The following is a 72089-nucleotide window of genomic DNA, read 5'->3' as shown; positions in this document are numbered from 1 at the left end:
GTTGAAGCCAAGGTCCAGCTTTCCAATGTGGGCTCAAAGGGCGGGGAAGTGGCGCGGATTCTGAGGCAGAAGTATACCTCAAATTCCTCTTCACTTTCCATCAAGGACTAGTTCACACGGGGCAAAATGGTCAGGATTCCGCTTGAAAATCCGGCTAAAAAACCTGCCTCACGTTGAAATCAATGGGAGACGACCCTTTCTTCAGGCGGATTCAGCAGCTGTTTCAGCCACGGACATCCGCCTCATGACACCATCCTCCGGATTAGGCCCATTCATTTGAGCCTAATCCGGAGCGGAAAGCCACAACGGAATGTGCACTCGTGGAACCCTGTGTGAACTAGCCCAAACAGAGACGGACTTCCGCCTCAGATTCCTCTTCATTTTCCAATCGTTCAGCGCACGCCGCTTTAGCCTTCCACCCCAGATGAATGTGTCTGATCATCTGACTGTCTCTACGGCAAGATAAAACTGGACACTTATTTTTTTCAGCATCCAGCTGAAATTTGGGGTAACTCAGCACCAAATTCCACCGTGTGAACATACCCTAACTTCCGAAAAGATAGAATACCTTTGTAACCTGTGGCAAACAATTCACAGGGCAGCTTTTATTTACTAACCAGTAAAGTGGGCCCGTTTTTTTATGTTTCTGTCAAATTTGACAAAATCTTCAATGGGAGCTTTGACAATCATCTAAGGCGCCGTTCACACCACATATTATGTTCATGTTACTGTCATTACAGTCCATCATGCGATGACAACAATGGACGTTAACTGTAGCAGAATAACGGATACAGGCTGAAACCCCTGACTCCATATGACTAGAATGTAAACAACATGGCGGATGACTTTTTTTTTTAATGGATGCAGGAACAGACTACACAGGGCTTGGTGTTGTCTGTTACTATGGCGATGCATAGCTCAGCACATGATCTATAGGCACACATTAATAGGAAACTTAATAAACACTTCTCAGTGCTGCTTTATTTTTTAGGTGGTGGAGGGAGAAAAAAAACTGTCATGATGGGAATAGAGAAAAAAAATCATTCCTTCTGCGGGACATTCACGGATTCGATGTCCTGTCCCGCGGACCGCGGTCCCAGTCAGCGGGAGGTGTGTCCCGGTTTCCACTGAGTTGAATACATACGTGAGTTGAGTACATCCACTAGCCGCTGTGCTCCGGCTAGTGGCTGTGTAAGCGTGATGTGATGATGTCACATCGCACCTACAACTCGGTTGATGAAACTGCGGAGAGAGCGGTGAGGGAGCGTTGGAAGGTGAGTATATGTGTTTTTATTGTGTTAAACATTGAGGTGGAACATAATGAAGGGGACCCATGAAACTGAGCAGAGATGGAGGGGACATGAATCTGGGGGCAGAGATGGAGGGACATGAATCTGGGGGCAGAGATGTGGGACATGAATCTGGGGGCAGAGATGGGGGGGAAATGAATGTTGGGGCAGAGATGGGGGGGCATGAATCTGGGGGCAGAGATGGAGGGGACATGAATCTGGGGGAAGAGATGGGGGGAAATGAATCTGGGGGCAGAGATGGGGGGACATGAATCTGGGGGCAGAGATGGGGGGACATGAATCTGGGGGCAGAGATGGAGGGGACATGAATCTGGGGGCAGAGATGGAGGGGACATGAATCTGGGGGCAGAGATGGGGGGAATGAATGTTGGGGCAGAGATGGGGGGGCATGAATCTGGGGGCAGAGATGAGGGGCATGAATCTGGGGGCAGAGATGGAGGGGACATGAAACTGTGGCAGATGAAGGGGGCCATATAATGTACGGGTGACTGTATTTTATTTTAAATTTGATTTTTATTGAGAAAAAAGGATTTTACAATATATAAAACAAACAGAACAAGAAACAACCAGAACACCGTACATTTACATATCAGCCTATAAGATCAATGCGCCATTCAAGTCTCAGGGCATAAAAGCGCCAAAAAGAACAAAGTACCAGTAACTACGGTGTAACTAGAAGAACAAATAAGGACAGGAACAATGAGAGGAAGGAAAAAAGAGAACCACAAGAAGAGAACAAACAAAGAGGAGAGAGAACAGGGGTAACACAATAAAACAAAAGAAACAAAACAAAAGTACGGGTGACTGTAGTAGGATTATACTGAGTGGGAGCACATGGAAAATGAATGAGAATGGGCGGAGTCAACATAAAAGTGGGTGGAGCTAAATCTGCCATGGTGCGCTGAGCGCGCTGCACATTTTGTCCCTCTTTCAGTTCTTCAAAAATTGGTTGGTATGAAAATGTGTCTGCATTTTTAAAGGGTGACTCCAGCACACAGCTTTGGGCTCAGTAGTGGGGCAATGCCATGAAGATGGACACAGCAGTCCATCACATAACACTCCTTGTCTCCTTCCCACCAGGTAAAACGTGTTTTTATAAGCAGAGGCATGATGGGAAATGTAGTTTCACGTCTTCTATACTGACTACAACTCCCAGGATGCATCGCTTCCGTCCTAACCACGTGATAACGACGCGCAGGAGCGTCATGACGTTTAGGACGCGTGCTACGTCGACGTCACCCTGGACAGCTGCTGGGCAGAGTGGAGGAAGAGAAGTGCAGGGCTTCCCTCCTTGTGTATGCCGGGACCTGGCCTCGCATGCTGCCGCCTGATGGGCGCTGCACACCCGGTGCCGGGCACACGCTGACCTGGAGGCCGTCCAGTGCAGGTGCATTGTGGGTAACAGTGTTATTCTATAGGGGGCGCTCATTGTGTGCAGTGCTGGGGACATATGTCATGTGTGGTCACCTCTATAGGTGCTTGTTGTGTCGTCATAGAGCTCTGAGGACACAGATAAGTTCTTCATTGGTGTCAGCTGATTGTCTGGTCTTGGGAAAGCTGGGTGACCACAACCACTGCAGCTTCCTAGGAGTCCTTGCAGCATTAAAGGGGATGTCCAGGACACCTGGGGTGAGGGAAGGTGAAAAAACCCGAAAACACTCCCCTGTCTCTGGTGTCTCGGCGCAGTCTGGTCCTGCTGCAGGGTCTTCAGAGGCCTAAGGAAAGGACATGGGACGTCACAGGTGGCGGGTGCAGCTCGGTGCCTTTACTTAGGCCGCTGAGGCGGGGACCAACACCGAAACAAGACCCTGCCGCTGCAACAACAACAAAAAAAGACCAAAATGTTTTGTTTTGTTTTTTTGCTAGCTGTATGTGGCTTTCCACTCATACACTACAATGCCCAGCATGCCCGACGGGTTTGAGGGTTGCAAGATTTGCAGCTCAGGAATAATCACGACAGGTTGCAGCCATACGCAGTGACAGTGATCATGTGACACATCTGTGTGGCCCTAGTCTTCTACAGTCACATGATGAGCATGCACAAGGGGCCTGAAAAACGTCTGTTTTGCACCCAAGGGGCTGCGGTGATCACTGATCTCAGGCACTTTGTAGTGAAAATGGACAGAAATCGAGCATTGACTTATATTGTGACTCTGACAAGGGGCAGTCAAAATATCAGCAGTGCAAATAGCCCCAATGTAACTAGTGGTGTGATAGTCACTGTCATGTGAACTTAGGCTTCATGCACACACAACAGTCTGCAGGCTACTGCTCTCCCATGGGGCAGCGGATACTCCATACTGTTCTCATGATTATAGAGGGGAGTGTATGACAGAAAGCCAAGGGTCATCTGAGGACATTCTGATGTACAATGCTACCCTTCATACATGGCCTTATTCACACATCTGGTTTTTTCCATAAAGCAGTTTGTTTGTTTTTGGACTGCCCTCACATTTGTTGGGGTCTCCAGATTTATCATCCCTCTATCATATAACCCTATATATCACAGAGCTCAGCTACTCTCCTCTATCATATACCCCTATATATCACACAGCTCAGCTTCACCCCTCTATCATATAACCCTATATATCACAGAGCTCAGCTTCTCTCCTCTATCATATAACCCTATATATCACAGAGCTCAGCTTCTCTCCTCTATCATATAACCCTATATATCACAGAGCTCAGCTTCTCTCCTATCATATAACCTATATATCAGAGCTCAGCTTCTCTCCTCTATCATATAACCCTATATATCACAGAGCTCAGCTTCTCTCCCTCTATCACATAACCCTATATATCACAGAGCTCAGCTTCTCTCCTATCATATAACCTATATATCACAGAGCTCAGCTTCTCTCCTATCATATAACCTATATATCACAGAGCTCAGCTTCTCTCCTCTATCATATAACCCTATATATCACAGAGCTCAGCTACTCTCCTCTATCATATAACCCTATATATCACAGAGCTCAGCATCTCTCCTCTATCATATAACCCTATATATCACAGAGCTCAGCTTCTCTTCTATCATATAACCTATATATCACAGAGCTCAGCTTCTCTCCTATCATATAACCTATATATCACAGAGCTCAGCTTCTCTCCTATCATATAACCTATATATCACAGAGCTCAGCTACTCTCCTCTATCATATAACCTATATATCACAGAGCTCAGCTTCTCTCCTATCATATAACCTATATATCACAGAGCTCAGCTTCTCTCCTATCATATAACCTATATATCACAGAGCTCAGCTTCTCTCCTCTATCATATAACCCTATATATCACAGAGCTCAGCTTCTCTCCTATCATATAACCTATATATCACACAGCTCAGCTTCTCTCCTATCATATACCCTATATATCACACAGCTCAGCTTCTCTCCTATCATATAACCTATATATCACAGAGCTCAGCTTCTCTCCTCTATCCTATAACCCTATATATCACAGAGCTCAGCTTCTCTCCTCTATCATATAACCCTATATATCACACAGCTCAGCTTCTCTCCTCTATCCTATAACCCTATATATCACAGAGCTCAGCTTCTCTCCTCTATCATATAACCCTATATATCACACAGCTCAGCTTCTCTCCTATCATATAACCTATATATCACACAGCTCAGCTTCTCTCCTCTATCATATAACACAGTATATCACAGAGCTCAGCTTCTCTCCTCTATCATATAACCCTATATATCACAGAGCTCAGCTTCTATCATATAACCCTATATATCACAGAGCTCAGCTTCTCTCCTCTATCATATAACCCTATATATCACACAGCTCAGCTTCTCTCCTCTATCCTATAACCCTATATATCATAGAGCTCAGCTTCTCTCCTCTATCCTATAACCCTATATATCATAGAGCTCAGCTTCTCTCCTCTATCCTATAACCCTATATATCATAGAGCTCAGCTTCTCTCCTCTATCCTATAACCCTATATATCATAGAGCTCAGCTTCTCTCCTCTATCCTATAACCCTATATATCATAGAGCTCAGCTTCTCTCCTCTATCCTATAACCCTATATATCATAGAGCTCAGCTTCTCTCCTCTATCCTATAACCCTATATATCATAGAGCTCAGCTTCTCTCCTCTATCATATAACCCTATATATCAGTGTTGAACTTCTCTCCCTCCCTATCCTTGTAATAGTACATTATAACATCTGTCCGTGTGTGATCCTGCTGTACTATAGTGTGTACTTATGATGTGTATTCTCTTCTGTCTCAGTGACTGGTGTCCACCATCTGCTCAAACCCTTGAATGAAGCTTAAAGGAGCCGCGGCTCGTAGGTAGGTGTATTGGTCACGTGACCAGAGTGCGTGGTTGGGAGAACGCACATCTACTATAGGATGCAGTAACAGGACGTGTATTGTTAGTCTGCTGGGTACATCACTCGCCACACTAAGAACAATGCTTCATTATATGATGGGACATCACACGAGCCGTGCGATACATTGCTAATTAATCCAGTGGTCAGCAGATATATCACAGTGACTTATTATAAGATCTGGTGTCCTGGAATATAAAATGTTTACTTGTAATATGTAGAGAGGCACACAAGGCATATTTCACCCCAGTCCCTGGGCAGGAGGGAAGGACGGGCTCTACTTCGGCAAGCTTGACCAGTGGTTTCGTCCAAACCAAAACTGCTACTATTACACTGTGGGGTGTCTTTAGACCCCATGGTATAATAAGCAGAGGCGCAGGGGAGGGGAGATAAAACACAATAAATGTTACTCACCTCCCCTGGACCATGACCAGCCGCAATAGTAATGTATAGAATCTCCCATAAAATAGTGGGGGAAAAAAAGCTTTAAGAAAATATAATCCTATTAATATTATAAATGTGAAAGTTTGTGGGTTTGTGAGTTTGGATGTTCGGATGTTTGTTCCTCAATCACGGAAAAACCGCTCCACCGATTTGGCTGAAATTTTCCACAAACATTGTCACTACACCCGATTGCGCAATAGGCTACTTTTTATCACAATAGCACACATACGTTTGTGCCAGGACCCCCACAAAACCCAAACTCACACCACCATCTCTGCAATCTCACACACTTTGGACCATAGCAAGCCACAAAATTCATATTGCCCTCTACAGCCTCGCCCCTAACCCCACACAATCACATATACATATACTTTACCACTTTGCCCCTCACCTTAACGATACTCCAGGAGGCACTCTTTAACGCTCCAGAGCAGCCATGTTTGCCGACCCCCACCGCTCTGACAATCCGCGACACCGCCCACCCATGTCAATACCCCTAGGCGCTCTAATAAATGCAAAAAAAAAAGTTTACAAAAAGTATAAAAAATAAAATAAAAAGGATTAAAAATTCAAATCCCCCCCTTTCCCTAGAACACATATAAAAGTAGTTAAACACTGTGAAACACATACACATTAGGTATCTCCACGTCCGAAATCGCCCGCTCTACAAAGATATACAAATATTTTTCCTGTTCGGTAAACGCCGTAGCGGGAAAAATGGTCAAAAGTGCCAAACCGTCATTTTTTCACTGTTTTGATTCTGATAAAAAATTGAATAAAAAGTGATCAAAGCAATAACATTTCCCGAAAATGGTAGAACTACAAAGTACACCCGGTCCCGCAAAAAAAGACGCCCTATACATCCCCGTACACGCACGTATAAAAAAGTTACGGCTGTCAGAATATGGCGACTTTTCAAAAAAAAATTTAACACAGTTTGGGATGTTTTTAAGGGGTCAAAATGTAAATAAAACCATATAAATTTGGTATCCCCGGAGTCGTAACGAAACACAGAATACAGGGGACATGTCATTTTGGTTGCACAGTGAATGCTGTAAAACCAAAGCCCGTAAGAAAGTCGCAGAAATGCATTTTTTCTTCAAATCCACCCCATTCAGAATTTTTTCCCTGCTTCCCAGTACATTATATAGAATAATTAATGGTGGCATCATGAAGAAAAATTTGTCCCAGGAAAAATTAAGACCTCATATGGCTCTGAGAGTGGGGAAATAAAAAAGTTATGGGGTTTAGAAGGAGGGGAGTCAAAAACGAAAATCAAAAAATGCCATCGGCGGGAAAGGGTTAACTTCAAATACTTCTGTCCCAAAGTCACTATGTAAAGTTTCTCACAACACCGTATATATAGCAGCTCAAATACAAAGTAACTGCAACACAAAAGTCTCACGTATTCTCTGAATTACAGCAACAACAAGATACAAAGTTACATTTCATATCCCATCCCTTATACACAGTACAAAAACCTTACCCGCGCCTGTATATACCCACTGCTACAATCACCGCAGACCAAGTCGCGGGTACCAGCTAGTAAAAAATAAATAAAAGTTCTAAATTGCTCCTTTCCCTAGAATACATATAAAAGTAGAAAATGACTGTGAGGCACATACACATTAGGTCTCCCTGTGTCTACTGAATATAGGGGATCTGCAGTGCTCCTGTTCTGTCAGGAAGGGGTTAATAGGAGCACTGCAGATACCCTATATTCAGCCAGACTCAATTCCAAGTGGGGAAGAAAAAAACAGTCCTCAAACTCAGGGAAGGGGCAGACAGACAACCAAAACACCCCCTCCCCTTCCCCAGCACCTACTGCACCCAAAAACTCCGATCATTTTAATTTTTGAGACTTTACAATAGCTGCTGCATTTCCCCCAACCCCCCCCCCCCCCCCTCCTCGGCTTATACTCGAGTCAAATAAGTTTTCCCAGTCTTTTGTGGTAAAATTAGGGGCCTCGGATTATATTCGGGTCGGCTTATACTCGAGTATATACAGTACTTGTCATTAACAGCAATTAACCCCATCATGTACCTCCCATTAATCCCTGTGTGCCTGAAATAAAAAGTTTACTGATCTGTGAGGCCTTGAGGTACTAGTAAGGCTCTCCGTGTCTCTCCTATATTAGTAACCCTTATGTGAGACACAGAGGGGTTAATGTGAGGTACCTGATAGGATTAATTGCTATTAATGTCAGGCACATGGAGTTACTAAATAGTAAGCATGCCTCCGCTATGGTGGTGACACTGTGGCTATGGCTGAGTCCAGTGTGACACCCATTAATTTTAGCTACGTTTCATTATATTAATTTTTTAACTAAAGGTGTGTGTTTGCACAAAAACGCAGACAATTTTCCAATAAAAAAAATCCATGCATTGTATCTGGAAATGTCCTGCCTTATGTCCTCAACTGGCTGATGTATTTCCTTGCCCCATACACACATGTATTATTTATGTCTGGAGATTTCCTGATGTACGCCATAAAGAAACCTACCGAATGAGATGTTGTGGAGCCTGTGCAGAATGTATGGCCCGTATTATACCTGCTTGTCCCAGACTGAATCTGGTTTGGAGACCTAGAATCGTTGTCTCGCAGTGATGGATAGCGCTCGGATTTCCTGCAGCTCTCCTGTGCTGATCTGTAGGTGACTTGGTTTGGGATGATACATTCAGCTCTTGTATAGACCAGATTTTTCAACCCTGTACAAGGAGCCTTATAAGAACAGTCTTAGTAGCTTACTCCTCGTTCACATCTACCTTGATATTCTGTCCAGGGGAGTCCGCACCAAATGCAATTGCATGCGCTGTGCAGTAAAAGTGCACGGACCCCATAGAGTATAATGGGGTCCATGTGCTTGCCATGCGCTGCCCACACGAATCATTCGGACAGGAAAGTAGATAGTGAACTACTTTCCTGTCTGTATGATCTCTGCAGAGATCTGGCGACAAACGCACAGACCCCATTATAGTCTATGGGGTCCGTGTGCTTTCACTGCACCAACGCTTGCAATTGCGTTTGCGGACTCCCCTGGACAGAATACCGAACGCAGATGTGAACGAGGGGTAAACTCACTGCACAGGAGACCACCCAGGAGTTCCCTTACATTATACCACTTTAGTCCATACAACCACTTCTTTATAGGGTTAGTTCACATCTGGGCCGAAGTCCCGGGCAGGAATCAGTGGAGAGAGAAGTCCTGCATGGAGGATTTTTCTCTGCTGCTTTTAGGGGGTCCTCCGGTGCCTGCGGATAACTACTGTTTTAGCGGACCTGAATGATAGCGTGCCCAGCACAGATGTGACCTAGCCTTACCCAGCTGTTTCACCTCTTGTCCTTTTTCTGCACAGAATCAGTCTCCTTCCCCCTCTGATGGCTTCTGGCTTATGCCAGTCCCCTGCAGAGGTTTTGCTCCTTCTCCAGCAAGTAGGGTGGAAAACGATCTCTACTGGCTGCTGTACATAGGATGACTATGCAAAGACCTGGCTGCGGGGGGCGTAACTGAGCATAAATGTCCGCCAGCACTCAGTAGGTGGATGTACACGTTGCTATACACTATGACCACATGGTGGCACCATATGATGTAAGATAATGCCAGAACTCTTCAGGGATCGTTTTGAGCAGCCTATAAATGGAGACGGTTACTGCTTATGATCTGTACAATGAGTCTGATATTTACTGGGGACGGTTTATATTCTACATAATCTAACCTTGCACCTTTGACTTGCAGGTGAAACGCTCTCAGGATGGCTGTCACTCAGTTCCGCCTCTTTAAGATTTGCACTTGCCTTGCTTCCATTCTCACCTTTCTCAAGAGATTGATATGCAGGTATTGCTGAGGACTCTGCTTTCGAGCCTTGACATTAATGGGTGACTCTTCTACTTCTTCAAGATCTCCTCTTGCTATTGCTGAATAGAATTTATTTTCTTTTTTTAAAGGAGGTGAAACCTTTCCATTTAATGACAACTGTGAAATGTATAGTGTATTGTCGTAAGGAGTCTCCTTCACGTCCTCTGACACAATGAAAGCTGCCAATCATACACAGATATTACTGCTGTTCGTTTCGGCACCAATATCCTTCCACTGTCAGAAGGGAGGGCCTTGCTGCTTAGCGTCACTGCTAGACTCTTAGGAACATAACCCTGACAGTACAAGACTAGTAAAGATTACTGTGGTGGGTGGGTTGCTGTTATATGTTCCTCCCAATCCAGCCATGACACTGAGCAGTACAGTCGGCTCTTCTGACAGTGGAGAGATATCAGTGCTGAAACTAAAGGCACCGGGAAAGCAAAATACGGACAGTGCCATAGGACGTGAAAGGTCTTTACTGTTAAACCGTCTTGCTTATGACAAATGCAGCTTTGCTCTGATATTTTTTTTTTTCTCCCCTCCTTTGCTGCTGTACTGTCTAATTGCTTTACATAGCCGTCTGTCCTGCTGCTCCCGGAATAGATCAGACAACATCCAGCTCTCTTCTTCTTCTTCAGCTCTCTGCCCTTCCCTTTTCTAAGTGTTGGTGAGGGGGCTGGAGAGGGTAGAAAAAGTAGTTGATTTTTTTTCTAAAATGGACGGCCACTTCTGAAAATGACAGCATACTTTGATGACAGAATTCATCTAACGCTGTTTTCTAATAAGTTACGCTAGCCCGATCAACTTTATTAAAAAAATTATTTTTTTAATATATATTTAATCTATTTTTTTGTCTTGTAGGTCTGGACGTGGTAGAAAGTTAAGTGGGGATCAGATAACTTTGCCAACAACTGTAGACTACTCCTCCGTCCCTAAGCAGGTCGGTCACCTCTCCCCAGGTCTCTACTGTATTCGCCGCCTCTTATTTATTGAAATCATTGAACGGCTTGGAATATATGAATTCAATTTACCGTTTTATTCCCTCAAAATTGGAACAAAACTAGATATTTTCTATAATGTACACAGTCCAGTCCCATTAATGTGACCACCTATCAAAATCCAGAATAACCACCTTTGGCAGAGCGGACCGCTGCGAGACGTGCAGGAGGAGAGGGGATGTTGTAATGATGTCACTGGGATGTTGAGCCATGCCGACTCCAGTGCCGTGGCCAGCTGCGCTAGGTTACGCGGTTGAGTATCCATGGCGCGAACAACCAGGGTGGACCCACAGATTCTCGATTGGGTTCAAGTCTGGGGAATTTGCTGGACAAGGGAGTACGGTAAACTCATCCTGGTGCTCCTCAAACCACGCACGTACACTGCGAGCTTTATGACGCGTCACATTGTCCTGCTGGTAGATGCCATCATCCTGAGGAAATACAATTCACATGTAGGGGTGAACATGGTCCACAAGGATAGATCCATACTTGTGTTGGTCCATCGTGCCTTCCATAATGATGAGTGCACCCAGATGGCTGATGACACGTGCCTTCTGCCATTGGTTATTTAACGTTGACGTCACAAGTAGGCGCTGGTCACATTAATATGACTGGACTGTGTATAACTTGAGCCATCATTCAGTGAAATCCCTTGTGACAATGACAGACCTTTGTCCTGCACTTTTCTCATGAAGACACACAGTGCAGGGAGCGCTACAAGGGCAGTTGTTTGTATACGGAGCAAATTTACCTGTCAGTATATTTTTGGCATGTGGAAAGAAGCCGGAGTACCCGGTGGAACCCGCACAGACTCGGGGAGAACATACAAACTCCATGCGGATGTCGCCCTTGGTCAGATACGAACCCATGAGTAAAGCAACACTGCTAACCACTGAGCCACCTTATTGACCAGGACCAGACTTTTCGGGTGTGGAGTCATTAGACCAAAGCGCCAACTTGGACCCCTCTATTTATCCACCGCCTTACTCTGACTCCTTCATAAATGGCCGACGGCTGTGGTCACATAAAACTCCTTCCGTTCAGTACAAAGCTATTGATTGATTCCCATGGAAGTAAATATGTAACAAACTAAACATCTAATTATTATATAATACAATTAAAGATAATCAATTTTATTTTGGAAGTCGGAATTAGTAAGAATTTATTTGACGCCACTCAAATTAGATTCCCCCCCTCCCCCCATCACATGGCCAGGACTTCTATCCTCTAATGGTGGAAGCCATGACTCCCTATACAGTTTAATATGTCACGTGTTAGACTGTTGTGTAATATTTTGGCACTTGCTCACACTTGTACATCTCTTAGGTGGAGGAGTGGAGCTCTTGGGACGATGAGGTCCCCACAAGTGTGAAGATTGAAGGTGGAAATGGGACTCTGTCTACACAAAACTCGGTGGAGCCAGAAGAACCCGACTACTTCAAAGACATGGCGCCGACCATCAGGAAGACGCAGAAGGTCAGTCCATGCACTGGAGTCTGGTCCATTGTGTGGGGTGTAATCTCTCCCATTTCTTTATCACGTCTTCCATAGCTTTGTCCATCTATAGAGGACCTGTCACTCGATTCTAGTTCTTAGCATCTGTTAAGAGCACAGTTGGAATTTTCTCTAGTCATGACTTATCAATGGATATATACAGTGGCGTAACTAGGAATGGTGGGGCCCCGTGGCAAACTTTTGACATGGCCCCCCCAACCGACGACCTCGACCGACCCCCCCCCCCCCTCCTCCGCACTCTATTATGTCTCTTAGTAAGCCCTGCACACAGTATTATGTCCCGTAGTGTCCCCTGCACACAGTATTATGCCCCATAGTGGCCCCTGCACACAGTATTATGCCCCATAGTGGCCCCTGCACACAGTATTATGTCCCGTAGTGTCCCCTGCACACAGTATTATGTCCCATAGTGGCCCCTGCACACAGTATTATGCCCCATAGTGGCCCCTGCACACAGTATTATGCCCCATAGTGGCCCCTGCACACAGTATTATGTCCCGTAGTGTCCCCTGCACACAGTATTATGCCCCATAGTGGCCCTGCACACAGTATTATGTCCCATAGTGGCCCCTGCACACAGTATTATGCCCCATAGTGGCCCTGCACACAGTATTATGTCCCATAGTGGCCCCTGCACACAGTATTATGCCCCATAGTGACCCCTGCACACAGTATTATGCCCCATAGTGGCCCCTGCACACAGTATTATGCCCCATAGTGGCCCCTGCACACAGTATTATGCCCCATAGTGGCCCCTGCACACAGTATTATGCCCCATAGTGGCCCCTGCACACAGTATTATGCCCCATAGTGGCCCCTGCACACAGTATTATCCCCCATAGTGGCTTCTACACACAGTATTATGCCCCATAGTGGCCCCTGCACACAGTATTATGCCCCATAGTGGCTCCTGCACACAGTATAATCCCCCATAGTGGCCCCTGCACACAGTATTATCCCCCATAGTGGCCCCTGCACACAGTATTATCCCCCATAGTGGCCCCTGCACACAGTATTATGCCCCACTGTGGACACCCATAAACAATTATTATACTCTGAGGTCTTTTCAGACCCCAGAGTATAATAATCAGAGACCTGGGGGAATAAAAACATAAAAAATTACTGTTTCTTACCCGTCCCCGGCTCCTACGCTGTGTTCTCCGCTGCCGTCCTTTTGTAATGACGGCGGACTTCACATGACCCGGGACGCAGGCCGGGTTCATGTGACGTCAGAAAGGAGGCCTGGCAGGATCGTGGAGAGGTAAGTAACACTGTTTGTTACGTTCCCTTACCTCTCCCGGGCCTCCGATCATTATACTCGGGGGTCTGCAAAGACCCCCAAGTATAATGATGGTATTTGTGGGGCTGCGGCGTCACTTGCCGATCCCGGCCCAGCCAGGATCGGCAAGTGAATAGGACCTGTAACGGCCTATTAAAAAAAAAAAAAAAAAAAGCGGCTGTCACCGGGCCCCCTAATGGCCCTGTGGCAGCTGCCTCTATGGCAGTTACGCCCCTGGATATATAGATGTAGTCAAGTAGACCGTCATGGCATACGTATTATAGTATTCTCAGGAGTCTTTATGGTACTGTATTGGTCTTTTTTGCAGTTCCGTTATTCTGCCACCAGATGGCAGTGTATACCAAGTGTCCTGCCGGTTGTACTTGCGCGCAGAACTAATGAACATATTTGCCACGTTCTGTCTCTTTGCTTTCCGCCGGCTGTAGTTTTTGATCTCTTCTCCCTTTGTTGCTTTTGTCTGCAGATCATTGTCAAGAAAAGAGAGCCAATCAATTACAGCGTCCCAGATGGCAGCCTCGGGTTTTCTTCCAGACTGGCAGCTACACAGGATATTCCTTTTGTTCAGTCTGTGAGTATTTGATGAGCTCTGATGTTATACATCACACTGGTGCTCACAGATACCAATATATATTTATTATTTTTGGTTTAGCATTGCTTTGCAACTTCAGGTTTTTATCATATTCATGTTTATTCCTAATCTGCCCACTGTAGCCACATGACTATGGGTTGCAGTGCTGCCCCTTGCCCGTCCACCATTGCTTTGGCAGTAGCTAGCTTTCCTAGTCACCTGATGGGATGTCCTATTCTATCACTAGCAAGGAGCAGTATACAGAAGAGGACACGGTGTATATAACTCTCATGTACATTTTCAGGTGGAATTGGGCGATTTAGAAACCTGGCAAGAAAATTCAAATGCTTGGGAGGAAGAGGAAGATGCTGCCTGGCAGGCCGAAGAGGTCCTAAGGTAATAATAGTCATGTCACTTCTGGGAACTCCCCTCCATACCCTACAAACTCCTACCTGTACATCCTTGCAAGACTAAGCCGCTTCCGGTAGAAAAATAAACTTGACAGAAGAACTTGTTGGCCATGTTGTTTGTGTTAGTCAATGACAATGGCTGTAGACCTAGGGGGCCTTTTGGTGTCTTACTGCTAATGTCCTCTGCTCTCCTATGACATATAAGAGCAACAGACTGCAGTAACAGTAATGTGACGGGTCCTCTAGCACTGGAGATGGGACCCTCCCCCATCAATGATTTTCTAAACAAGTCAACCCCTTTAACTGTATAGCAGCGCGGTCACCTGCTCGCCGTGCGCCATCTTACTCCTACACCGGTTCTTAATGCTGGAATGTGATTTAATATGAAGATGATGATGATGGACTTGTTCTACAGGTGGTTCTGTTAATCTGGGTCACTGGGTGTTTCCTGATGACGATGTGGACAGCTCTTTTCAGGTTTGGGCTATTGGTGCTCAGTTTCCAGAGAATTGCCCCTGCCTATATGTAGCAGAGGGGATTAGATACAGCGACCAGTTAAAATTCTGTTAAAGGGAGTCTATCACTTCCCCTCCCCCCAAGCAGATTGCTCTGTCACCTCCATGTTGCACAGGACATTGCACTAATACACAATATGCCTGTGTTATATAGGTTGCTTTGTAGATTTGCAGGAAAACAAGGTTGAAGTCTTATGTAAATGAGGCAGTTGGTGCACTGGGGGCGGGGCTTCTGCTATTGGTGATGTCATAGTAATGGGAGCATCATGGGGCGGTGCTGACAGAGATAGTAGGGGTCTGATCCCACCCTCAAGAGATAAAGGCCCCGCCCCCAGTGCACCAACTGCCTCATTTGCATAAGACGTCAAACTTGTTTATCTCTGATTCTATAAACGTGACCTAAATTACAATGATACACATCATACCTCGCTGACGAGTCTGTCACATGGTGGTGACGGCTGTTTGGGGAGTTGCCGAGTTCCTTCCTATATTCTACTCCAGTCACATCCAGATCCTTTATTCATTATGACGTCCTATTACTTCTCAGGGGTTCTGCCTATTCAGTCTCCATGCGACCACTTATTACAAAGCTTGATCTGCTGCGGTGCATTATGGGAGATGGAGTGGGTATAGAATACTAGATTCTCCAGCTGGATGTGACTCCTTATTTTACAGGGTCAGACTTCTATTACCTGGTGGGTATCACATGTGGAGTAGAACAGAGCAAATGCTTTATTTTAAGAGCGCACCAAAACATATGGTGAAACTTGTGCAGATGGAGTCGGGATCATGTAAGGACAGCGGACTGCCCTGTATGTCTAACACGGGAGCATATAGGATATCGTACGCTACCTGTCCTTAATCTGTCTGAAGGAATTACTTGGGTTTACCTAAACATCAAGGTGATTGATCCGCTAAGGCCCAGAGCTATACATAAGATGCCTAGTTAAAGGTTATTAAAGGCATGAACGTGGCTCCTGATATTTATATACTCCAGAAAAGAGTGTGTACATCTTGGAAGGATATTGCACATAGTATAAGTAACACAGTGCACACGTCAGACTATGGTGGTATTGGATAAACCATGCCATGTGTAGTACAATCAGTCTGACGGGGCTGGATACGATTTTTCTTATTTGTGAACCATCTTTATCTCACCCCAGACTCAGCTGATCTGTGTTTGTCTTCATCTGTTCTATGTCCTTTTTTAAGTTTTACATAAAGGTGAAGTCCTCTTGTACAATCTATCCTGCTTCGTAAGGCCCCATTCACATCTGTGTTCGGGGACCCCCGGAAACCTATACACATTAAAAAGCGGTTACCTAAGGAAATCTGCAGACCCCATAGACTATAATGAGGTGCATGTGGTTACCACACGAAACACGCGGAGAGAAGAGTGCTGTGGGGTCGTCTGTTCTGGACATAGACCCCATAGATATTGTATATCTTGTGTATGTAACAGGAGATGTTGTTGCCTTCCCTGCGCTCCGGTAACCTCTGTCTGTACTTTCTACGTAATCCATGATTAAGATGGACAAGACACTCTGAAAAATGGACTGAAATGGGAACCGCTTTATTATATGGCCCCCGCTCAGATCTGTAAAAACTAGTTCTCTACCCCTTTCTACTAATAGTGGGTGGGGCTTACCTAAGGGGTGTGGCTTAAAGGGGCCGCTCTCAGGAAGTAACCTCATGTCTGTCGGTCATATGGCTATGCTCCTATTAAAAGGAATGGGACTGAGCTGCAGCATGGCCGGCCGTAGGAGCAACGGACATGATGTCACTTCCTGAGAAGAAAGCGGCCATGTTTTCGAGGTCTTGCACAACCCCTTTAACAATATTGGACTTCTAGTAGGGGGGTGGGGAGGATTCCGGCATTGGAGTGTGTGGAGAAGGGACAATGGCCGAGCTCTTGACACACAGAAGACTTCTCTAGCCATGGCTCACTTTAGGTTACACAAGCGAGAGGAGGAGACTTAGAAATGGGATTATTTTTGTGTCTTTCTATGTCTTACGTTCCTTTACGTTGCACTTTTTGTTCTTCAATTAGACAACAGAAAATAGCCGAAAGAGAGAAGCGAACGGCGGAGCAACAGCGAAAGAAGATGGAGAAGGAGGTGCAGCGGCAGATGAAGAAGGAACAGAGCAAAATCGGAGTGAAATTGTCCTAACAGCCGGCCGTGGATGAGGGTGCAGCGGGCGCCGCTTATCACACAAACACTTCTCTGCTTTTTACAATTCGGATAATGGAAACGCTCACAGCACACGTCACTGGGAATTATGGGAACTCCGACCCCCCCCCCTGGTATCGCCTTTCTAAGACTATGGATTACGGTACCAGATGATTTATTGCCTCCTCAGACTAGCGCATGGAACTTGTACTATTAAAGATTAAGAAAATAAAAGGTGTAAATAATTCTTGGTGGGATCGACGGCTCCGTCATATTGTGTGATAAGTCAAATTATTAAAAGGTTTTAAAGAAGTTCCCCTCATGTGATTCTTCTTACTGAAGTTTATCTGTAACGCGTACCCACTATGCAAACCAGGGACCCGTCTGTTGTGGGGTCCTTGCCCGTCACCAGGACAGAGGGGTATTGGCTGGCTCAGGGTATGTTCACACTGAGGATTTTTTTTTTTTTGTTTTCTTGAAATATTCTTAAAGGTAAAGCCCCATTTTTTTTTGCAGTTTTTGAGCCAAAGCCAGGAGTGGATTGAGCAGAAGGTAGAAGTATAAGAACTTCCTAAATATTTCCCGTTACTCTTGTAGCCATTCTTGGCTTTGGCTCAAAAAACCGCAACAAAATCTGCAACAAAAAAAAGCTGTTTCCACAATGTGAGGCCTCAGCCTAAAAAAAATATTGCAAAAACCTCGGATTCATTTCAATGGGCGTTTCAGTCAGCATCCGCCAGGATTGTAATGAACGGGAGGCAAATCTCAGGTGGAATTTGGTGCTGATTTGGAGTAGGAATCTGCCTCAAGGCCAAGCACCCATGTTTTTTTTTTTTTTTTCATTTTGTTGTATATGTTGTGGAATTTTTTAAGCCAAAGTCAGGAGACTTTGGCTTAAACACTTAGACGTTTCCCATCTATTAAATCCACTCTTGACTTTGGCTAAAAAAAAAACGCAGCAAAATCTGCAATAAACCCACTGCGTTTTCTCAACGTGCGGCCTTTTGGCCACATTTTGCAGCCTGAGTACGGTTCATATGAAGCGGAACTCCCACCATGGTGCTCATGTGTGATGCTCTGAGTTCCTGCCTCCATGTGCGACTACTGTCTTGAATACAAGATTACAGCCTGGTCCATACAGTAGGTTCATGGGCAGTGAGGAACATCTCGCCGCACAGATGACCAAGATACTAGTCCAGGTCCCTCTATAGAGTTTGATCCGTGAAATTAGGACAACATATAGTCTATACTTCATAGACCAAACTTAACCTGTTAAAACCGTTCTAGTATTGTGACTTGCTAGTTAAAGGGTATCTGAGTTGTCATCAAAAGGTGAAGGCTACACAAGGTCTTGCTGGGCAGTCTGTGCTATGACTGTATAAACCATACATGGTGGGCTGTCCGATTTTAAGTTGCTGATAGCGCCATTGTGGCTGTTGCGTATTTTGCATTTCTCTCTTAGAAATGGGGCAGAGGGTGTGTACAATACAGAGGAGGCTGGACCATCCCCACTACTACAGATGTAAAATAGCTGAGAAGTGTCCGATTGACCATAATATAGGGGATCCGGGGACACTGCAAATCCAAGTTATGATGCAGCTATAAAGATTTCGGACACAGAAAAAGAGAAATCTGTGCACAATAAGAAAAGCTGCTTGCAGTCTTCGACTAACATCACATCAGTAATAAATCAAACAGCTAGTCAGAAGTAGATAGACTCTGTGCTGTGCAAATCTCAAGAGTCTCCTGTATAAGCTGGGAAAGCTGTGTGGAAACCTTGCAGAGGCTGTGAAACAAAATGTCTTCCCACCCCTCCAATTCAATACGAGAATAGAGATCTGCCAGTCCCTCTCCCACTCATTGTGTTATTGTCTTGAGTCTGCTGTTTGCCAAGGACAGAATTTCCCTAGTAACAGAGTGAACAGCATATTAGCTTGAAGGGAGACACCTAGTGGCAGAAACTTTTGAGGCTTGTCAGGAAAACGGTAACTTTTAAAAAAAAAAAAAAAATAAAAAAATAAAGTCCATTTCATTTTGGTCCAGGATCACGCAGTTGTTTTGCATTCAGTGCAGTGTCTCCTTTCTAGTGGTATATACTGTATACACTTGAGTATAAGCTGACTTTTTTAACACATTTTTCATGCTGATAAAGCTCTTCTCGGCTTATACACGAGTCAGGGTCCACGGAGCACAGAAAACTGGAAGGGGGAGGTCCTTTAGTGCTACTGCTCTGTGATTGGCTTGTCATGAGGTCATGTGACTGTGATGTCATCAAACGTCCTGTAGCCACTGGTATGTAACATCTGCAGATAAGGCTGAGTCTAAATCCTAGTAGCTCCGCCCACACCAGAGTCCGATCACATGGTCATGACATCATCAGAGGTCCTTTAGCCCACTAGGATTTAGCATCTACCCTGCAGATGAGTGGCCAGGATTCATTGTGTCTTATGGAAGATGTCTGTTGTATCGAGGAGAGGAAGCTACAGTAACGTGACACACAGGGACCCTCCTTTAGTTACTATTCCTAGTAATGTCAGGCATTTGGGGTTATTAATTTGGGCTTATTCCTAGCTCTAGTTTCAGTAACTCCATGTGCCTCACAATAACAGTTAACCCCATCATGTTCCTCATATTAACCCCTGTGTGCCCCATATAAGGGTTACTAATAGGTGAGACATACGAGGGTACTAATGAAGGACCTTAATTATGAAGATACCTAATTATTACCTCCATATGTCCCACATATCAGTAACTCTTATGTGAGGCACACAGGGGGTTAATGTGAGGGACATGATGGGGTTAACTGCTATTAAGAAGGATTATGAATGATAATCTGTTTTCCCTTAGCCCAAACAGCAGCACAACTGGGGTATTCCTGCCCCTATGAGCTGTTAGGACAGGTGGAATTTTTAATTACCTAACAGCTTTTGACCCCTATAAGAGGCCGGAAGACCTGCTCCTCCCTTGTGTTAGTAACAAGTATGATATACAGAGAGCAATTTATGCCAAGAGCTACACACACATACACAAAATCTGTACAACAGTACCTCCTAGGGAGGGAGCCTTGTTCTGCTGTTTGGGCTAAGGGAAAACAGATTATCATTCATAATCTTTCTTTCCCCCTACGCCCAACAGCAGCACAACTGGGGATTTAGCAAGTATTGTTTCCTCTAGGGCGGATCCTCCTGGCAGGCTGATGCCAAGACGGAGTGCCCAAATGCTGTAGCATCGGCCGTACGCCAGTCCAGTCTGTAATGTTTGGCAAAAGTCAGCTGCGAGCTCCAGGAGGCTGCAGCACATATCTGTTCTAAAGAGAGGAACCGTGTCTCTGCCCATGATGTCGTCACTGCTCGGGTGGCATGGGCTCGTAGGAAATCTGGAACAGGAAGATTCTGGGCCCGTAGGGAACAGCTGATAGCTTCTCTGATCCATCTAGACAGGGTTACCTTTGATGCTTTAGCGCAGGGATAGGGAACCTTCGGCTCTCCAGCTGCTGTGAAACTACAACTCCCAGCATGCTCCATTCACTTCCATGGGAGTTCCAAGAACAGCAGAGCAAGTATGCATGCTGGGAGTTGTAGTTTTGCAACAGCTGGAGAGCCGTACGTTCCCTACCCCTGCTTTAGCGCCTATATTGTGGCCAAACACATTAACCAGAAGATTCTCTGATCTTCGGAATGGTGCTGTACGGTCTAGGTAGATACGTAGTGCTCTTACCAGATCCAGTGTGTGTAGCTTCTCCTCCTGCTCCGTAGCAGGAGAGGGAAAGAAGCACGGTAGGGTGATCACTTGGTTGGTGTTCTGAAGTGTTGGTACCTTTGGCAAAAATCCCAGAACGAACCTTAGCTGTACCCTGTCAGGGAAGAAGGTTATGAAAGGTTCGGAGGCCGCTAGAGCCTGCAATTCGCCAACCCTCTTGGCGGAGGTTATTGCCAGCAGGCAAGTCACCTTAAATGACAGGTACTTCCAGTCCACTTCAGATAATGGTTCGAAGGGGGGCGCACATAGCCCTTGTAGAACCGCGGCCAGGTCCCACCTGGGGACAGGGGGCCGTACCTGGGGGCGGAGCCTGGCAGCCCCCCTAAGGAACTGTTTGACAAGAGGATCTTGTGATAACCGTGTCTCCAGGAGAGCAGATAGAGCTGACACTTGAACCTTGAGGGTGGCAGGTGCTAGTCCTCTCTCCAGGCCGTTCTGTAAGAACTCTAGGACTGCATCTCTGTCTGGATCGCGGTGGCTGCCTGTACACCAATCTCGGAATATCCGGGCGATCCTTTGGTAGCTCTGATTGGTTGCCTCTGCTCTTGAATGGGCTAAGGTACTTAGCACTCCCTGGGACAATCCTCTGTCTGCACGTATGGCGCAGTTAACCTCCAGGCAGTGAGGTTGAATTTGTCTAGGCCCAGGCACGGCCGACTGTTCAGTGACACCAGGTTCCTGACTGGTGGAAGCCTCCAGTAGTTCCCCCGACTCATAAGGATAAGGTCGGTGAACCATGCCCTTTTTGGCCAGAACGGCATGATCACTATTGCCGAAGTCTGGTCCTGCCTGAGTTTCGCCAATACCTTTGGGATCATCGGAATGGGAGGGAACACGTATGCCAGTTCGAACCTCCATGGTATTGACAGGGCATCCACAGCCAAAGGGTTGTCATCCTGGTACAGGGAGCAAAATCTTTCTTTGGCATTGTGTTGGGTGGCCATCAGATCCACCTCGGGGAGACCCCACCTCCTGGTCAGGTAGTGGAAGATGTCCTGATTCAAGGACCATTCGCCTGCGGTCGGGCGGTCTCTGCTGAGTTGATCCGCTAGGATGTTCAGGCGGCCCTGGATATGTACCGCGGCCAGCTGGGAGAGGTTCCGTTCTGCCCAGGAGAAGATCAGGTTGGTGACTTGCAGGAGCAAAGGGGACCTGGTTCCTCCCTGCTTGTTGATATAATGGACTGTCGTCAGATTGTCTGATCTTACTTTGACCGCTTTCCCTCGTAGAAGTGGTGCAAATGACAGAAGGGCTCGATGAACTGCGGTAAGCTCACGCCAGTTGGATGAGTGCGTCCTCTCCCGCTGATTCCATGTACCTTGAACCGGGGTCTCCCCCAGATGAGCTCCCCAGCCTGTGAGGGAGGCATCTGTAGTCAACAGGGTCCAGGCGGGCTGGACCGAGGACTTCCCATCTCGCAGATGGGTCCACCAGGGCAAGGTTTGCCGGGTGCTGATGGTTAACTGGATTGTCTTCTGTAAACCTGAAGGACTGTGATTCCAGACTCTCAAGATCTCGTTCTGTAGAGGGCGCATATGCCATAGGGCCCAAGGAACTGCATCTAGTGTAGCGGACATCAATCCAAGGACCTTCATAGCCGTCCTGATGGTGACCTTCCGTGTAGAAGACAAATGATGTACTGCCCGAGCAATTTTCCTTTTGCGAGGAGAGGGTAGAGAGACCGTCATGTTGAGAGAGTCTAGAATAAGTCCCAGGAACTGAACTCGTGTTGATGGCACCATTACTGACTTCTGCCAGTTTACCAGCCACCCCAGCTTGTCTAGTAGAGCTACGACGGTCTGCACCTGCGTGGTAAGAACCTCCTTTGAATGAGCCTTCAGAAGCCAGTCGTCCAGGTACGGGACTATGAATATGCCTTGAAGGCGCAGGGCGGCAGCGACCGGAGCTATGACCTTTGTGAAGGTGTGGGGGGCGGAGGATATGCCGAACGGGAGGGCTGCGAACTGGAAGTGCGCCTCTTTCCCTTCTATGTATACGGCAATCCTTAGGAACTTTCGGTGTGCCGGAGAGATGGGTACGTGGAGGTAGGCATCCTTCAGGTCCAGAGTGACGAAGTGATCTCCAGGGCGCATGAAAGGTAGCACTGACCTGATGGTCTCCATGCGAAACCGCAGCCTGCGGATAAAGCGATTCAGATACCTGAGATCGATGATCTTACGCCACTCGCCTGATGACTTGGGGACCAAGAAGACTGGAGAATAGATGCCTGTGCCTTGATCTGCGCGAGGAACCACCTCCAGCGCGGCTTTGTCCACGTACTCCTGAATCAATTTCTCCAGATGAAGTTGTTTGGGGCCCTGAAGAGGGCGGGTTCTTACAATCTTCTCTGGCGGCTGGGAAATAAAATTGATTTTATAGCCCTCCTGGTTTGTCTGAATGACCCAGGGGTCCCGAATATTTTGGCGCCAGGCATCCACATAGTGGGAAAGACGGCCGCCCACCCCGGGGGCGAGGAGAGGGGAGGTAGGGTAGAAGGATTAGAAGGAGGTGCCCTTACGTTTACGAGAGGAGCCCCAACCTCTACCTCTGCCGGATCGTCGCTGGCCTCTAGTTCCTCTTCTGGAGGTGCCTCTTCCTCGAAAGGAGGGACTCCGACCTTCAAGGAGCTGTGGCAAATTCTTGCCTTTGGAGTCAGCCAGAGATTCCATAATCCGGTCGAGCTCCCTCCCGAACAGCCGTCTCGGCTCAAAGGGGAGACCACACAGGCTATTCTTGGAGGTGAGGTCAGCCTTCCAGGGCTTCAGCCACAAGGGCCGGCGAGCAGCAGTAGCCAGTGCCATAGATCTGGCGGCCAGATGGGTCTGAAAATGGGTCGCCTCCGTCAGATGATCCACCAGCAGAGAGATGTCCGACACTGTTGCCAGGAGGTCATCTCGATCCACTCCGGAATCTATGTCCTTGGCAAGTGACAAGAGCTCTGCCCGCAGACCAGTGGCCACCTCATTCGCAACCATGCCCAGGGAGGCCTGGGCCGAGGAGTGATCCTTCCACCCGACGATCCATCGGATCCTTGAGACTCGACCCGTCCTCTGTCGGGAGGACAGTGCGCCTTGACAGCTTCGCCACAGCGACGTCAACCTTCGTCGGAGGACCCCACGCCTTTAGCTGACCCTCAGGGACCGGGAATAAGATCTTAAATCGCTTGGATGGCGCAAAGGGTTTTTCCAGGTGCCTCCATTCGCTCTCCATCAGACGAAGCATTTCCGAGGACGGTCTGAAGGTACGAGACCTTCGACTTGGGCCTTCACCACCTTCCCGGTCTCTGATCCTAAGTATCTTGAACAACCTGGACATCTTCTCTAAGGGGAAGATCTCCTTTTCCTCCTCAGAATCGGATGATGACTCCACGTCCCTAAGGCGCAGGTTCTCCAGGCGGAAGGGAAAACTCGCAGTCCAGCCGTGGTCTTTTGGCTGAGGACTCCATCCTTTTCATGGAATCCTGGACGAAGCCCTTCACCCAGGATACCATCTCCCGCATGGGGGTTGCCTCAGAAGGGGGGGGCTCTACATCCTGGACAAAAACGAAACTGGGAGTCGTCAGGCAGTAGCGCATGAAAGATGTTTCCTCTTTGCCACGGCTTCCTCCGAGGAGGAACAGTAGAGGAGGAAGAAGACGACATTCTGAGAAGGAACAAAGAAAAAGAATACTAACAACCTTTGCCCTCCCATAGTGGGAACCGCTACCACCCCTTCCCCCTGGCCGCCTCCCCCAAACCTGAACAAACGGAGCTGCTTTCTAGGACAAATGTCCAAGGAGCTTCTCTAGTTGAGGTGCCAGTAACCGGAGCAACAGGCACTGAAAGATGGTTTTGGAGGGGATATATAGGCCAGCGGGCGGGACTAAAAAAGGGCACGCCCCTTCCTTCTTTGGGGCAATCTTTTTTTTTTTTTTTTTTTTTTGGGGGGGGGGGCAAAGGCAAAAACTCACAGAGGAACCCCGGCATCCGCTCGTCTCCAGGGGGTTTCATTCGCCCGCTGCGCGAACCGCATACTGTGCCTGTACGGCGGACGAGTAGGGCGGCGGACCCGGGGAACCAAAAAAAAACGGTTCCCAGAAGAAAGGGTCCTAGCCGCGCAGAGAAGCCCGGCTCCGGCGCGGCAGCACTCCAGGCGCACGCATGAGCCGGCGGGCTCCCCCGGCGGGGCAGGAAGCAGCAGAGGCTCAGAAGAGCAAAAAGAAAGGAAAAATATAGCAAAGTCTTCCGCTTGTCAGGTAAGAAGGAGGGGGGAGAGAGAGTAGCAGACCCCTATGAGAGGTCAGAACCCCTGCTCCCCCACCACCTGTCCTGTCCCACAGGACAGAAAAAAACACAAGGGAGGAGCAGGTCTTCCGGCCTCTTATAGGGGTCAAAAGCTGTTAGGTAATTAAAAATTCCACCTGTCCTAACAGCTCATTAGGGGCAGGAATACCCCAGTTGTGCTGCTGTTGGGCGTAGGGGGAACTATGATCCCCATGGAGTTACTAAGCTGCAATGCACATGACCAGACCCCCCCCTCCCCTCCCCTCCCCGGTTATACTCGAGTCAATAAGTTTTCCCAGTTTTTTGTGGTAAAATTAGGGGCCTCGGCTTATACTCAAGTATATATGGTAAAACCACACATTCATGAGGATATAAAAGCTCCTCTTTAACTAGATCTGACCTGTCTGTTTCCAAAATACTTGAGCGCCCCATAATAGAACACTTCTGGAGCTGGATTTCTTGGACATGTTTGTTGATCCTCTCTTACTTCTCATGGAAATATATGACTAAATTGAAACTGGTTATAAACTTTTCCTAGCTCTTTCCCTTGACAAGTATAAGTAAGAATACCCCCATGTCAATATACTTATACTTTTCCAGGAGGAATAACAGAGGGATAACACAATATGAAGGATGCTCCAGAATTGTTATATTATGGGTAATACCAGCATTTAGTTTGACATCCTCTATGTCTGTATAGGTAATACACAGGACAGGAAAGGTAATAAATGTTAATTGTAGGGGGTTAACGGAGACCCCAAACTCTTATCCACTGTTTATAGTATACTGTAGGCTTACAGTTTTAAAGGTGTTATAGTGTATGGGTAGAACAGAATTCGTTTACAGAAAATAGAGGGGGAAAAAAAAGTGCAAATTTTGATGAGCCCTAAATCTGTATTTACAGTGGGTGATGACTTGCTGGACGCATGTATATATATATATACCCCGTAGAAATTAGGTGACTAGAATATTAACCCTTTCAAAGAAAACACACTAAACCATAAAGTACGTGGTATATGTGGGAAGGCCATAGCTTTATTTATTTAGTAAACATTGTAAATCAAAATAAACCAAAATTAGACCAACCATGCCCAATCTTCAAATCCGGATCACTTTAACCTGAATGCCCTGCTCTAACAGCAGGCATGTAGTACTTTCTGTCAGCTTCCTGGGCATGGTAACCCGCCACCCAGCAGGCAGTGTACCCCCTACATCTGGCTGCTGGCCCCCCCACGCAAAAGCACTAATGCCCTCTCAACACCATCACGCAGGCCCCACAAGAATATGTCGTTACCAATGGGGTTCAAGTGTACCCCATCACGCTGCAAAAGACCACCATTATCACCCTCAAGATCCAAATGCCGTATTGACAGCCCTCCAATGGAGCGCACAAATTTAGACACTCGTATATTAAGAACCTTCCTGGCCCGCTCCAGGGCGGCAAGGTCCCTAGCACCCCTCCACGCTTTACGGGGAACAACCTCGGACCATACTAAGACTACGGAATCAAAAAAGTCATAGACTCGTCTCAAGTCCTGTTTGATCATTGTAATGAGTTCCGCCAGCTTAACCTGACCGATGTCATTACCTCCGGCATGAATCAACACCACCGCTGGACCACTAGTAGACCTGCTAGCCGAAACAATCTCCGGAAGTACCTGACGCCAGCGAAGTCCTTGGAAACCACGCCAGAAAAAATCAACATCAGGGAAACCAAAGGTAACGCCACCAGGACGAGCCCCAGCTCTCTGTTCGGCCCAGTACAGGTAAGAGTGACCAATCAACCAGACCGTAGGACGGATATCTGGAAAGACAGAAAAACCAAACGTGAGATACAAATGGTGAAGAGCAACAAAACAGTTAAGCAAGGCCGAATCAGCATACCCAAAATGCCCAACGGACGCTGGACATCAGGGAGTCATCAGGTCTGGCCTTATGTAGGATCTGTAGCAGTCGGACTTCCAACGACCCAGACGTTTCACAGCTTCCTCACCCAGACCGCAAGCATCCGCGGTGGTAGCTGCACCAATCCGAAAAGAATGGGTCCCGAAATCCCGAGGCTCCAGACCCAACTCCACTAAACAGGCTTTGAAAACAGAAGAAAACTGGAAACGGGTAAGGGGGGAACCTGTCTCATGCACCAAAAAGGCCGGCGCCTGCGGGCGCCTAGCCACATACTCCTGCAAAAGTACAACAGGGCAAGGCGAAGTACCGGATCTCCCAACCGTAATCCAAAAACCCCTACCATAACAATCGGTCTTGGACCGACGCACACACAGTTTAACGTCAGAATCGGAGACAACTACGTCGCCCGCCGACAAACCCCCCGGCTTAGCTTTGCTAGGACTAACAAGTTCCCCGATACGCAGGGCCGCAAAGAAAGCTAAGGAAAAAGCGGCCCTGAAAAGCAACACCTCATAATCATCCCCACAAACGATAGCCAAAACCCCCAATAAGCGTCCCAACAAACTAACTGAAACTGGACGTCTACGATCACCCCCACCCTTCTCCTTCTTCCAACCTTTCAGAACCTGACTGACGGCAAAATGTTTCGTTATGTCCACCCTCCCGAATAACTTCAGCATGAAAGCTACCCCGGCTAACCTTTTGACTACCATGCTATAAGAAAAACCCTGTCGGCGCATAGCCGCCAAAAAATCTAAGGAAACAGCTAATAATTCGTTTTTGTCTGCGAGTACCAAACCGCCCGACGAAGACAACCAGAGGACCCATGCAGCAGAATGACTCTTCCACGTAGCAGCAGACACCGATGCCCGAATCAACTCTAACAATTGCTCTCTGCCAGATGCCACAATATATCCGGGCAGCTCCAGCCCACCGAGTGCGCGGACGGATGGAGGGAGTGGAACACCTGAAAATACGAGCGAGAAAGGGCATCAGCAATCTTGTTCTCCACCCCAGGGACATGGCGCGCCCGAAACCAAATGTTATGGACTAAACACATCAGAACTAAGCGTCTCAGCAACGCCAGGACCGGAGGAGAGGAAGAAGATTGACTGTTGATCACCTGCACTACCGCGATGTTGTCACACCAGAAACAGATCCTACTGTTAGCCATCCTATTACCCCATAGCTCGATCGCAGCCACGATCGGGAATAGCTCCAAGAGAGCCATATTTCTGACTAAACCTGAATCAAACCAATGCCTCGGCCAAGATCCCCTGACCCAGTCATTGGCAAAAATGGCTGCGAACCCATCACCCCCCGCCGCGTCAGTGAACAGTGACAATTCAGCATTGCAGACCTCTTCCTGTTGACAGACGGCCCTGCCATTAAAACTAGACAGGAAAATCTTCCATACACGCAAATCCTCCTTAAGGGAGCGAGTAACGCGTATGAAATGATGAGCCTTCTGAACGCCCTTTGTCGCCAGCGATAACCGGCGACAAAAGGCGCGGCCCATCGGCAACACCCTGCAAGCGAAATTCAACAAACCCAAGAGGCTCTGCATCTGATGAAGTGTAACCTTTTTTGCCGCGACAAACTCATCAACCAGGGAAACCAAATGACTAAGCTTTTCAGGAGGGAGCCTAAAAACCATATCAACAGAGTCAATTTCAATACCCAAGAAAGAAAGACGAGTTGTCGGGCCCTCTGTCTTCTCTTGGGAGAGGGGAACCCCCAGCTGTTTCATCAGCGATTGGAAGGTAAAGAGCAGGTATGCACAAACATGGGTACCACTAGGACCGACAAACAGAAAGTCATCCAAATAGTGCAGCGCCGATGGGATGCCCGTCTCAAAACGCAAACGCCACTCCAGAAAGGAGCTGAAGAGCTCGAAATAATAACAAGAGATGGAACATCCCATGGGCAGGCACATGTCTACAAAATACTGCTCCTTTACCATACAACCCAGAAGATGAAAACAATCCGGGTGCACAGGCAACAAGCGAAAGGCAGACTCTATATCAGACTTAGCTAACAGTGCACCTGGACCCGCGCTACGGATTAGGAGGACGGCACGATCAAAGGAGGTGTACGACACAGCCGCATCCTCCTTTGAAATACCATCATTGACGGATGACCCGGGAGGGTAAGAAAGGTGGTGGATGAGCCGGAATTTGCCGGCCTCCTTCTTGGGCACAAGACCCAAGGGGGAAACCCGCAAGTTAGACAAAGGGGGCTCAGGAAACGGCCCAGCCATACGACCCAACGCAACCTCCCTAAGTACCTTCTCCCAAGCCAAATCCTCATCCTCCCTTACCGACTTCAGATTCTGAGAGAGGACCAAAACAGAGGAGGGGTCGTGAGGGATGTAGAATCCGTGAAGGAAGCCATCAAGCAGAAGGCTTGCCTCCTGCCTCCTGGGGTACAGTGCGAGCCACTGTCCCAGCACCTGCCCGTTCACCGGCGTTCTCCGCTGCGCCGGACGCACCCAGCTTGCCTGCAGACCGGTTACGGCGGAAGCACCGCAAGGCCGAGTGCGTTCCCCCACATATGGAACACTCGTGTCGAAATCGACACGTGGCATGGAATCGGCAATGCCCCTCATTATAAAGCCAGCAGGCACCGCTAGGCTTCTGGGCCGCAGAGCCGGGTTGGCCACCCGACCCGGCGGCGCTGGCTTGAAAGGGGCGAGGAAGAGAAGGGCGCTGAGCTAAAATCAACTGAATCCATACGTCGGCGGCCTTAGTGGCCCAACCGACAGAGGGGTCAAGAGCCAGGCGGCGACGAAATTCTTCATCGTACCTCCACCAGGCCGAGCCCCCATGCAATTTGTAAGCATTGAAAATAGTGTCCATATAGACAAAGAGCTCGGGGCCCTTAGCCGGACACGATTGACAGACAATATGGGCAAAGATGGCGAAGGCCTGCAGCCAATTGCCGAAGGACTTGGCCACCTTTGATTTACGCTCAGCGCCCCTCTCAAAGGAACGCTCCTTATCCACAGTCAGTTGCTCAGCTGAAAGCAGGGACCAAATGTCTATATAGTCCCCGCGCACAATCTTATCCCTGATCTCCGTGGGAACATGAGTTCCCAGCGGAGCTACCCCACAGTACATGGAATCCCTAAACAACTAGCTGCGAGGTCCCTGGCCGGCGAGGGGGTCGCCCCCCCGGGTGAGGCTGTAGAATCTTGGATTCTTCCTTCTGCTACCTCAAGCAGTTTTCTAAGCATAGAAGTAAACTCCCCTGAACTAGCGTGTGTTGGAGTATGAAGAGGTGCCCACGCCGGAAGGCAGGCGTACTCACCAGCCTTCGTCCCAGCGGGGACCTGAAGAGATTCGGCCGCCGCAGCGGCTGCAGGCGGAGGCAGCGCCTCCGGGCGAGGAGCCATCGATGTCGAAGGGGCCCTCCGCTCCGAAGCAGGTGGCGAGGTTCCGCGACGACTACGGCCACTGGACGAAGGGGCACGCGACCCGCCAGACAGTCTCCGGTCCCTCTGAATCCGACAATGCCTTGATCGCGAAGACGAACGGCTGCGCGGGGTACGTCTGCGGCTTCTTCTGCTATCACGGCTTCTGCGATCACGAGAACCTCTGGACACCTCCTGGTGACGCCCACTATGGCGGCGGTAACGACCATCCTCTGAGGAAGAAGAAGGAGAAGTCACAAAAGTGGAAGAGCGCCTCCCAGATGACGTAACGGAAGGACCCCTGTCAGCCCGGCCCTGCCCCCACCTCCGCCAACGAGACCCGACGCGGCCACCCGAAGAAACCCCAGGGCCCCCCACAGCTATGGCTGTGCTGACCAAATCCGCCGGAAAAACAGGAGGGAAATTAATGGCAGACCCCAGGAGCCCCCCCTCACTATCTAGCAAAGAGAGGGGCGGGGCCGGGGCGGAGCCAGCGCCGACCAAGGGAACGCCCCTCTCAGAGGTGGGCTGACCCAACACAGCCCCAAGAACAACATCCCCACCCGGGACTCGAACCTGCCGCCTACCTGGGGGATCCGACGCAGACCCGACAGCAGCAGGAGGAAAGCCGGCAAGCGCAGCTCCGTCCGCGCTGCCGGCCATGGTAACGGGAAGCCCCGCCCCCGTAACTAGGGGAGGGGCCGGAGCAGACGCCGAGACCTCTAAGCCGGCTCCCACAGCAGAGAGAGCCGGCGGCAGAGGAGACACGCCGGGCGCATCATCAAAGAGAAGGGGAGAAGCCCCGCCCCCCGCCTCAGACCCGGGAATCGCAGAACCAGGGGCTGCGCGCGGGCCCGAAGCGGACGCCATTTTGGGAACAGGATGAAGGACAGGTAAGGCAGCCGCCCCTCCCCCCGTGGCGCCGGAGCCCGCACCCCGCCGCGACCCCGTCGCTCACCTGACACGCTGGGACTATCTCTACCAGGGGGCCTACCGCGAACCGCCGCACCACCCAGGCTAGGACCACGGACCCCCCCGCGCGCCGGCGGGCTGGGGCTCAGGCGAGATGGCGGGCAAGACACCCGCTGAGGCCTGCCATCCACCCGAGAGGGAGCAGCCATATCCACAGGGGCACCGCTTCTATGGAGCATATCCAGGAGCCAGCCATTGCCCCGACTAGCCACACGGTCCAGAATCAGCTTCTCCAGAGTGTCCGCCATAGCAGGTCCTGTTCCTCTCACCAGCCTAGGCTAAGCAGAAGGTTAGCACCCACCTACGTGCCCCCTTCTTAAATAGACCCTTAAAACAACTCCTCCTCTACCTTTCATTCATTCGTCACCTTTTCAAAATATTTACAAACATCTTCTAAACCCAGCCAGCAAGTCCAGAGCCCTTTCCCTATACGGTTCAGGGCATCCCAGTATCCACATGTTAGCAGGGCCTGTACTATTTTTTTTTCTGTAGCCATTGCCCTCCAGTGAAGAGTAATTTGCGGTTTTATTTCTTTTGCCCACTAGAGGGCTCTCAGAATTACTACAGGATTCATTCTCACTTATTTTGTTTTTTTTCTAGAATGTTCTTTTCTATTATTAATGGCTTTTTTGGGCAATATATTATGAGATGTTGAAAATTGCCCTGGCATTATGCATAGGGCACACCTTAATAAATCCCTTGTGATAAGCTGCTGAGTAAGTGAATTCAAATTGCATTTTTTTTTGTTTCCCATTGTACAAATGTGGCAGAATCTATTTTGTATATCCAAAAAAAAAAAAAAAAAGTCATGGGCCGCGCATCCCAGTCTTATACATTGATCTATTACTCTCAGTACTACATGGTCATAGTGGTAACTGAATATGGTTCTGGGAGTTTTATGCACACAGCTGAGGTCAGTCCGGGAAATACAGCCCTCATACAATTTGTTGTCTGCATTGCTGCTTATGGTCATCTATGCTGAAAGGTATTCCTCTCTGCAGCATGTGGCCTTACAGGTCGACACAGGTTTAAAGGGATTCTACCATTAAAAAAACTTTTTTTCTAGATAACACATCGGAATAGCCTTTAGAAAGGCTATTCGTCTCTTACCTTTAGAAGTGATCTCCGCCGTGCCGTTCGTTAGAAATACCGGTTACCGGTATGCTAATTAGTTCTCTCACAGCGATGGGGGGCGGGCCCCAGCGGTGGAAATGCGATGGGGGCGTCCCCACTGCTGCTCGAAAACCGGCTCCAACGACGCCTCTATCTTCTGCTGGATCCTCCCCTTCCTTCGTCTTTTTTCGGCGTCACGTCAGACGCCTACGCAGTTGGCTCCTGCCAATGAGACACTAGTAGAGCCGACTGTGCATGTGCGGCCATAGTTCCGAGGCCGCAATTGCGCAGTTGGCTCTACTAGTGTCAGAGCCGACAGAAGTGACGCCGCCGAAGAAAGAAGTGGAGGATCCAGCAGAAGATAGAGGCGGCGCAGGATCCTATTCTCAGGCAGCAGTGGGGACGCCCTCATCACATTTTCAGCGCTGGGGCCCGCCCCCATCGCTGCCAGAAAACTAATTTACATACCGGTAAAAACCGATATTTCTAAGGAACGGCGCGGCGGAGATCACATCTAAAGGTAAGAGACGAATAACCTTTCTAAAGGCTATTCTGACGTGTTATCCACAGAAAAAAAAGCTTTTATTCTGGACAACCCCTTTAAAGGGATTCTACCATTAAAAACCTAATTCCTACACTAATCTAAACACCCTCCGCCTGCTTAGATTCTAAATAAACTATGTTCTAAAAGTGTCCATTTACCCATATCCCTGGGGTGCTCATGTGACCGCCCTTGGGACATTTGCTGGTTATTCAGTGACTGTTTCTGGAAACAGATCACCACTACTATTGTCTGCACAGAAGAGGTGGATCATTGGCTGCAGAACACATGGCAGAGCTAGGACTATTGTGTATTTTGGCACAATCAGGAGACATGGAGGGGCTGTCCTGCAGGAGAAAGACTGGAAAGAAGAGAGGCAAGTATAATGGGACTGGCAATTGGGATGATTTAGCTGAGAAGGGCTAGTATTGTACGGGATAGCTAGAGACAGGGCGTATGAGTAAGAGGAGGAGTATGTGGAGTTACCTAGATGGAAGCTGAACCAGTAAACAAATGCAGAAGATACCAGGAGCTAATGTATTTGGGTGCATATATATATATATATATATATATATATACACACACACACACACACACACACACACAGGCCACTTTATTAGGTACACCTGTCCAACTGCTCGTTAACACTTAATTTCTAATCAGCCAATCACATGGCGGCAACTCAGTGCATTTAGGCATGTAGACATGGTCAAGACAATCTCCTGCAGTTCAAACCGAGCATCAGTATGGGGAAGAAAGGTGATTTGAGTGCCTTTGAACGTGGCATGGTTGTTGGTGCCAGAAGGGCTGGTCTGAGTATTTCAGAAACTGCTGATCTACTGGGATTTTCACGCACAACCATCTCTAGGGTTTACAGAGAATGGTCCGAAAAAGAAAAAACATCCAGTGAGCGGCAGTTCTGTGGGCGGAAATGCCTTGTTGATGCCAGAGGTCAGAGGAGAATGGCCAGACTGGTTCGAGCTGATAGAAAGGCAACAGTGACTCAAATAGCCACCCGTTACAACCAAGGTAGCCAGAAGAGCATCTCTGAACACACAGTACGTCGAACTTTGAGGCAGATGGGCTACAGCAGCAGAAGACCACACCGGGTGCCACTCCTTTCAGCTAAGAACAGGAAACTGAGGCTACAATTTGCACAAGCTCATCGAAATTGGACAATTGAAGATTGGAAAAACGTTGCTTGGTCTGATGAGTCTCGATTTCTGCTGCGACATTCGGATGGTAGGGTCAGAATTTGGCGTCAACAACATGAAAGCATGGATCCATCCTGCCTTGTATCGGTAACGGTTCAGGCTGGTGGTGGTGGTGTCATGGTGTGGGGAATATTTTCTTGGCACTCTTTGGGCCCCTTGGTACCAATTGAGCATCGTTGCAACGCCAAAGCCTACCTGAGTATTGTTGCTGACCATGTCCATCCCTTTATGACCACAATGTACCCAACATCTGATGGCTACTTTCAGCAGGATAATGCAATGCCATGTCATAAAGCTGGAATCATCTCAGACTGGTTTCTTGAACATGACAATGAGTTCACTGTACTCCAATGGCCTCCACAGTCACCAGATCTCAATCCAATAGAGCATCTTTGGGATGTGGTGGAACGGGAGATTCGCATCATGGATGTGCAGCCGACAAATCTGCGGCAACTGTGTGATGCCATCATGTCAATATGGACCAAAATCTCTGAGGAATGCTTCCAGCACCTTGTTGTATCTATGCCACGAAGAATTGAGGCAGTTCTGAAGGCAAAAGGGGGTCCAACCCGTTACTAGCATGGAGTACCTAATAAAGTGGCCGGTGAGTGTGTGTGTGTGTATATATATATATATATATATATATATATATATATATATATATATATATATATATATAAAAAAATATAATTTTGCACACTCACCTGTCCCTCATTGCTGAGGCCAATCGGGGGGAGGGGGGGGTTCTCTTTATTGCCCCCAGCCAGTTTAAACACACAATATACAAATAAGTGCTATCCTCTCCAAGGTTGTATTCCCTTGGGATACAACACTGAGGACAAGGAAAGGAAGGTTGCTTCATAATCAACATGTACTGAGCCCCGAACTTGCGGGTTCACAAGCAACATGTACTGAGCACTTGCAGGGTCACAAGCAGGTATCGACGTAGATGTAAAATAAAAGCAATACAGAAGTCAATACGCCAGACAAGATATAGAGAAGGTCTTTTTTATTGAATCTGTACATACAGACATCCGGCAAGCTGTGTTTGCGTACAGCAACACAATATATACTAAATAAATATGGAAATGGTTCACTTATAGAATTTCTTATAGGTACTATACACTAGATCTATAAATACATCTGATCATACATACTATGTTACGCTGTAAACACTTTGCAATAACCTCTTAAATACAGGCACAACTCTCAGTACAACATGCTCTGACACAATGCAGTTACCAAGAAAACTTACATTACCATAGGTAACAATAAAATACTTCACAGATAGCCAAGCGTACCTACAGCGGAGACCGGGGCTCTATGAAATGGTGCAGAGAACAGCGCTGATAGGAATAGCTGGAATGCAATGGATACTTATACATTTCATATACAAATACACCAGCAAGTAGCTTACATAGAACAAGGGTACGGCAAGGTCAGTGAATGTCTTAGGTGCGATCAAACTAGTGCAGAACAAGGAGAAAAATAAATAAAGCACAACAAGCACAGCAATAAAGAGCAGCCGGGCTGCAGGAAATGGCAATTGTACAAGTGCAAGATTTGGAATTTTAACAATCAAGAGCAATTTTTTATTTTATTTTATCCCTTTACAAGTTCAGTGCAATTTATGAAGGGAGTGGAAAAGCCATCAAGTCGTTTTTTTAATATATTTTTTTTTGCATGCAATAAAAAAAAAAAAAAACTCAAAGTGAATTGGGTAATAAAGTGCAAAAGAAAACAATTTAGGTGCAATAGTGCCAAATTCAATTCATTCCATTTAATAAGTGCTCTATGTAGCGCAGCATTAAAGGGGAAGTGACACGCTTTGTGGGAGGGAATTTCATCAAACCCTGCAGTCCAGAACTTTGGCTACAAAAAAAAAAAAAAAAAAAAAAATTGACTTTTTTATGCCAATTTGTACAAAAATTTGCTACATTTTTTATACCACTCGCTCTACTTATAAAAAGGTTAGGCATGGCTCGCCCCCATTACCTGTCTGTACGGTCTTTAAAATGGCGCTAAATTTTTGCAATCTCACTCCAGTGAGTGGCTGGCGGAGAAAGCGTTAGATTTCCAGATATGTCAAATTTATCAAACCCGTGACATTTGACACATATTACGCCAACACCTACTCCAACCCACTGGCTGTAAAAATTCCCCTTATGATAAACCCCCTCCCTTAAGCGTATAATTTGGCAGTGCTACAAATTGGTGGCAAGACAGTGTTTAACCGTGTGTATTCTGGATAACCGGGTGCCTATGCTGCAGTAAGCTCAGGTCAGCAGAATCGGTGATCTATCCAGAATATGGACGGTTAAACATTGGCGCTATAGGTATAAGGCCATACAGTGTTCCCTCAATATTTTTGGAACCCCATCACTATATATTTGGCTTATTTAAGAAGGGTCTATTGGTTGTGAATACACCAAGCCATAGAGAGTACCTATCCAAAGCACTAAACATGAATACATTAGGAACAAAGTGGGTCCTTTATAGTAGATTAAAAACTGGGAGATCATACAGTTTCCCCTTTAAGCATGTAAGACAGGACCAAGTTCATTCAGTGGTCAGTAGGTCAAAAGTTCTAGAAAACCTCAGGGTCTAAATATAAGTATTGGTGGATGTTCTTCGAAGAGTATGTAAAGCCATCAAGCAACAACCCCGCATCATGGTACCAAAGTTATAGGCAGGGTCAGGATTCCCTCTTTGGGTAGTAAATGCCCACAAGACGGAAGGAATAACAGGCACAGCCACAGCCAGGAGGTCGGTCAAAAAACGGTCACTCCAGTGGTTTTTGGCTACCCAAGTGTGTGTCATGTCTGTACTTGGCAGCTGAACAGAAGGTCCGTCAAAGTCAAGTTCTTTCATGGCACGGTTGGACATGGAAACTGGGAGAGAATCATTCTGCTGAGAGTCAGGGGACAGGAGGATAGCTGAATTTGGATCATCGGGGGTAAGGTCTACCAAGTTAGTAGAACATTTAAATTGGAGACCTTGCAAAATGGAGGAAGCATGGCCCGTCAGATTGTCATTATGGGATTTGAAGATCTTCACGATGAGATTTTCGAGATCAAGGCTGTAAGGAACAACATCTGTCTGGATTGCCTGCTCCATCCAAAGTGAACCTTGAGCCCATTTCGAATTAAATTTCTCCCTCTCCTTTTCAAAGTTGACCATGCTTTGCAATGTCGTAGAATTCAAGTTGGCCAGACTTCCACCATCACTTATGGTGTCCAGGAGGACATCATCATACAGGGAGTCCCTGTTTGCCAGTTCATCGTTCAGGAGAAGATCACAATCTGCCATTTCCTCTGTTGCTTGGTCTTCCATCAGAAGTCCGTCAGACATTTTATCGTACATGGCACTTTCGGTAAGAGATGCTCCAGGTGAGCTGCACATGTAATCCAAACACAAGTCATCTCTAAATGCCCCATCTTGTGCCAGCTCCATGCTACGTAACAGGGTCTCCAACTTTCGGTTCTGGATATTAATGTCTATAAAATATTTCTGGATTCCTTTATCCTTCTCCGCCAAACTATTTTTCATGGTCTCAATGAACTGCTTTAACTGCTTGATTTCTTTCCGGGCTTCTTTTAAGGCAAGCTGGGCCTCCACACGGTTACATTCCTCTTCGATCCAGTCTTCTCTCATACGAGCAAGCTGAGACTTCAAGTCTTCGATTTCCGATTCCCTGCAATTGAAGAAAAACACAATACTTTGTCTCAAGACCTTCAGACTATTCCATAAGTATAAAAACATGACTTATGAATAGCTAGTATTGCAGCTCAACCCCACCCAAGTGAATGGAGAGGACCTGCAATACCACACACAGCCTTTGTGGTACTGGAAAAAAGCCGGCATATTCTTCTAGCCCATATCTCATTACAGTCTACAGAAGTTTTCTGCTGGAAGGAAGAGATTCTGGATTTTTGTGGGCAAACTAAAGAAGTTTCACGGTTGCAGAAATATTGTTGACCGTGGAAATTTGCCTTCAAGTCACAGGTTTGGGCTCGATTTTTTAACCTAGTTTGGAGTGGGCACTAGAATATTTCCGGATGGGTTTTCCGTACTGATAGAACGTCACCTGGTCCACAACACGGATGTTATGGCCACTTATGCCTACCGGAATGGAGAACATACAATGTATCCAAATGGCCTGATTCTATTGGTGTATACTGAGCCAAAGGAGTATCGTGTATCCTTTTGGCATTGACATGTCTAGTGTAGGTTGGCAAACATGTTCCCTTCTCAATGTATAGGAAAATAGAATGTACTGCACCATCTAGTTAGGAATGGGATACGTTTCTTCATGATGGGAGTCTATGGGCTACACATGCCTGTACAGTGTTATTCATCCAAGTCTCCCAATGTTCATGTGAACAGTTGAGCAACAATACAAAGACCACAAAAAAGTTAAATTTTACAATTCTGTTGGTGACCCCTGGAAACAGACAACCACTTATGTCTACTCTGCCGTCATACGCGTGGCTCTCACTACGTAACAGTCATCGGAGCTCTCGTACTTGGCTCACAAAAATGTAATTTAGACGAGAATGGAGAAGATTAAAGACATGAAACATCAATATAGTTATTGTACAAGAATAGATAAGATATACATAAATGTAGAATACCTCTCCTCCAGTGTACTCTGCGACTCCTTCAACTTTGCTTTCAGGTGTCGTATGGAGACTTCCTTCTGCTGAAGTGGGGTCAGATATTGTTCAGGAGAGGGCGGTTTGATGCCATGGTTGTCGCCACAAGAGTTATACCTCATGGTACGACTATGAACAGAGACAACAGTTTAAGGGTATGCTCACAGTTATTTGCAAGTGGATTTTGAAGCAAAACACAGAAAACGCCTCCCAACTTTCCCATTCACTTCAATGATTTAGATCAATTATTTTTCTGCCTCCCATTCATTTCATGGGGATTTGCAAGGCACAATTCACCTGAGCAGTTGCAGAACTACCTGCATAGCAGACGTATCGAATGCTATGGTGCCGGGACCTTTATTATGCAGTTAACGGCAGCCATGTACTTACCGATTCCCACTGCTGCCCATGGCTGCCTCCTCTTCCCTTCAGCCATCCAGGGGGCCCTGTGCGTCTCACATCAAGTCACTGATTCTATTCAGTGTGGCACACAGGACCACCTGGTGGCTGAAGTGGAAGCGCAAGTGAAGGCAACCGCGAGTGGCACGTTACAACACAATAAAAAAAAACTAATTCTATTATATGTACAAGAAATACATGGAACATCTTATCTAGTGTCCTTGGCCTGTAGGCTTCATATCTGACCTGATCAGACACATGGGAGAGTCTTGTGCACAAGGTCCCCTCTACTTCACACAAATCTAGAAAAATAGTCAAAGCATTACAGTAAGACAGAAATTTACCGTAGAGTAGGGCTGGTGTCGCTACCCTTGTAGGATCCAGAGTTACTGCTGCTCGGAGAGGAGACTCCATAGGCATCATGAACGTTTATGGGGCTGGTCTGATTCCTGCAAAGTACAGAAAAGAGATCCTTCTCGCGCGAGGCCGGAGGACTATGCACAGGCTTTGTCGTGGAACACGCATGACTTCTCCCATGGGACACACGACTACAAGAAAGAAAAGAGAATTGGATCAAAGAGCTGCGTCACTTTAACAGAACCAAACTCCAGAACTGCACACAACCCAGAGAGAGGGTCAGTGCGGTTTATCGTCATGAAGGATGGAATTTATTTATTTATTTTTTAATCAACATGCCATTTTATAGAGCGTTGGATAATGTCAATATGATCCATGAATATGACCAATTTTTTGTGAATTTTTGGGTTGGGTGGAGTAAACGTGACCATGTGATAAGTCATGAAAAAGTTTCAATTTTTTTTTTCTATTTTTAAAATTGAGAATAAAAAAAAAAAAAAAAAAAAAAAAAAGTAGTAAGGAATGAAGAAAAAAAAATAAATGAAATGAAAGTTCATCTGTAGACGAGACAGCAACAAAATGTTCTTTGGCAAAGCTACAAGACGATTTGTGCAACAGATGTGTGAGCAGTCACGGACTGAAGTGTTACGGGGTTTATCAGAAGGCTTATGCGCCTCTGAAATTTATATGAGCTTCGGTTTAATATAAGAGTAGGGACATGCAAGACGATCAGGCCCAATGGGCGTCATTAGGTTTCGCCACGCAGAATGCTTACCTATTAGTGTTGGGGAAGAATGGGATGTGACACGGATCCCGAATACGGCCGTGCGATTGGGGCCTTAGAGAGCTGTAGTAGAAACCCAAGGGAAAAAAAAAAAAATAAAATAAAAACTAAAATTTGGATCAGTGAATTTTTATTGTATAATAAATTGACATGATCCAAAAACATTCCAATCCTATATGATCTGGTACATCATGGTTGTAGATAGAGCTCTGTTCACACCAGGTTTGGCAAAGCCTGGTTTAGTGCAGAATTAAGGTTGAGTGATCGGGATCGGAAAAGATCAGATCCCGATCGAGCAAATTTCACGATTGGAAATCGGATTTTGAAATCTCAAGATCGGCTCAACCCTGAAAGTGACTTTTCCCATAGAGAAGCATTGACTAGTGGTCAGAGATTGGGAAAGATCGGATTCAGATTGGCGATCGAGCAAATTTCACGATCGTGATCGGCTGGAAAATTATCGGAACTCTGATTTTAAAAATCGATCCTGAAATCTCAAGATCGGCCTAACCCTATACAGAATATGTGCATTTAAGGATTCTCTATTTTAGGGTTTCAAGACATTTTTTTCCTTCAAAAAGTGCATGCCTTATTTTTCTGGTGGACGTGGCACAAAAGCTGCAAGTTTTGGGGGTTACCGCAAAATTTTTCCTTGACACTTTCCTGGATGGGGATGTGGTATTGGGAAGGGTCATCAACAATTCCCATTATTCTCACGTTGGAATTTTGGTATACAAAGTTATAGAAGTAGATTGAAAGTGATTTGTGAACAGAGCTTTATACCCAAGTCAATATTCAGGATTTCTTGAAGTACAAACAATGTACGTATGTAGGCGCCAAAATGAAGCCTTTCCGGAAATATTTGAAGGTAACAGCACTCTGTGGTTCTATATGGGACTCCGGTTTTTGCACAAATTACCATGATGTCACCACGAATTGCAACACGCCACGGCCATCTCTGTACCAAACAACTTACCATTCTGGATAGTGTAATTTTTTGACCTGGCGGTTTTATTTTTCGGTTTAGAATATGCAATTACAACAATGTATGAGCACAATGAGGACGGCACCGATGGATACACTGAATTAGTACAATTGATTCACATCTACGGGGGAAGGGGGTCACCAAAACAGGGTTTACATAAAGTGATGTACACTTAGAGGTCCACATGCAGTCACCTCTCATTGGTAATCCTGGAGGTGCGTTTCTGAGGTTCGGTACGGTAAGGCAGTCTTCCACGGCAGGAAAGAGGAGAAATGTACGCCATCAAGAATTCAGACAGTATAGCAAAAAATATAACCATTTATTTGAAATATTCATTTCTGTGAGTCTACAGTGCCTATGCAGAGCCATGTGTCTTCATGGTAACAGACTACAAATAAGTTGTGTAGTCTGATCCTTTAGTCACACTTCATTGGGGTTGGTCAGACTACAGAGTGTTTGATAGACTCACAATTGCTTTATTTTTGGTTATTAAGTAACTTTGCATAAGGTGGCCATGGCTCAGATATATGACTTGCACCTTAGATAACCAATTATCCACTAATTTTACGTGTCGCTTCCTTATAAAGGTTCTCTGACTATACAGAACGAACTATAAACCCGTTAGAGTCCACGCCACCTTACAATAGTCAATAGACCTATTCACGACAGCGAACAAATATGGAAGTTTAATCTATCATGAACCTGGAAATAAAACCGCAGACCTATCAAAAAGATAAGAGGAAATCTATTACACACAACCACTGCTCTGTACAGCTTATCCCCAGAGGTGTGGCGACTGATAAAACCGGGTGCGGTCTATATAGGCTTATAAAATCAGATATAAAAGGGGCCATTATATACGGTGACCACCCCACAGGTAGAATAACAGATGTACCCAATGGACAAAACTTGGACCCAGTTTTGTAATCACAGACAATCCCTTTAATAAGTTGAGGAACGCCTTATGTCCATTTAGTTGCTACATATACAAGTAACATGTTAAGGAATTATTTGCTTCTATATCATAAAGTTAGGGTAAGGGGGGGGGGGGGGGCGCTACAACAGACCGTAAACATTTTTTGGAAAACAACGAGGTCTTTAAAATTGGATGGCATTTCTACACTTTCTTCAAGAACATATCCGCACAACAAGGTGGGTGGATAATACAAAGTGGATGAGAATGTCTAGTTATTGGAATCCCACATAAGACCCTCAAAGATTTTATCTTCCCATTTTGCATGCAAAAATATGACCTGGATGTTAGCAATCTTAAGATTCTCCATAAAAGAATACGGTCAGGTGTGTTTAGGGACCTAAACCACCTGCATGTCTTTAAGGGCCAAGGATTCAGGGTCCTAAAAAGACCTATAGCAAGTCTGGCTCCACTGGAGTTTGTCGATAGGATAACAGGGTCAGTGTGTGCCACAAGACATCAAGTAAGACTGTTCACGCTACAGAATATTCTTACTTTCGTGAAAATGAAGTCTTCTTGCCTCCTGACACAGCATTTATATGGACCTCTGGTGCAGAGATGCTGCCGGTACTGCTGGAAGAACTGAAGTCCGCTTCACTACCTACAACCATACAAAAGTAGAACAAAACCTGAATATTCTGCCAAATACCTGCAGGAACAGCATCAACATTTCACAATCTGCCATAGGAGAAGAAGGATTTTGGATTACAGAACAACATTGTCTGGGAGATGTGAAGTGGAATTCTGTGCGTTCTCTCCTATCCTGTCCAAGTGGTCACCTGTCAGTCCTGGTCCAGTGGGATCATTGCTTAAGAGATTACACATGTCTTAAAGGGGTTGTGCAGGACTTTAAAAACGGCTTCTACAAAAAGGTTCACATCTCCAACCCATTAAAATGAATGGGACTGAGCTGTAGCATGTGACCAACGGACATATGATATTTTTCCCATACAGCTCTAGCTCTCCTCAATAAGAACCAGTATCCCCCATAGCTAAAGCCTGGGATCAAGGCCTTGGGTGCCATTACCTTTGTAGCCACCACAAAGTGAGTCAGCAAGCAGTTGTATGAAGACCAAACTGAGGCTTCACAAACCAAAAATACTAAAAAATTTAAACCTTGATCCATTTGATTCTGGTTTCCTTGAAAGTTGGAAGCAAATCCCACACAGACGTTGGCTTTTAGATGGTAGTTCTCGTCTGGAATCTCCCAACTACATAATGTCCATGGCCCATTTAGCAATTTATTTTATTACGTAAATGACAAAGCAGTTGAGCGGTTTTATTACGGTAGACGAACGAGAAGTCCAAGAGAATAATGTGCCAGAGATGGCCGAGAATTACAGCTGGAAAGAGGGTCATTAATAAAAGATGGATGGTTGGTGGCGGTCAAGAAAGAGGAGGGTGAACAACAAGAGCCTGTTTTATTACTAGATAATGGGCCACGTTTTGGTATTTCGGCTTTGGATCCGACCCCCCCCTCCTGTCCCCATCTACTAAATAATGCATTATGGTTCCATTACAGTCAAAATGAGTCATATCCTAGGCAAGTAATGACGATGGAAGATGACGCTCATGAATGATCCCATGAGATGAGGGCCGCTGGTTCATCAGTCTTCAGATCACACAGATATTGCTGATAGTGGCGACCATGACATAACATCCTGGTCATCAACGCTTAGTCTTGGTCTTGTAGAATTGGTTTGCTCTGGGATTAGTGAGCTTTAGCTTTGGCTGTGATCTCCATTGAAGTTCATTTACCATCTTTTTGATCTAAAAAGGGTTTAAAGCTAAGGCCCCACAGTTAAAAACGCTTCGGGAAAAACTGCGGTGGCAACGCTTCACGGTTCTTCCTGCAGCGCTTTAAACAAAGTTCAGGGAGTTTTTCCTCCACGAACGTTGTTACAGTTATACCTATGGGGAAATCGCTAGCGTTTCCGTAGGTATAACTGACCTACTATGATTTGCAAAACTGCGCCGGATTTGGAAATTGTAGCGCGTCCGCATGGCAGTTTTTACTGCAAGGTGTGCACAGGATTTGCTAGAATCCCATCCACTTTGCCTGTACTATAGAACACCGCGATTTTTTCCTGCGGCCTTTCCATCCCATGGGGCCCCGGCCTAAAGTGGTTTTCTGAGACTATGATTGAGTTCCACATCTTCTCAGGTACCTATAAAGAAGTCACAGCAATTAATATAGCCCTGGTCAACCCCTTTAAAGGAAGTACCAGAGAGGGAGCCCTACATTGGACCCCAATGGTTCCTCGTAACTGGTTACAAGCAAGTTCTTTTGATGCATAATGTAGCGTCCCTGCTATGGCTTTATGCAGCCCTCCTTCTGGTAAAGTTTGGCCATATAAACATGGTTCAAATAAGATCATGGACATGCAAAACAAAAAAAAAAAAAAAAAAACAACCCCACCCATCCCCGGATGTAATGCACATGATGGATTTGCAACGTATTCTCCATTACTTTAATATTCCCATAGATTTGTTTGCATTCTTTATGGGGCAAATTTCTTAAAAGCCTGGAAACAAAAGGGCGCCTTGGGCGACGTGTACTGGATACCAGATGTACCGTATCTCTATCCTCCTCCTGGAGGAGCACGCGTTCTGCGCGAGGGTTGTCATAGAGACAGACTTTAATGCATCCTTGTGCTCGCAGGTCAAGTAAGCAAATTGAGCGGGCTCCATGACAACAGAAAGGAAAAAGCCAAACCCGAACCGATCAGCTGAGGGGCCGAAGAACAGCTGCTGCGCCGAACGGTAACAATTTATATTACCGCCAGCCGTCTGAAGAGAGGGGAAGAGATAATGGAGACGATAATGAAAAGGAACGTTCCCAAGACACACGGCGTGGTGAAGAAATCTGCAATGACAGAGCCAAAAAATTGTGGGGGGGGGGGGGGTCTACCCATTAGGAAAAGTTAGGTATAGAATTTAAGGGGACCCAAATATTGCTGACCCATGGGTCACAGGCCAGTGAACACGTTACGCTTATTTGTCTCATGGTCCCATTTGCTCAGGGCGATTCAAGTAAATGGGTATGAGCTGCAATACCAAACAAAGCCACTACACGATGGGTGGCGCTGTGCTTTGTATTCAGCCGGGGTCCAGGGTATGGAACTTCCCTCAATATTACAGTGTCAGGGTTCTGTATCTGTTGCAATGGATATTAACCCCTTTTATGAAAGGAGAAAAAAAAAAAAAAATTCCAAAAAAGTATCTGTTCTATAGAATTTTGGTTTATTACTTGGAGGACTTCAGTTCATTCACTTATTTTTAGTTCTATTTATCGTCCTGTAGAAAAGTTCTCCTTCCTGATACAGGGACATCTATTTCTGTAGATATAACACGCCCTTCCTTTACTTTTGTTCCTTTCTTGCATGTGTGTGCCAGCTAGGTGTACGACGGACCTCGCCCTTCCCCTTAGGGAATATGGAGAAAAAAAAAAATTATACAATCAGATCTATTCGTTATAGCCCAGACCAGTTTTCTGGCACACATTATACTGGAAATCCAGTTCCTAACTGGTGCAGATCTCTGTTCTGGTGCAGGGACAGGCGGCTGATTTATAAGCAGATCTGAGTCCCGATATAAATCACTCAGAGCCTTCACTAAAGCTGGAGTACGATACCCCACTAAATCTGACCCATTGTATCCACTGGAAGCAAACATGGGATCCCATAAAGTGACAGCTAGCAGAGGTCTTGATGGGGTTCTCCTAGAATTAACCATCACCTGTCCACAGGATAGGGGGTGGTGGACAAATCACTGGAGCCAACACACTAATAAGGGAGCCTTCACACAGAGTAAACGCGTGTGTATTCTTTGCAAAATACGAGTAAAAACATGCCTGTAAAATGTCATTGAAGTCAATGGGAGTCTTATTTTTTACACGTGAATTTTGCAAAAATACACGCGCATTTACTCCGTGTGAAGGCTCCCTAAGGTTCCATTCTGCTAGCAGAAAAAGGAACTCATTGAAGGCAATAGGAGGCTTTTTTTCCTCAGCACTGAAATTCCACACTAAGTTCCTCACCATTTTCCTCCGTGTGAATGGACCCATAGAAGATCCATTGTCCACCTGATTAAATAAGAGTAGTTGCAAAGCACGCTCACTCCTGCACATTTGAAGTCTATGGGACTGCTAGAGATACTGTAGAGACACTTGAGGGTCAGTGCGCACGGAGTTTTTTGGCGCTAATTTTGAAGCTGAATCCGCCTGAAAATCCACCTCCATAAAAAGCCTCCCAATATGGTTCTATAGGCAGGCTGGTTTTATGGGGGAATACAGCATCAAAATCAGTGCCAAAGAACTCTCTGTGCACTGACCCTTAGGGTTCATTCACACAGAGTTTTTGGCACTGATTTTGATGTTGAATCTGCATCAGAATCCACATGGGAAAAAAAAAAAAAAAAAAAAAAAAAAAAAAAAAAAAAAAAAAACAACTCCCCATAGAGTTCTATAGGTTTCAATCACTTTATTTTTCCTTCAGGCAGATTCTGCCTGCAAAAACCAATGGTCAATGGGAGGCGGACAATCCATGTCGCGCAGGGGCGGATCCAGGGCCGGGCGAGCCGAGCAACCGCCCGGGGCCCCGCGCTTAGCGGGGCCGGGACCTAACAAAATGGTCCCGTCGGCATGTCCCGACTCCAACTGAGCTCAGCGTTAAAGCAGGAGCTGACAGCTCCTGCTTTAAATGCCTATGTATTTCAGCTCATCGGCGGTAGGACGCCGATGAGCCGAATGCATAGGCGTTTAAAGCAGGAGCTGTCACAGCTCAGCTCCTGCTTTAACGCGCGGCTACAATATGTGTATGAGGGAAAGAGCTGCGAGGGAACGAGGAATGGTGAGTGTGTGTGTGTGTGTGTGTGTGTGTGTGTGTGTGTGTGTGTGTGTGTGTGTGTGTGTGTGTGTGTGTGTGTGTGAGAGAGAGAGAGAGAGAGAGAACGGCATGGCACTGGGGCAGATGGAGGGGGGGGGGAACTGCATGGCACTGGGGCAGATGGAGGGGGGGGGGGAACTGCATGGCACTGGGGCAGATGGAGGGGGGGAGAACAGCATGACACTGGGGCAGATGGGGGGGGGGGAGAACAGCATGACACTGGGGCAGATGGGGGGGGGGGAGAACAGCATGACACTGGGGCAGATGGAGGGGGGGGAGAACAGCATGACACTGGGGCAGAACTGCATGAAACTGTAGGCAGATAAAGGGGGAGAATGGCATGAAACTGGGGACAGAGATAGAGGGGGGGGGGACATGAAACTAGGGGTAGATGAAGGGCGTATATGAAAATGGGGGGGGGGGGGAGATATAATTTACGGGTGACTGTAGGAGGATTATACTGTGGAATCACATGAAAATTGAATGAGAATGGGTGGAGTCAACATAAAAGCGGGCGGGGCCTAATTTGCTGCAGCGCGCGCCGCACGTTTTGTTCCCTCTTTCTAGTCTTCAACAGTTGGGAAGTACAGGTTAGAAGTGCGAGACCCCCAGTAAGTAGGGCCCCGCCAAAGTCAATTGCCCAGGGCCCCGCAAACCCTGGATCCGCCACTGATGTCGCGGAATTGGCAAAAACCACCCATTTCCTAAAGCAAATTTTTTCCCTCGCCAGAACATTCCGTGTGAATGGACCCTTACTTTGGCATACCCCACAGTCCAATGGCTTTTGAGCTGTTTCATTTTTCATGATCAGCGGTGGCCCCAGCGATTAGCCACTTATCACCCATCTACAAAACAGATTCGAACACCAGTAATTTGAGGCCACCTTACCCAAACTATGTTTTACCTTGCAAGTCGGTGCCTCCGTTCCTGAGATATTGCAGTTTTTGTCACTAAGTATGTGAACTCTTCGGAGCAATGGGAACGGCTTCATTGCTCCGAAGAGGTAAGCAGCAACGTCCTGTATTTGCATACTGGCAAAAGCAACATCAACTCACAAGGAAAATAGGTGACCCTACCCTATTGGCGGGGCTCTGTTGTCTCCCTTTAATAGTCATTTGCTAAAATCTGAAGAATTCAGTAAATTTTTTTGTATGTGGCAAACACTGGCACCCTCTGACTAGTCACACGTGCCACTCGTGCGCCGGTGACCATTAACCATCACTAATCCGGTCTCATCCATAGGAGAAGCGAAAGAGCTGACGCGGAAAACAGCAGGAATTTGCAGACAGGAGGGAATGACAGTGGACATGTGCGGAGGGAGAATGGAGAACATTGTCGGAGCGTTGTACCATCCATCTCCCCGTGACTTGTTTAAACAAGAGACTGTTTCTAAAACAAAATGTTTCCACAGCCGAGACAAACTAAACCAAGTCCTCGGTTACAGCGAGCGATTCTACACACAAGCCAGCATCTTCATTAGAGCCCTGACAAAACAAAGATGATCCTTCTAGAATCTGGAGGATCCTTATAAGTATATAATGCCTGGCATTTATTTTATTTTATTTTTTTGGGAAACAGCACCCCTCTTCTAAACAGGTTGTACATGGAACTGCAGCTGAGCGGTTTGAGCCAAACTGCAATACCAGAAACAGCCTATGGACAAAAGTGGTGCTTTTTTTTTTTTGCAAAAATAATCTAGAGCTGCGGTCTATACCTGTTGCAAAACTACAACTCCCAGCGTGGCCCACAGGTTACCCATGCTGTAAATTAAGGAAACTAGGAGAACGCCAAAGATCGTATCTGAACTTGAAAAAGCTTGACTCTGGGGAACTTACATCTGACCCTGTACTGGTCAGACTGACCCACCGGAGGACTCTCTAACCTCCAGTCTGGTGCACCAAAAGAGACCCAAATATGAAGGTTACTATGGTTGGAAAGTGGCCCCCACAATGATTTTATCTGGTGTCCCCAAGGTCCAACCCGGTGGCCTTTACTATGCTAAATCGCTCATCAGTAATGGTGCAGGTGCAAGAGACGGCTCCATATGCAAATCCTATTCCCATAATGATATCAGTTCTGCAGTTACCATGGCGACGCCGAATTCTAACGGCGCAGCGTGCTCACATTAATTAGGATTCACAGATACATTGTCAGGTCTGGAGGTGCGTTAGTTTTAGGCTACAGCTCGACAGTCTAAAGGAGATGGTGTAAAGTGTGTTATATATATGAACATGATTGTGGGGTCCAGGGGCCGGGCAGGGACAGGACCAGCTGCTGGTTGTAACCTCTAAGATGTGATACCCGATGCACAAGTGCTGTCTGCTACATGAGGCGTCATTGCATCAGGCACAGACACCTGCAGCCACCACCTGGGAGACTTTACTGTGAACCTGATCTGACTACTGGGAAAGACAGGAGGAGGCCGCACTTGTGACTACCAAGGGGAACGATGCTGACAGCAGGGAATGTGGGTGCATGAAAAACTTGGTGTTGGTAAAAGCGAAGCTTGCAAATCTTTAGTTTCTGGAATTTTTTTTGCAAATAAGTCATCTCAGGCTAGTAAATTCTTCTTAAAGAATATACAATACCATCTTCTTTGGTTGATTCTAAAGTGTGCTTGGCAGGTTTAGTGGTGGTAGTGACCCTAAGGCACCGTGACAAGAGGACCCGTTACCAGGCCTGAAAGCCCAAAGACATGCATGATCTGATCGGCGCGGTCACACTGAACATTTTTTAGCATTTTGTTTATCCAAATCTGTTCAGCCATTCCAAAGATATAAGCCCTTTTAGTGTTGATGCAGAGAAGTGGGTGGTAACACTGTTTCTCTGGGGCAGGGTCTCCACACGCTGTATGTCATGTAGTGTTACCACCCACTTCGCTAGTACACGTCAACCTACATCATAACTAACAGGGCCTATATCTTTGGAATGGCTGAAAGGATTTGGATAAACAAAATACTAAAGTGCTCACAATGAGATTACCAGACTTGGAGACAGGTCCTCTTTAAGAACTATGTGCCCTTTTAAGACATGAGCGATTACCTTAGACCTCTGACAGTATAGGGTGAAGTGACATAGATGTCCCATCTACACCATTGGATCATGGCATAACAGAGCCAGGTATTGGTCTTGCATGGGTTAATCATATTTTGGTTTTGAGCAATACAGTCCAGGCCACACTTTATAGACCTAAGAGTTTACCTGTCTTTAGCAGACCACTCTTCAGCTCCTTTTTATATCGGCCCGACTGAACGTTACTATCTGCAAAAGTGCCGACATTGACTCTCTTGTGGCTGTAGTCATCCTCACTTCCTGTGCAGAATCCCATGGGGCTCATACCAGCATCAGAGGGAGTCTTGACTGGGGACACGGACTGACTACTGGGGCAGCCAGTGTCATCTAGACAGAGAAAGATGGAAGAACACTTCATAAGAGTCACACAATCCTTGTTGGATATGCATACTGTACCAATCCCATCTACAGGTTCAACCTCATGAGGGTGGTGGTATAGGACAGGGTTGCTCAAACTCTTAAGACCATACCTCTCATACCACCTGAAACCTCCACTGGACACTCTGGTGTCTATCACACGACAGATCCTTCTCTCAATCTTAAGTCGGGAAGGGTGCCAAGCAAATCCTTTTGTCTTTGAAGAGCATCTGTGGTAGACACTCACACAAGAGGCACTGCGCCTCAATATTTGAAGATGGTGAGAGATTTGGTTGGCACTAGCCCCCCAGGATTTGGGCACTCACTAAATCTGTCATTTCCGGAGCAATGGATCTCAACCATGACCGGTACCCTCTGGGGTAAACGTACCACAGGAGGAGAACCACTGGTCAAGGAGACTAAAGTACCCTGGTCATCTATTACATTACACTAGAAAAGACAAAGGATAATGGACAACAAGGCCCCATATTCTCCGACGTATCCTTTAAGTAGCACAAGATCCCATTTTTTGGATCCATCATGTAGCAAATGTTCTAGATCTTTTGAAATCTATGACCTGGTGGTAACAAGAGAACTTTTGATACAATCTAGAATTATTCTTTCACAAATGTGAAACTATTTTGCCATTATATTTTTTTGGTTGAGAATATTGGTGATGGTATCAAATATAATGTGAGACGTCTCAGATTCTACTAACATCTTCATACCCTACACAAACAAGGGGACCTATAGACATTAGAGTCATCCTTGACCAAAAACCTTTCCTACTGGCTCTCCAATTGAACAGACAACCCAGACGTTACATTTGCACATTCATTTGGATGGGTCACACTGGTTATAGTTGTATGTAAGATGAGACAGAGGAGATCCAGATCCATGTGATCAGCTGATCCCTACTGCTCTTCAAGAGACCCTAGGCCAATGGTTACTAAATCCAGAGGGACAATATTCTGGTTTCAGAAGATAAAAGATTATTCTTTGTATAGAACAGTTATAAGTAGGGTTGAACGATCGTGTTCGGAAAAGATCGGATTCCGATTGGCGATCGAGAAAATTTCATGATCGCGATCGGAATTCCGAACATGATCTTTTTAGGTGGGATCAAGATCGGTACCATTTCCCACAATGCTTTGCTTAGCCTTCATACTGAGTAGTGTATACTCAGTGTGAAGGCTCCGCTGCGGTTCCATAGGAATGAATGGAAGCAGCCGGCACACAGCCTTAACCCCCTGTGTGCCGGCTGCCTCCATTCATTCTAATGGGAGACTAAACTAACATCTCTAGCAGCTACTTAACTCCAGAGATGGCTGCTCCGGTGTTCTTCTTCGCTTCGCTGCCGCTCCACGCTGCAGTCTTCTCGCCTCGCTGCCGCCTCCCAGGTTAGTGTTTAAAGAGCTAGGAAGGTGGGGCTTGTGGCTTAGGAGAGTGGGCGGGTAGACGTGACGTCTCCCCTCCCAGTACCCACCCACACTCTCCTAACCTGGGAGGCAGGGGGCAGCGAGGCGAGAAGAGCAGCGTGGAGCGGCAGCGAGGCGAAGAACAACACCGGAGCAGCCATCTCTGTAGGCAAGTGGACACCAGGGGGGACTAAGTAGCCAGAGGATTAAAAAAAAAAAAAAAAAAAAAAAAAAAAAAAAATCCTCTGGCTACTTAGTGATTCACTACACAGTGTGGATTCTAACAATTAAAGCGTTCAATTGTTAGATTCCATGCTGTATAGTGAATAGGATTGCTTTTAAAATCCGATCTCCGATTAATAAAAAAAAATCCCATTGACTTGCATTGGGATCGAGATCGGGTTTGAATGAAAAAAATGATCGGAAATCGGATTTTAAAATCGATTCTGAAAAGTCAAGATCAACCCTAGTTATAAGATATTCCTATATACTTCCTGTATCCATTCCATAGGCACCTTCATTGCTTACATCTAGTATAGAATAATCTTTCCTGGTCATGTGATAGACACAGGTGCAGAGTGGATTTGGCTGGAGTTACTTATTTTAGAGGTTTTGCAGTCCGGGGATCACACAGATGTGGATGAAAACCGCGCCAACATGGTAAGCACTTTTATTTGGAACGTGTATAGTTACATAGCAGATACATCATGTGAAAGCAGTATCAGAAGGGAGAACTCTGGTGCACACAATGTAACAGGCTGTGCGCCTTGGTGTCCAAGATAGATTAATTAGATTTTTATTTATTAATTATGATTCAGATGATTATAAACCAGGACAGGCGCGTACCCAGGGGGAAGGGATGTACATGAAGAGGAGGCGACGGCCCAGGGAGCGAGTATCGAGTACAGGTCTCAACACACACAACGTGTAATATTCCAATCCATGACCCACGCTAACATCTGTAGTGCTATTATAATACCACTAGTGAAAAATAAATAGATACCGCCAACCCTGTAACTGTCTATATAAATCCATACCTATAGTGACAGCACAACTCTATGCATTTCCTTCCTCGCTATAGGAGTCTGTTTAATGTAATCTCTGGACTAGTCCTATGCGGCTCTTACACGCATTTCTGTCTATGGAAACCCTCCATAACATTCTGCACTAAGTGTCCAACAAACAAAAAATTTCTTCAAAATATTCTATATTTTTTGCTAGCAATTCAGAAGCTGCAGCCAGTTTTTTCTCTTTCCACAGCCCTATGGATGAAGGGCGTCCTGGGAGTTCCTTGTATTTCGCTGCTGACTGTACGGCCAGATGCGCCTGGCAGAATGTTTTCCACAGCCTGACATCTGAGCCCGGTGGCCTCTATCCAAACACATCGATGAAGAGGAAGGAGGTGGTTGCGGTGTCATGTGGTAAACACGGCCCATGTCATAGCTGGAGTATACACGCTGGCAGAGCGTACGACGAGGGGCGCGCTGATACAAAGTACAACTGTTCACATCCAGCCGGGAGTTCACTCCTAATATTTGCCTTACTCAGAGAACGTAGCAGATGGGTCGGCTCACACAGATCTTGTGTAAAGTTTCTCTGGTGGAACATTTGTTATCCAAAGTTGTCCTCTCTACTTCAGATATAAATGAAACACCTATAGGTCCTTTTTTTTTGCAAGTAAATGGCAGTATTAGCTTACAAGCCAATATGGGGTCCTCCCAAATACACATGCACTTGGGACACCAATTTTTAGACTCAAAACGGCTGCACATTACTAAAGACTTCATATTATGAGTCTAATAATACGGCCATTCATTCGCCAAATATCGCACTATAGTGCACAGTGTTCACCGCCCAAGGAAGGTCAACTTACTAATATTGAAGTGCTGTGCTGGTGTCCTGGGTTTATGTGTATTTCTGGTTACCCCCAAACGCCAAAGACACCCCAATAGGTTAATTTGGAATTAGACTGAGGTTTCGTGGGGACAAGGACCAATGACTGTCTATATGACGCTGCCAAAGATGGCGCCATACAAACAGAAGACAAGATTGCTTTTGATTTGACTCCTTTTATGTAGATAAAGGAGTCAAATAAAAGCGATCTCTGGGGGTCCCATAATCAGGACATCACTGACCGAAAGGACGAGGATACCCTTGTCTTCAGTTTGTATGGAGCCATTTTTGGAAAGGAGTGGACTCCTACGACTAGAAAAACCCCAAGTGATCAGCCATCCTTTGGATGAGGGTCAATCTTGGACAACCTTCTTGATGGAGATTCCAGGTAGAAAAGAGTTACAAGCTCTGCGCCAAGGTTTCTGTTGGACAAGCCTTTGGCGCCCCAAATGGCCACATTTAAGAACCCATAAAACCTCTCTTGGCCATGGGCCACCAAAATCTCCATCAATAATTCTGTGTTCTCTCATTTGTCAGACAAATCTACATCCATAATAAAAGAATCACGTAATAGGGAGATGGTCATTTACCTGAGCAGAAGCTGTTGCTACTTATGGTCCTCGCCGATCGACTTGAGGTCAGGTTGAAGTCTTTGCTCTCCTCCTCCGAGAAAGGCGATTCGGAAGATGGCGAAACTTTCTGCTTTGGCAAGTAAGGCCGCAGGACCAGGCGGGGAATCCGGCTACGGGCGATCTCTTTGTCTTGCATTTTCTGCTAACAAAGGCCAAAATTAATTTTTCCTGTGGTGTTTGCACCGCACATGAAGGAATACTGGATCTTAAAGGGAATATAATGGAGGCATTTTTCCATGTAGTCTTGGTGTTCCCATGACAACAAGTTGAGAAGCTGAAGGAACGTCTGGCAAGGCGTTTACGACAAATACTACAGATTGTAATAGAAACCGTCACTGCCATAAATAAACAGGATAAAGAGAACTAAGGGACTGACGTCTGCATGGATTGACACACATTTTGCTGGAAAACACCATAGGAGGAGATGGTGCCCACCAAGGATGCAACTGCGGTCTCACCGGGGCCCGGGAGCCTTAGGGGGCCCATAAGCACTGGCCTCAGTATTGAGATTGCAGCTGCCATCTAACCCATAAGCCAAGGATTCCCCTAACCACAATAAGGTGGATTAAACTTCTTAGCACCTGTAACCATCAACATTAAGAATTCGCTGTAAGGATGAGGTAGGGGGCCCCGGACAAAAGATAGCACTGAGACCCACAAGACTTTAGTTACGCCACCAGTGCCCACAAAAAAAAAAAAAAAAACTGACGCCATGTATCTGATGAGAAAATGCTCATCAACCACAAGTGGGCCTTTACTTATACATGTCAGCTCTCCCGAAACGTCAAGGAGACTCCTACACAAAGAGGATACCTCCTTGCATCCCAGAAGAGGGAGAAGTCTACAGGGCCTGCAACCACTTCTTCCAGGTCTTTTGATCATAATGTAAGTGACATGGTACATAAATGGAAGTGCCTGGTACATTTCATATCATGTCCTAAAGGGGGGGGGGGGGGGTCTTTTGGAAAAGGAGTCATGACTATGAAAATTTTCACAAATTACTTTGTGTGCCGAGGCTTCTTGATGGTCACTTCTAAGAGTTTGGAAGAATGAGCTACACACACAGAAATGGGTTGAGGTTGGATGATGTGTAGAACAGTCAACCATTGCAAACACCTTCTCTTCTGGGATGGAGAGCGGTTATAGGGTACAGTGTCCTAATTCACACCACAACAAAAGTCAAAGTGGGACCCGTCTAAAAGACTAGCCCTCACTGGTAAAACCTGGCTCCACCTAGGCCTTGGAGGTCCAGGTTTGTAGGAATCCCTCACCAGTGACTACATCATAAACCACCACTTATTCCAGCCACGTGAGTCTTGCTGGTGGTATTTTCTGGGACGTTCTGATAGAAATGTTCACACTACTATCATTGAAGGCCATTGCATTGATCGGTCCATTGATTTGATCCTGTGACTTAAAAGGGAACCAGTCAGTTCATGTCAAGCAGAGCGCACATCACTGGAAACATGCCATAGAGCTATGGAAAACTCAATAAGCTTCGTCTACACATCCCCATAATTAGTGTCTATGTAAAGAGGAAACAATCTCCGATCGGCCTCAGGCCTTTACAGGGCACTCCGACTATACAGTCCATGAAAGGGAAATCTAGGACTCCATCAATAAGTGGTGACAATATATTCACCTAGAACAATCCAGTGCAATGTAGATTTATTGCACATAAATTCAGCAGCTTTGCACATACAATCCATTACTTTGTCTTGCAGTGATCCAGACATAGACCAAGGTGCTCCAGAGCTGAATTCACAATTTTTTTTTTTTTAATGGAAATAGCCAAAATTGTTGGCAGACACATCCTTATACCCTGAGAGTAAGATTCTTGGAGCCATAAGAAATATTGAGCTCCCCCTCCCATCTAAATACACTTGTCCCTGTATGACGCATCGATGGGCCTATTACTTCACCTTAGTGACCAGGGCTAAAGTAAAATACAAAGCTAGCCCTCTGCTGGATCTATGAACCCCATTAGGATACAGTCACACTACTGTCATTGAAGGCCATTGTATTGATCAGTCCATTGATCTGACCCTGTGACTTAAAGGGAAGCTGTCAGATTGATTTGGGACACTAACACTACCCACAGGCCCTTATAGATTGGGGATTCAGGGATTTAGTGTTGCAAATTGTCCAGTTTAATTCCACCCACGCCTGCTTAAAATAATATAAACCTTAAGGCTAAGGCCTCACGTTTCGGTGAAACAGCTTTTTTTGTTGCATTTTTTTTGAAGCAGAGCCTGGAGTGGATTGAGCAGAAGGTAGAAGTACAAGTACTTTATATGTCTCCCATTCCTCTTGTAGCCATTCTTGGCTTTGGTTGTAAAAAACCACTACAAAATCTGCAACATAAAAAGCTGCTTTTCCGGAACGTGGGGCCTCTGCCTTATAAGTCTCGTCGGACTCGTCTCTGGTGCGTCCAGCGCCTGCGCGGTTTGTCAGTGAAGCGGAGGATGTACACCCCATCTTCACTGTGCAAGTACTGGAGGTAAGGGGCATGCGCACTGATGCGGAAATGAGGAGTACAGTGGGAGGAGGAGTATAAAGCTTCCCCATCAACATTCATCCCCAAGATGGACAGGACAAAGTATCAGTCTAGTGTTTCACCTTACAGTGAATGGACACCGATTCATAGAGGATTCTCCAACATCTTTTATGTCTGTTGCTCTGATTTTATGACAGATCAGAGCAACAGACTTCAATGATGGCAGTGTGAGCCTAGCCTTCCCGCATCAGAGCCTGGGCTAACCAGAAGATCTGCTAAAGAACGCTGGGAGATTATCAAGTCTGCACCCTGAAGGACTAGGAACGCAATAGATATAGATATAGATAGGGCTGCTAGGAATATGTAACGTGACAGCACCTCTTTATGATCAATGGAGGGATCAGACCTCAGGGCTCCTACAGATCAAAGAGTGATGGCATACCCACACAGCGTAATAGGAATAACCCTCTAAGTCATACAAGGCCGTATATGGAATGTAGAAAATAGCATTCGCAGATATAGACCGTTATAACTATATAATTAGTTACACGTGCAATTTAGAATATTGGTGTCTTATGTGACCGAGGAGAATTTGGGCCTTGTCAGACCCCGCCATAAGCATACAGTAGGATCTGCCAATGCCAAGTAGGTTTTAGCAACACCAAGCACATTTTTCCAGGCCTCTATACAGATTATGAAGATTTCACACGTCACCGTCTTCTCCGCTTCGAGGACAATTCTTATGCAGTGAGGGGACAACTCTTTTGGCACCAACCAAAAGGAAAAAGCAGATTTCTTGCCCAATCTTCATTACTTGGACTGCAAACAGGAAAAGATCTCAGCCGTCGGCCAAATGGCTCCGATATAATTCCATGCCTATAATTACTGCCCGGAATCTGGATGTGGAATTATTTTATGGGAATACCTTTGGCTTTGGTTGTGAAGGACAATAACAAAATATTATCCTCCTGGAATTTTTTTTTTTTCTTTATGTAGATTGTGAGCCCCACATAGTATTTCTTTTTGGAACATGGGATGGAAATCCATGCAAACATGGGGAGAACATACAAACTCCTTGCAGATGGTTTTTTTGCCCTTGGCGGAGATTTGAACACCAGGACTCCAGTGCTGCAAGGCTACAGTGCTAACCACTGAGCCAGCGTGTGGCCCCTTATCCTCCTGGCATTCTGTGTACAAGATAGATAGCGGCACCGTATACAGGATGAGCAGGGGGGAGGGGCAGTTTAGGGTCACACTATTGTATTATATATACACTAAGGGCGCCATTTATTCTATTGTATTTCCTTTTAATAGCTACCGGGGCCGAAAAGCCTTTATTAGGGCACCGAGTTAATAAAAGGGGCAACCATTTGCACCCAAGATTGCAGTATTGCCCAACATCGCCATCACCGATGTAAGTGAATGGAGTCCCATTGCAACCCGAGGGCGCTGTGACTGCAACTTTTAATTGCAAAAAGTTTGGGCACCGATTAGCAACTAGACGCTGCAGTTGTAGCACCCTTGGGATCCCAAGGCAGCTCCATTTACTTACATTGGTGACGGACGACATGGTGATCTTTGGTCATGTGAGGGGGCTGCGGCGAAAGTCGCCACATAACCCTAGACTTATAGCGGGTTGTGGAAGATCCTAGCGGGTGGCAGCCTTCTAATAAAAGGGGTTCGTCCTTTTAAAGGATCCCTGCAGGCAGATTTTATCCATGCCAAGGCAACCGTACGGTGCCCTTTCAATATTAGGCATGGATCCTAAGCACCAGAAAAGGTGTTGGGTTTCGGGTACTTGGCATGCAATTCCATCTTTCCACCCTTGACATCAGATCCTGCACGCGATTACACATCAATGGAGGCGGATTTCGAAAAAAAAACAAGAACATTTCTCTACTAGATCTTTAAATAGTGGTTTTTGTTGTACTCCATGTGTGATCGCACGTCTGATATTTCTCAGGCTCCCTGCGTTGGGGACCGATTTACCGTAACTTGTTGCAATGGGCAACAAAGACCATTTTTCTTTTAGACAGATTTCACAGATCTGCCCAAATGTTACTCCGAATACAACAAACGTCCAGGAAACAGAAGCCATGACAAGTAATACGTTCCAAGGAAACATGACACAGTCATCAATGCAAAACAGCAGCCATGTGAGAATTATTACACCCGGCTGCTAGGAAACTGTAGTAAAAATAACCACATACAAATACCGAGCCATCCTCACAATCCATCCATGCAAAGCCCGGGTGACATATCGTCCGCCATGTGTTTTGCTTCAGGCTCACGGGAGATACTTCTGTAAACTTACATGTGATAAATATGCCAGCAGGGATGGATTTCTTGCAGACACATGACACGGCGTGCAGGTGATCCTATTGTCATATAACGCTACCCTATAAGCACAGATATTAGGACAGTTGCACAGGAGTGTATTATATTTCTGCAACTTTAATGCAGCGTGTCCTGGGCTGACCACAGGTATACGGACCCGAAAAGACTGAATCCTGGGAATCTACAGCGCTGCCAGTTCAGGTCAGTAGATTTGCAGCCAGACTGGGACACCTGACAAAATGCAGCCACAATATATTGGTATGAAATTGGCCCTAGGATAGGTTGTTCCTGAATAGTACCCAGTTCTATTGAACCAACTTCTGGCTTTGTAACAGAAATAAATATTATAGAATTATAATGTAATTCTCATCTGTTCCCGAAGCTCAGGTGTCACATGTGGTGCAGGCCTCCGCCGGCAGAGGCGCACGCAAGCAGCACACACAGAGGACAGGTAAGTATCGTAGGTTGCACGTATCCCAGCAGCCTCCTCCCTGACTCCTGAAATTACTGTACAACCCCTTTAAGGTTGAGGTCACACTGCAGAAAAGATGCACAGTATGTAAGAAAAAAAATAAAAAAATAAAAAAATGAATATATATATATATATATATATATATATATATATATACACACACACACACACACACACACACACACACACACACACTCACCGGCCACTTTATTAGGTACACCTGTCCAGCTGCTCGTTAACACTTAATTTCTAATCAGCCAATCACATGGCGGCAACTCAGTGCATTTAGGCATGTAGACATGGTCAAGACAATCTCCTGCAGTTCAAACCGAGCATCAGTATGGGGAAGAAAGGGGATTTGAGTGCCTTTGAACGTGGCATGGTTGTTGGTGCCAGAAGGGCTGGTCTGAGTATTTCAGAAACTGCTGATCTACTGGGATTTTCACGCACAACCATCTCTAGGGTTTACAGAGAATGGTCCGAAAAAGAAAAAACATCCAGTGAGCGGCAGTTCTGTGGGCGGAAATGCGTTGTTGATGCCAGAGGTCAGAGGAGAATGGCCAGACTGGTTCGAGCTGATAGAAAGGCAACAGTGACTCAAATAGCCACCCGTTACAACCAAGGTAGCCAGAAGAGCATCTCTGAACGCCGCACAGTACGTCAGAGGCAGATGGGCTACAGCAGCAGAAGACCACATCGGGTGCCACTCCTTTCAGCTAAGAACAGGAAACTGAGGCTACAATTTGCACAAGCTCATCGAAATTGGACAATTGAAGATTGGAAAAACGTTGCCTGGTCTGATGAGTCTCGATTTCTGCTGCGACATTCGGATGGTAGGGTCAGAATTTGGCATCAACAACATGAAAGCATGGATCCATCCTGCCTTGTATCGGTAACGGTTCAGGCTGGTGGTGGTGGTGTCATGGTGTGGGGAATATTTTCTTGGCACTCTTTGGGCCCCTTGGTACCAATTGAGCATCGTTGCAACGCCAAAGCCTACCTGAGTATTGTTGCTGACCATGTCCATCCCTTTATGACCACAATGTACCCAACATCTGATGGCTACTTTCAGCAGGATAATGCAATGCCATGTCATAAAGCTGGAATCATCTCAGACTGGTTTCTTGAACATGACAATGAGTTCACTGTACTCCAATGGCCTCCACAGTCACCAGATCTCAATCCAATAGAGGAGCATCTTTGGGATGTGGTGGAACGGGAGATTCGCATCATGGATGTGCAGCCGACAAATCTGCGGCAACTGTGTGATGCCATCATGTCAATATGGACCAAAATCTCTGAGGAATGCTTCCAGCACCTTGTTGAATCTATGCCACGAAGAATTGAGGCAGTTCTGAAGGCAAAAGGGGGTCCAACCCGTTACTAGCATGGTGTACCTAATAAAGTGGCCGCTGAGTGTATATAATTATATATATATATATATATATACACTCATATATATATATATATATATATATATATATATATTTTTTTTTTTACGTAACGTGCAGCTTTTCTGCAGTGTGTGACCTCAACCTTTAAAGGGGTGGTACAGTAAATTATATATATATATATATATATATATATATATATATATATATATATATATATATGAAAAACGTGCAAGAGCCAGAGCCAAAAGTGTCTTCAACAGGAATGGGAAATATAAAGGGAAACTCTTCTACTTCTGCCTTTATTACATTATAATTCAGATCATACAATATAGAACACACAATATATGTAATAAACCACAAGAAACACAAAAATACCTTGAATACTCAACGTAGTCTATATCTGATGCATTAAAGCCTCACCCTAGAGCACGTCATCCACTACAGAACACAAAGCCAGACTGATATATACACTGAGTATAGGATATAACACTAGGATACATTATATTATATATAGACACAGATATCAGCACTACAATAAGGTGAATAATAACAGATTGCTACATTGTCAGCTCTCTCATGTGATGAATATTATGCAATCCTCTGCACAGAATATGACATTCATCCCCTTACCTTGCTGTCCTGTAGAGGTCCCATGGTCCACACCACTCCTGATCTGCGGAGCTTGCACTCACCCCCTGTGGATCTAGAACAAGCAGAAGATACAATGTATCACTGATCACATTCTCTCCCAAATCCTCCCAATACCCCTCATTGACACTTGTTGACTACAACCATACTGGTTTGGGGTGTTTACCTCCCACCAAAAAATGTCCTCTTTACCAGCAGAAACACCAAACCACTCCACTGAGCACCCGGACCCTTCCCCTAAATAATTGCATCAATTGATCCCTGCCCTAATTAATTATGCCAATTAGCCATAGCAGGGTGTATACATTGCATCAGCCCCTATAGTGCACAGGGTGTCCCCCTAGTATCAGTCACCTGATGTGGCCCCTGCCTCTTACCTGGGCTGCTGGCTAGTCTCCAGACAGTGGTGCACTGCAGCTGACACAATGCTGTCTGTAGCCTTCCTCCTCCTCCTCCTCCTCCTCCAGCACACACCTCACTGTCTCACTGGCTGCAGATCTGCTGTCTTCCCAGAGACAGGGCTGAGCTGTCAGGGCTGAGCCTGCTGCAGTGCTGCCCCCCTCTGGCTGTAGACCAGGTCAGCACACTGCTGTGGTGCACATGATGCTGGGTGTCACTGGGGATGACATAGCAGAGCTGAATGTGTTAATCAGCGCAGCGTATCATATACGTCACATAACATAATAACATTACACATCCTATATATATCTGGGTCAGCTCTGACTCACTCCGTATACGTAAAGGTCCTGAAAAATCACATGTTTATGTTTATTTCTATAAGTCATGTCCATAAAGGACTCCAATGTGATATGTTTGAGTCACAGATGTTTAGAACCCTTTCATCACCCCCCAAAATCCAGACCAGACCCCTAAATAAATATCGAATTAACACGCCTAAATAAGTCCAGACATAAGACCAGACCCCTATAACCCCTTCATTGCTCACAAAATGAATGCAAACCCCTAAATATATAGACATAAAGACCCTAAATAAGTCCAGACATAAGACCAGACCCCAAGATAAATCCAGACATACCCCTATACCCCCTGTATAAATGCAGACCTTACATCAGATCCTAAATAAATATAGATGCCAGACCCGACATCTGTAACCCCTTTATCACCCCCAAAATTTGTGAAAAATGCAAGGCTCATGTGAATAAAGCCTTAGTAGTGGAGATATAAGTTGACGCTCCTGGGCCCCAATGCAGATTCTGTCCAGGAGCCCCTTCCTACTATTTAGTGGTATGTATTATGTAGCAGAGGGACCGTGGGGGCCCTACTACTGCTACCGCTGCACCCCCCCCATACCCCTACTTAGTAATGAAGGGGGACGGGTAACATAAATCTGTACCAGGATCCCCACCTACCATATATAATAACAGGGCAGAGGGGGTTTCAATCTCCCCAATACCAGGGTCCAGGGGTGACAGCCACCTCTGCCAGCCTATAACTATGTTGTGGGCCATGGGGGCTTATGGTTTATAAGGTATATGAAGAAGCCTCGAGATATGTCACGTGACTTCTACCACACAACTCAGATGCTGCAGAACCTCTTTGAAATTGTAATTTACTATACGATAAATCCCCCCACGCCAAAGAGATTCTGTAGCAGCAGAAACAATTTAAATAGCTTTATAATTCACATCCCAACTGCTGCAGAACCTCTTTTGTCAAGCAGCTACCTTTCGAGTACTGTATCAGTGGAGGGGTATATTGCTTTATTATACTGAACCTGCTGCAGAACCTCTTTAGAACAGGAAGATAAGTTTCATACTACATACCTACTGGGTTTATTTCTCACATTGATTCTGATGTTATGTCCATCAGAGGAGCAGAACAACGGACACACGGACCTCTAATACAGCCCAGTGGACAGCATCGCTTAATCAGAGACTGACGCAGATGAGAGCCCCGTGTGAACAGCAGCCTACGGCCACCACTGAATTTTCTAAGCAGATGAGAACGGTGCGGCGCGTATTAACATTGACGTGTCCTTTTACTGTCGTAATAAGATTTTACTGATTTTAATCATCTGGGAAGAGCAGAGCATGCTGGGAAGTCACAATGACGCTTCTGAGCAGAACATGTCAGGCTGTATAGAAGGATGACGTAATCCATAGCAACCAGCGGAGAGACAGCGAGATCGCAGGCGCTGACTGGATGCAGAATTGTACGTTTTTTGCAGCACATGACGCTGCGGACGCCGAGAACCTTCTCTGGTCTCATGTGATACGTTTACCCTTTCATTCTTGGATAGGAATTCTGTTCAAGGGGAATCTAAGGGTTAACAAGTGTTACACAGCGCCTATTCAGATCAATGGGCTATGTGTGTAATAGAGGACAGGACAGGTCCTCCAGAGTGAGAGTCGGTCCCAGGACAGGTCCTCCAGAGTGAGAGTCACTCCCAGGACAGGTCCTCCAGAGTGAGAGTCGGTCCCAGGACAGGTCCTCCAGAGTGAGAGTCACTCCCAGGACAGGTCCTCCAGAGTGAGAGTCGGTCCCAGGACAGGTCCTCCAGAGAGAGAGTCGGTCCCAGGACAGGTCCTCCAGAGTGAGAGTCGCTCCCAGGACAGGTCCCCCAGAGTGAGAGTCGCTCCCAGGACAGGTCCTCCAGAGTGAGAGTCACTCCCAGGACAGGTCCTCCAGAGTGAGAGTCGCTCCCAGGACAGGTCCCCCAGAGTGAGAGTCGCTCCCAGGACAGGTCCTCCAGAGTGAGAGTCGCTCCCAGGACAGGTCCTCCAGAGTGAGAGATGCTCCCAGGACAGGTCCCCCAGAGTGAGAGTCGCTCCCAGGACAGGTCCTCCAGAGTGAGAGTCGCTCCCAGGACAGGTCCTCCAGAGTGAGAGTCGCTCCCAGGTTAGGTCCTCCAGAGTGAGAGTCGCTCCCAGGACAGGTCCTCCAGAGTGAGAGTCGCTCCCAGGTTAGGTCCTCCAGAGTGAGAGTCACTCCCAGGACAGGTCCTCCAGAGTGAGAGTCGCTCCCAGGACAGGTCCTCCAGAGTGAGAGTCACTCCCAGGACAGGTCCTCCAGAGTGAGAGTCGCTCCCAGGACAGGTCCTCCAGAGTGAGAGTCGCTCCCAGGACAGGTCCCCCAGAGTGAGAGTCGCTCCCAGGACAGGTCCTCCAGAGTGAGAGTCGCTCCCAGGACAGGTCCTCCAGAGTGAGAGTCGCTCCCAGGACAGGTCCTCCAGAGTGAGAGTCGCTCCCAGGTTAGGTCCTCCAGAGTGAGAGTCGCTCCCAGGACAGGTCCTCCAGAGTGAGAGTCGCTCCCAGGTTAGGTCCTCCAGAGTGAGAGTCGCTCCCAGGACAGGTCCTCCAGAGTGAGAGTCGCTCCCAGGTTAGGTCCTCCAGAGTGAGAGTCACTCCCAGGACAGGTCCTCCAGAGTGAGAGTCGCTCCCAGGACAGGTCCTCCAGAGTGAGAAACGTTCTCAGGACAGGTCCTCCAGAGTGAGAGTCGCTCCCAGGACAGGTCCTCCAGAGTGAGAGTCGCTCCCAGGTTAGGTCCTCCAGAGTGAGAGTCGCTCCCAGGACAGGTCCTCCAGAGTGAGAGATGCTCCCAGGACAGGTCCTCCAGAGTGAGAGTCGCTCCCAGGACAGGTCCCCCAGAGTGAGAGTCGGTCCCAGGACAGGTCCTCCAGAGTGAGGTCGGTCCCAGGACAGGTCCTCCAGAGTGAGAGTCGATCCCAGGACAGGTCCTCCAGAGTGAGAGTCGCTCCCAGGACAGGTCCTCCAGAGTGAGAGTCGCTCCCAGGTTAGGTCCTCCAGAGTGAGAGTCGCTCCCAGGACAGGTCCTCCAGAGTGAGAGATGCTCCCAGGACAGGTCCTCCAGAGTGAGAGTCGCTCCCAGGACAGGTCCTCCAGAGTGAGAGATGCTCCCAGGACAGGTCCTCCAGAGTGAGAGTCGCTCCCAGGACAGGTCCCCCAGAGTGAGAATCGCTCCCAGGTTAGGTCCTCCAGAGTGAGAGTCGCTCCCAGGTTAGGTCCTCCAGAGTGAGAGTCGCTCCCAGGACAGGTCCTCCAGAGTGAGAGTCGCTCCCAGGTTAGGTCCTCCAGAGTGAGAGTCGCTCCCAGGACAGGTCCTCCAGAGTGAGAGATGCTCCCAGGACAGGTCCTCCAGAGTGAGAGTCGCTCCCAGGACAGGTCCCCCAGAGTGAGAGTCGCTCCCAGGACAGGTCCTCCAGAGTGAGGGTCGCTCCCAGGACAGGTCCCCCAGAGTGAGAGTCGCTCCCAGGACAGGTCCTCCAGAGTGAGAGTCGCTCCCAGGACAGGTCCTCCAGAGTGAGAGTCGCTCCCAGGACAGGTCCCCCAGAGTGAGAGTCGCTCCCAGGACAGGTCCTCCAGAGTGAGAGTCGCTCCCAGGACAGGTCCTCCAGAGTGAGAGTCGCTCCCAGGACAGGTCCTCCAGAGTGAGAGTCGCTCCCAGGTTAGGTCCTCCAGAGTGAGAGTCGCTCCCAGGACAGGTCCTCCAGAGTGAGAGTCGCTCCCAGGTTAGGTCCTCCAGAGTGAGAGTCGCTCCCAGGACAGGTCCTCCAGAGTGAGAGTCGCTCCCAGGTTAGGTCCTCCAGAGTGAGAGTCACTCCCAGGACAGGTCCTCCAGAGTGAGAGTCGCTCCCAGGACAGGTCCTCCAGAGTGAGAAACTTTCTCAGGACAGGTCCTCCAGAGTGAGAGTCGCTCCCAGGACAGGTCCTCCAGAGTGAGAGTCGCTCCCAGGTTAGGTCCTCCAGAGTGAGAGTCGCTCCCAGGACAGGTCCTCCAGAGTGAGAGATGCTCCCAGGACAGGTCCTCCAGAGTGAGAGTCGCTCCCAGGACAGGTCCCCCAGAGTGAGAGTCGGTCCCAGGACAGGTCCTCCAGAGTGAGGTCGGTCCCAGGACAGGTCCTCCAGAGTGAGAGTCGATCCCAGGACAGGTCCTCCAGAGTGAGAGTCGCTCCCAGGACAGGTCCTCCAGAGTGAGAGTCGCTCCCAGGTTAGGTCCTCCAGAGTGAGAGTCGCTCCCAGGACAGGTCCTCCAGAGTGAGAGATGCTCCCAGGACAGGTCCTCCAGAGTGAGAGTCGCTCCCAGGACAGGTCCTCCAGAGTGAGAGATGCTCCCAGGACAGGTCCTCCAGAGTGAGAGTCGCTCCCAGGACAGGTCCCCCAGAGTGAGAATCGCTCCCAGGTTAGGTCCTCCAGAGTGAGAGTCGCTCCCAGGTTAGGTCCTCCAGAGTGAGAGTCGCTCCCAGGACAGGTCCTCCAGAGTGAGAGTCGCTCCCAGGTTAGGTCCTCCAGAGTGAGAGTCGCTCCCAGGACAGGTCCTCCAGAGTGAGAGATGCTCCCAGGACAGGTCCTCCAGAGTGAGAGTCGCTCCCAGGACAGGTCCCCCAGAGTGAGAGTCGCTCCCAGGACAGGTCCTCCAGAGTGAGGGTCGCTCCCAGGACAGGTCCCCCAGAGTGAGAGTCGCTCCCAGGACAGGTCCTCCAGAGTGAGGGTCGCTCCCAGGTTAGGTCCTCCAGAGTGAGAGTCGCTCCCAGGACAGGTCCTCCAGAGTGAGGGTCGCTCCCAGGTTAGGTCCTCCAGAGTGAGAGTCGCTCCCAGGACAGGTCCTCCAGAGTGAGAGTCGCTCCCAGGTTAGGTCCTCCAGAGTGAGAGTCGCTCCCAGGACAGGTCCTCCAGAGTGAGAGATGCTCCCAGGACAGGTCCTCCAGAGTGAGAGTCGCTCCCAGGACAGGTCCCCCAGAGTGAGAGTCGCTCCCAGGAAGGTCCTCCAGAGTGAGGGTCGCTCCCAGGTTAGGTCCTCCAGAGTGAGAGTCGCTCCCAGGACAGGTCCTCCAGAGTGAGGGTCGCTCCCAGGTTAGGTCCTCCAGAGTGAGAGTCGCTCCCAGGTTAGGTCCTCCAGAGTGAGAGACGCTCCCAGGACAGGTCCTCCAGAGTGAGAGTCGCTCCCAGGACAGGTCCTAAATAGTGAGAGTCGCTCCCAGGACAGGTCCTAAATAGTGAGAGTCGCTCCCAGGACAGGTCCTCCAGAGTGAGAGTCGCTCCCAGGTTAGGTCCTCCAGAGTGAGAGACGCTCCCAGGACAGGTCCTCCAGAGTGAGAGTCGCTCCCAGGACAGGTCCTAAATAGTGAGAGTCGCTCCCAGGACAGGTCCTAAATAGTGAGACTCGCTCCCAGGACAGGTCCTCCAGAGTGAGAGTCGCTCCCAGGACAGGTCCTCCAGAGTGAGAAACGTTCTCAGGACAGGTCCTCCAGAGTGAGAGTCGCTCCCAGGACAGGTCCTCCAGAGTGAGAGTCGCTCCCAGGACAGGTCCTCCAGAGTGAGAAACGTTCTCAGGACAGGTCCTCCAGAGTGAGAGTTGCTCCCAGGACAGGTCCTCCAGAGTGAGAGATGCTCCCAGGACAGGTCCTATATAGTGAGAGTCGCTCCCAGGACAGGTCCTCCAGAGTGAGAGTCGGTCCCAGGACAGGTCCTCCAGAGTGAGAGTCGCTCCCAGGACAGGTCCTCCAGAGTGAGAGTCGGTCCTAGGACAGGTCCTCCAGAGTGAGAGTCGGTCCCAGGACAGGTCCTCCAGAGTGAGAGTCGGTCCCAGGACAGGTCCTCCAGAGTGAGAGTCGGTCCCAGGACAGGTCCTCCAGAGTGAGAGTCGCTCCCAGGACAGGTCCCCCAGAGTGAGAGTCGCTCCCAGGACAGGTCTTCCAGAGTGAGAGTCGCTCCCAGGACAGGTCCTCCAGAGTGAGAGTCGGTCCCAGGACAGGTCCTCCAGAGTGAGAATCGGTCCCAGGACAGGTCCTCCAGAGTGAGAGTCGGTCCCAGGACAGGTCCTCCAGGGTGAGAGTCGCTCCCAGGACAGGTCCTCCAGAGTGAGAGTCGCTCCCAGGACAGGTCCTCCAGAGTGAGAGTCGCTCCCAGGACAGGTCCTCCAGAGTGAGAGTCACTCCCAGGACAGGTCCCCCAGAGTGAGAGTCGCTCCCAGGACAGGTCCTCCAGAGTGAGCGTCGCTCCCAGGTCAGGTCCTCCAGAGTGAGAGTCACTCCCAGGTTAGGTCCTCCAGAGTGAGAGACGCTCCCAGGACAGGTCCTCCAGAGTGAGAGTCGCTCCCAGGACAGGTCCTCCAGAGTGAGAGTCGCTCCCAGGACAGGTCCTCCAGAGTGAGAGTCGCTCCCAGGACAGGTCCTCCAGAGTGAGAGTCGCTCCCAGGACAGGTCCTCCAGAGTGAGAGATGCTCTTTGTAACCGATACCCACTCTGACCAAGAGATAAGTGTCCGGAACAGAGGACCCCTCTCCATTAATAACTCAGAATTCTCTTAAAGGTTGTTGGAAATGGATTCCAAGCCGGGAATCCTGTTTTAAAGATGTTGTCCCCTAAGGATCCAAGTACCAGGCATTGCCACATGGCTAGACCAGATATAGAAGCTTTTCTATGACGTGTCACTGTGTACAATAATCCATATACAGTGTGTAGAATCATCTATAACTCACCACCGCCATCTGCTGGCACTATTCATGAATTGTAAGTGGATGGATTAGTGCAGTGTCAGGAATGGTGTAAATCTACAGTAGTGATAGAGAAAGCCTGGGCCTGGTTCCTGATTCTATACTAGATCCCCGGGTATATATTATTTCATGATTTGGTACAATAATCACCTTTGTTCAGTGCACTTTTTGTACAGTAAAACTCTCCCTTGTCGACCAGCCAGAAATTCGGTGGTACATTATACACCTCAACCTTCACCCTAGAATATCCCTGCCTATTATGACATTGTGCCTCATTGTCAGTCAGTAGAAGGCACACCCCTTCGACAAGGGGAATGGTAACGCCCAGTTGTCAATTTATTTATACAATTCCAGGAGGAATAAAAGAGGAACAAAACAATACAGAGCAATAAGAAAAGAAGCTCCAGAATTGTTATTTCACAGGAAATGCAAATATCTACTTACACTGACATGACGGGAGAGGTGAAGGGTCCGAACTCAATGGTTCCCCTGTTTCTGGAGGCCATGGAACCCCCTGGATAATAGTTGTTACTGCTAATAGTGATTCCACGTGTGTGACCGCAGCAGCCGCATGATGTTACATTAGTATATGCCAGTGATTCACATCTACAACATGTGTACACTCCGCTATCCCCACGGGTACGAGAGCCACCCATCCCATAATGGTAGTTTGTGGGGTTCCCCACCCACGATCATTACAGCACGTGACCCACGTGATCACTGAGGTTGCTGAATGCAGGTATTGTATGATTCATTGGCTGTAGTGTTATATAGTCATGTATAATGGTATTATGATATCACTTTATGGCAGTATTATTTAGTCACTGTATGGCAGTATAATTTAGTCATGTATAATGTATCATCCCATCACTTTACGGCAGTATTATTTAGTCATTGTATGATATAATTATATAGTCATGTATAATGACATCATGACATCACTGTATGGCAGTAATATTCAGTCACTGTATGGCAGTATGATTAAGTAATGTATAAGGTTATCATGACATCACTGTATGACAGTAATATTCAGTCACTGTGCGGCGGTATTATTTAGTCACTGTAAGGCAGTATGATATACAGTAGTCATATATAATGGATGGCATCATCCCATTACTGTATGGCAGTAATATTCAGTCACTGTATGGCGGTATTATTTATTGATGTGTAATGGTATCTTTTTATCACTGTTTGGCAGTATTATTTAGTCGTTCTTCACTGAAAACATAGCTGCTCTCTGTTTCTGTATATATGCAGGTAACGGTGAACCAAGGTTGGATGTTGGTTGATTCAACCTGTATAGCTGCACAGGGGCCCATTAGTTCAGGGGCCCCATCACCTTTACAGTAGCCTCTAGTGTTTATTAGATTGTGGGTAACTGTCTAAGCTGATGGACTCCATGGCTGGTGATAACTGCTGAATCATACGAGAGACGTGAGGGGCTGCTCTATGCTGAGCTACTGGAAAAACAAGGGGCACATAACTGTTCTTGCACAGGGGCCCTCAGCTGTCCGTATACATCCTTGCTCGGTATATACTGTATGCATTTAGCTTGGTTTGACTTTGTACCATTACACTAAAGTTTAGAATTGGCGAAAAAAATATTAAAAAAGTAAAATACAACAAAATACTATAATACTGAGAGCACAGGCCAGGAAGTTTTAACATAGGGACAAAACTTCAATCGCTGACATCTCCAGTAACTGGAAACTAGTAACTGGTAACTTGGTGCTCTTCACCCTTTGCCACTTGGTTAGATAACACCCTGCAGGCAAAGTTAGCTCAATATCTACTACACAAATCACCAATGTACCGTCCATAAGACGTGATTTATGGCCGACTGTCCCAGAGACAATAGAAATGCAAGATCACGGGGCACACAAATCCTGGCTCCAGATCTGCACCAGAAACATCTGCAGAGGGTCAGACCCCGGTATTGCATCCGGACGGGGGAGTCAGTGTACCACGGATCAATATGTCAGCCTGCATTACACTGCAAAGTCACATCACATATAACCCCGGAGGTGACAGGACTGATAGAGCGCAACGCAGATATCTGGGATGTCATCTGTCTGTCGGTGTCACAATAGAACGTGTTTATTTACAGCGGGTGCAATAAGTATTGATCCCGTCAATAAAGGTGCGATGGATATGAAATTCTCAGCAGGTGTCGGTAACAACCAATCCAATCCACATGGGCAAAGAAATCAGTCCAGAGATGTCCTTAAAGTAAGTTAT

General features: G+C 47.0%; 2 protein-coding genes across 13 annotated transcripts; one reads left to right on the top strand and one right to left on the bottom strand.

Annotated features, from left to right (window-relative positions):
- The first annotated feature begins 2543 nt into the window (after nucleotides 1-2543).
- EBAG9 (estrogen receptor binding site associated antigen 9) lies at nucleotides 2544-17752 on the top strand. 5 transcript variants are annotated; one of them, XM_075270139.1, is made up of 8 exons: nucleotides 2544-2697; nucleotides 5563-5624; nucleotides 9844-9942; nucleotides 10825-10903; nucleotides 12288-12437; nucleotides 14240-14344; nucleotides 14649-14740; nucleotides 17320-17752. In XM_075270139.1, the coding sequence occupies exons 3-8, from the start codon at nucleotides 9860-9862 to the stop codon at nucleotides 17438-17440; spliced, it is 630 nt and encodes a 209-aa protein (XP_075126240.1). In that variant the 5' UTR covers nucleotides 2544-2697; nucleotides 5563-5624; nucleotides 9844-9859; the 3' UTR covers nucleotides 17441-17752. The 5 variants fall into 5 exon arrangements, with proteins under 5 accessions (XP_075126240.1, XP_075126241.1, XP_075126243.1 ...); XM_075270140.1 differs by having other exon boundaries at nucleotides 2544-2704; XM_075270142.1 differs by lacking the exon at nucleotides 9844-9942.
- An 18809-nt stretch (nucleotides 17753-36561) lies between these two features.
- SYBU (syntabulin) lies at nucleotides 36562-62908 on the bottom strand. 8 transcript variants are annotated; one of them, XM_075270259.1, is made up of 10 exons: nucleotides 62755-62824; nucleotides 62360-62432; nucleotides 54988-55171; nucleotides 50859-51056; nucleotides 43267-43372; nucleotides 41993-42046; nucleotides 40805-40876; nucleotides 40017-40220; nucleotides 39253-39402; nucleotides 36562-38312 (listed from the first exon to the last, which is right to left on the bottom strand). In XM_075270259.1, exons 2-10 carry the CDS (start codon nucleotides 62381-62383, stop codon nucleotides 37223-37225), a joined length of 2082 nt encoding a protein of 693 aa, XP_075126360.1. In that variant the 5' UTR covers nucleotides 62384-62432; nucleotides 62755-62824; the 3' UTR covers nucleotides 36562-37222. The 8 variants fall into 8 exon arrangements, with proteins under 8 accessions (XP_075126360.1, XP_075126361.1, XP_075126357.1 ...); XM_075270260.1 differs by having other exon boundaries at nucleotides 62360-62424; XM_075270253.1 differs by having other exon boundaries at nucleotides 36563-38312; nucleotides 54988-55168; nucleotides 62755-62908.
- Nucleotides 62909-72089: the final 9181 nt, after the last annotated feature.

Source organism: Leptodactylus fuscus, chromosome 4 (assembly GCF_031893055.1).
Source record: "Leptodactylus fuscus isolate aLepFus1 chromosome 4, aLepFus1.hap2, whole genome shotgun sequence".
Classification (NCBI taxonomy): domain Eukaryota; kingdom Metazoa; phylum Chordata; class Amphibia; order Anura; family Leptodactylidae; genus Leptodactylus; species Leptodactylus fuscus.
This window is presented reverse-complemented; position numbering and strand designations above follow the sequence as displayed.

Coding starts and splice junctions, on each gene's coding strand:
- EBAG9 (XM_075270139.1), top strand. CDS start 9,860: ATGGCTGTCACTCAGTTCCGCCTCTTTAAGATTTGCACTTGCCTTGCT. Junction 9,943..10,824: donor CTCAAGAGATTGATATGCAG/GTATTGCTGAGG, acceptor TTTGTCTTGTAG/GTCTGGACGTGGTAGAAAGT. Junction 14,741..17,319: donor CAGGCCGAAGAGGTCCTAAG/GTAATAATAGTC, acceptor TTCTTCAATTAG/ACAACAGAAAATAGCCGAAA.
- SYBU (XM_075270259.1), bottom strand. CDS start 62,383: ATGGGACCTCTACAGGACAGCAAG. Junction 42,047..43,266: donor AAGACTTCATTTTCACGAAA/GTAAGAATATTC, acceptor CTGCCGTGGAAG/ACTGCCTTACCGTACCGAAC. Junction 40,877..41,992: donor TCCAGGATTACCAATGAGAG/GTGACTGCATGT, acceptor TTTCTACTACAG/CTCTCTAAGGCCCCAATCGC.